The sequence below is a fragment of the Malania oleifera genome, chromosome 3 (genome assembly GCF_029873635.1).
Source record: "Malania oleifera isolate guangnan ecotype guangnan chromosome 3, ASM2987363v1, whole genome shotgun sequence".
Lineage (NCBI taxonomy): Eukaryota > Viridiplantae > Streptophyta > Magnoliopsida > Santalales > Ximeniaceae > Malania > Malania oleifera.
Genome location: NC_080419.1, coordinates 39,050,089 through 39,122,177, shown reverse-complemented (window position 1 = coordinate 39,122,177; position 72,089 = coordinate 39,050,089). Strand labels below are relative to the sequence as shown.

The 72,089-nt window shown below is 36.7% G+C and overlaps 1 protein-coding gene and 1 non-coding gene across 2 annotated transcripts; one reads left to right on the top strand and one right to left on the bottom strand.

The window, feature by feature from the left end:
- Positions 1-22,615: 22,615 nt before the first annotated feature.
- Positions 22,616-22,697, bottom strand: TRNAS-UGA (transfer RNA serine (anticodon UGA)). The gene has a single exon. It is a non-coding gene; the product is annotated as a tRNA-Ser (tRNA).
- Positions 22,698-23,161: 464 nt separating this feature from the next.
- LOC131151793 (glutamyl-tRNA(Gln) amidotransferase subunit B, chloroplastic/mitochondrial) lies at positions 23,162-53,339 on the top strand. Its single transcript, XM_058103210.1, has 11 exons — positions 23,162-23,475; positions 25,118-25,203; positions 27,122-27,797; positions 28,132-28,340; positions 46,699-46,839; positions 46,947-47,150; positions 50,090-50,287; positions 50,893-50,961; positions 52,442-52,558; positions 52,655-52,745; positions 52,848-53,339. The coding sequence occupies exons 3-10, from the start codon at positions 27,173-27,175 to the stop codon at positions 52,733-52,735; spliced, it is 1,644 nt and encodes a 547-aa protein (XP_057959193.1). The 5' UTR covers positions 23,162-23,475; positions 25,118-25,203; positions 27,122-27,172; the 3' UTR covers positions 52,736-52,745; positions 52,848-53,339.
- The last annotated feature ends 18,750 nt before the right edge of the window (positions 53,340-72,089 follow it).

The window sequence follows — 72,089 nt, the reverse complement described above, 5'->3', positions numbered from 1 at the left end:
TACGTAAGCATCTGAATCTTGTATTAAACCTAGATGGAAGTCATTTTTGGAGGGTTGTAACAACAAGATTTATTCTATGTCTGGAATTTATGTAAATTTATGGATGTATTAGTAAACTCTGGTCTAAGTCTAGTAGAAAGTCCAATGGATGTTTATGTTTTTCCGCAACATTTACATCATGATTATGTATGATTTATACCTATATGTCCTTGTTTAGGGCGGGTTATTTCCATATCTTGAACAGGTATAGGTATTTGATATAAGTGAGTGACACCTGGGTCCATATAAAGGGTCTGGTCATTACAGCATGGTCGACCAAACGTCATGAATGGTCAACTGAACCTCTGCCTTGGTCGATCGAACCACAAAAGGTTCAAAATCGCTCTGAAACAGTCGATTGAACCTACAATTCAAAATTGTCACGATCGACCGAACCTATAATATGGTCGACTGTACCTCTCTGGTTGGTCAAATTTTTACCACGGTTAAACAAGGTTATTTTTAATTAAACATGATTAAATATTTTTAAAAATACCCAGCGTGTCCCCAACGGTAATATTTTCACCCAACTTTATATATACCCCTTCATAAGTCATAATTAGGAACATGATGAGTTAGAAAACTCTCTCAAATTGTTATGTCCTATTTTCATCTTCCCAAGCCTTTTTTTTTTTTTTATCCTCTCTCATTATTATTTTGAAAAATCAATTTACAAAGCGAGTGCTTTACATATATTAGGCATTTTTTTTTCAAATCAAAATCGTTTTTACTCTCATAGTTTATTCACGTTTCATATCTTAGTCTTGAGAGTAAATAAAAGTTTTCTCCATATATATTCATTGATATATATCCTTTGATAAAATTTACTTCTTTGCTTGTGAATCTTGCACACTCATTGTAAGATTCAAAGGCTCATTTTTTTGTGCTTGCGAAAATATTTTTGAGCCATAAACCCTAGGTTCTCCAGCACTTTATTTAGAGAAATATTTTTTGGAAAAATTTCTTATTTAGGCATAAAATCTTTGAGCACTCATCTTACACAAATTTATTTAATGATTACTTTTGTGAAAATCACATTCTAACATTGAGTTTATTTGCATATCATGCGTGAGTGTATTTGCACTTAGTGTTGTACACGTCTTCTTGAATTAGAAGCATATTTCGTTGTACAAAAAATATTCTTTTTTATATTCTCGACCAATTGTCATAAGAGGGAGACTAGCCCTATGAATAGTTCCGAACTGGTTCAGACCCGGTTAGGAGAACTAGGTGCACCATCCTGTTAAGGTGCTGTAAGCCGCTCCACCTGTTAAGTGAGCAAGAGTGGAATCGTCTTGCTTGTGAGCTTAAGGCGGGAACGTAGGCAATATTGGCCGAAGCTGATAACATTTCTTGTGCCTAGTTTTAATTTCTGCATTTTAAATTCCAGAACTTGAATGTTTATGTTTTACTATTGTGAATTATTGGGTCTATGATTATCTAGAAAGACCCTAGGTTTGTGCAATACTGCTGCTGTTCTGGATAGTTGAACCTAGGAAGAAATTTTTAAATACCCAATTCACCCCCCTTTTGGGAATACACCAATTCCAACACAAGCGTTACAAGCCTCGGCATCAAAATGAGGAGGTCATAGACGAGGAAGAGGTAGAGGCATAGGTGGCAATGATGGTAGACACTCAAATAAAAAATTTGAAGATTCTGATTCTCAAGGGAGAGGAAAAGGCCATGACAACAACAACAATCATTCAACACCTTCCAAGTCAAAGTCAACAAACAAATCAAGAGTTGAATGCTACAAGTGTCATAAGTTTGGCCACTACAAATCAAAGTGTCGTACTATTCTAAGGAGAGATGGTGGAAAGCAGTCCAATTTTGCTTAGAAGGAAGAAGAAGTGTCTTTGTTAACGGCTTTTCATGTGAAGGAGGAAACCCACAAAAAATTCTTGTGGTACTTAGATATTGGCTGCAACAACCATATGAGTGGAGAGAAGTCTGTATTCTCTGAATTGGATAAAACTTTTCGTGATGTTGTGAAGTTTGGCGATGGCTCTACAGTCTCTATTATGGGAAAGGGAAAGGTAGCAATTCAAATCAACAAAAATTCTATTCAAACTATTTCTAACGTTCTCTTTGTTCCAGATTTCAGAACAAACTTACTCAGTATTGGTCAGCTACAAGAAAAGGGATATGGAATCTCTATCAAAAATGGAGTTTGCAGAATTGAAGATGATAAGTTGGGCTTGATAGCTCAAGTAAACATGACAGTCAACCGAATGTTTCCGTTGTATCTCCATGACACTGCTCACGCATGTCTTTCTGCAAAATTGGGAGAGAAGGAGTGGCTATGGCAATTTCGCTATAGGCATCTAAGCTTTGGTGGGATGAAGACTTTACAACAGAAGAATATGGTGACAAGTCTTCCTCAAATTACAATTCTTTCTAAAGTTTGTGAAGAGTGCGTTGTTAGTAAACAACACTGTAATCAATTCTCACAAGGGAAATCATAAAGGGTGAAGGCTACACTCGAGTTTGTTCATTCCGACATTTGTGGGCCAATAACTCCATGCTCTAATGGAGGTAAGACATATATACTTACTTTCATTGATGATTTTAGTCATAAAAGCTAGGTTTATTGTTTGCAAGAGAATCCTGAAGCCTTTCTAGCCTTTAAAAGCTATAAAATGCTAATTGAGAAAGAAGTTGGCTTTCCCATACAAATTCTTAGCAAAGATTGTGGTAAAGAATATAACTCACATGAATTTTCAAGCTTCTGTGAGACTCATGGAATCAAGAGGCAACTTACAGCAGCTTATATGCCCCAATAAAATGACGTTTGTGAAAGGAAGAATCGTACTATTCTAAATATGGTGCGAAGTCTTTTAATAAGAAGTTATATTTCAAAGTGCTTCTGGCCTGAAGCAGTTAACTCGAGCATTCATATATTGAATAGAAGTCCCAAACTTGCTGTTCAAAATAAGACACCAAAGGAAGTATGGAGCGGATGGAAACCAGTTTTTGATCACTAATGATAATAGTAATGGTGCAGTCTTCCTATAGTTACCCCATGTGCTGAATTGTCTATTTTTTGTTTTGTTCTGTTTTCTTCAGAGATTTTTTTCATGATTATTTTCGGTGGCTTTTTAACATGTTAATATCCACCAAACTTGGTGTCATTCAGTAGATATTGGTGGTACAAACATGGCTATTTGAAAGCGCTAGAAGCATATGCATTGGCATACAAATATTTAGTTTCGGTTTTGATTTAAAGTTTTGACAACCAATTGCTTTGCTTCATATCAATTTTGGCCAAGTTCGAAGCAAACCAAACCAAAACACAAATGTTTTTTGGAGTGGGGGAAAAGGACTTTGTTGGTTATTTGCAGCAATAGCAATATGATTAAGAAAAAATCTTCAGCCAAATGGTGGTTTGTAATTTTTGTCGACAATTGTACTCAAAAGACATGGCTCTATCAGCTAAAAACCAAAGACGAAGTTTTCACCATTTTTCAAGCATTTCATGCCATGGTTCAGACTCAATTCTCTTCCAAGATAAAAATTCTTTATTTGAATAATGGTGGCGAATTCATCACCAAAGATTTCAAGCTTATTTCCAAAAACATGGCCTCCTCTATGAGACCTCATGCTCTCAAACACCACAAGAAAATGGTGTCGCCGAGAGGAAAAATCAAAACATTTTGGAAACATCCCGTGCCCTACTCCTTGGAGCAATGGGGCCGAGTTGCCATTGGGGGGATGCTGTGGCTACTGCAGTGTACTTAATCAACCGTGTAACGACCTGCTATTTAACTTGGTTTTTTTTTGTATATATATACTGTAAAATTTAGAATGCTCTGATACCAAACTGTCAACCTAAGCAGCAAGAAGCTGAATTCATATAACATATCCATAATATACAATACCAGAGTACTAAAATGGTAACAAAGTATACATGTACGGCTATTCCCCAAAATACCCTCAATTGGGCTAGGGCTATACAAAAATACACCCCAAAAATACTCACTCTATTATCAGGGCAATACTGAGGCTCCTCTATCTGCTAGCCTGATCTGCTCGCCTACCTAGATCACCTGAAAAATGCTAAAGTAATGGGATGAGCCAACGCTCAGTAAGACGAAATATGTTATTGCTAGTGTGTGGCAATTGAGTTACAATACTGTGAAAATCTATTACTATATAATCAGTCTCTCTAAATCTGTATAAATATAGTAATAACTGAAAACTTCCCTGTGGATAACTGTGTATCATGATTTAACCCCTCGTGATAGGGTTGTGCGGCCCGTAGGCGGGATCTATCCTAACTGGCCGTCCAGGATAAATCACTATACTCCATAGATCTGATGTATGTCATGGAACTATAAACTGTATCTGTATCAACTATATAATCATGGTAATCAGTAATTATTATAAAATATTTCCTCTATCTATATATTCCGTAAAACATAACTCTGAAAAATACTGGAGAGCATGTTTCTGTACAATATCTATATTCTCAAGCCACACAGTAATTTTAAAATATATTAATGATACTTGATAAACTGTATAAATCTCTGTTGTGAATAATACTTTGGTAGAATATATATAATTTTATACTGAAATCATACTCGAGTAACCTAGCATAGCATACTTCCCTTACCTGATTATTGCTAAAATCCTCCTACTATAACAAGTCCTATACCCGTAGGGTTCTCCACTCAACACCCTGAAAACCATAAATTCTAGAACAAAATATTACTATTTTTATGTCTATTACATTTCTTATAACTGTTGGAAACCCAAATTCTGAATAAAATACCTTACCCTGGATTTGGGATGAATTCAAACTTCGTCCCACCAACGATCCGCTCCAATAGACTTGGAGAGAACTTCCCCAAGAGCGTCGTGGTGGCCTTAGATAGTCGATCCGACGAACGACGAGTTTAGAATCGAAGAGAGAAGATGGAGAGGCCGTAAGAGAGAGAAGAGAGAGAGTCTGCGCTGAAATTCTGCGTAAAAACTGAGTTTAAGCACTATTTGTACTGCGGGATTTGTCAACGAGTCCTGTAGAAAGTTCGTCAATGAACCTGCATCCTCATCGACAAATTTCAGACTTCCCAAAAATCCTTTCTCGGTATCTTCTCGTCGACGAGACGGGACGTCGTCGACAAGATCCTGAAGAACACTCATCTATGAGGCCTAGGAAATTTCTTGAAATTTTCACCTCTAAAATGCAATGTCGTCGTCGAACGCGAAGCGTTCATCTATGAAGTCGGCTACCTCCTTTTGTTATTGATTCTATTTCCCCCCCTCTTTATTATTTAAATACCATTATTATTCAGGTCATTACATTCTCCCCTCCTCATAAAATTTCGTCCTCGAAATTTACTATTCATATAGCTCATCATCCCTTAAAAACAAAACGGTCTACTTATTTTATTACCCGCCGTCACTTATGCAGAGGAATACCGTGGTTACATAGGTAGTTCTGAGAGATTACAAGTATAAAAGAAAATTCCCCAAAACCAAAATACTACCTAACCTATGCTCTACGTTACAATTACACTGGACTCAACAAAATAAAATTATCATTCTAGTATATACATCAATACTTTAATTCATCAAACAAGTGGGGATATTTCCGTCTGATCTCATCTTCAAGCTCCCATGAAGCCTCCTCAATTGTGTGGTTTCTTCATAGAACTTTTACTAATGGTATCTTTTTGCTGAGCAATTCTTGTTCTTTTCTATCTAAAATTTGTACTAGAGCTTCTTCATATGCTAGATCACCCCTGAGTTCCAATTCTGCATAGCTGATGATATGAGAAGGATCTGGGACGTATTTCCTTAACATAGATACATGAAACACGTCGTGAACCCTAAATAGAGATGGCGGTAAAGCCAGTCGATAGGTGACTAACCCAATCTTCTCGAGTATCTCAAATGGGCCAATGAACCTAGAGCTCAACTTACCCTTCTTCCCAAACCTCATGATCCTTTCAGCTGTCTATATTTAGAAATACATGATCACCTAGTCCAAATTTCAGTTCCTGACGGCGAGTATCTGTGTAGCTTTTCTGCCGACTCTGTGCTGCACTGATTTGATCTCGAACGAGTCAAACTTTATTGTACGCCTACTAAACTATCTCTAGTACCAAAAATCACCTCTCACCCAGCTCACTCTAGTATAAAGGGGACCGACACTTCCTACCATAAAGTGCTTCATAAGGAGCCATGCCTATGCTAGTTTGATAGTTGTTGTTGCAAGCAAATTCCACCAATGACACATACAGAGTCCAGCTACCCCCAAAATCCAATACACACGCTCGCAACATATCCTCAAGTACCTAAATAGTTTTCTCTGTCTGACCGTCGGTCTGAGGATGGAAAGTGGTGCTAAATGCTAGCTGAGTCCCTAGTGCCTCATATAAACTCCTCCAAAACCGCGATGTGAAATGTGAATCACGGGCCAATTTTATGGATACTGACACTCCATGGGGTCGAACAATCTCCTATATGTAAATCTCTGTTAATCTGTTCATAGGGTAGCTAACCTTAATGGGCAAAAAGTGCGCTATCTTCGTCAACCAATCAACAATTACCCAGATGGCATTCTGACCATGCGGTGCCGGCGGTAGCCCAGTAACAAAATCCATGGATACGTGGTCCCACTTCCATTTAGGAATGAAAAGTGGCTATAATTGACCAGCTGACCCATGGTGCTCAGCCTTAACCTGCTGGCATGTCAAACACTGCTGTACAAATTCTGTTATTTCCCTCTTTATACCACTCCACCAGAAATACTCCCGTAGATCCCTATACATTTTTGTACTACCAGGATGAATAGTGTATAGAGATCTATGTGCCTCTTCTAGAATCGTTCTTCTGATGCTAACATCCACAAGCACACACAACCTGATGCGAAATTTGACCGCTCCATTATCGAAAATGTTGAATTCCTCTCCTTGACCATCTTGAATTTTAGCTATCACTTCTTTCAATTCCAGATCATCCCTCTGAGCAACTTTAATTCTCTCATACAGTGCAGGTTGTATCACTAAACTGGCAATAAGCACCTGAGGATCATTCTCCACTAATTCCACACCGAGTCTTTCCAAGTCCATTTGAATCGGGTGCTGAATTGCTACTGCTAACTGCGATGTATCCTCTGACTTACGGCTCAAAGCATCAACCACCATATTTACTTTACCTGGGTGGTAACTGATGGTGCAGTCGTAATCCTTAATGAGTTCCAACCATCTCCTCTGCCGCATGTTCAACTCTTTTTGTGTGAAGAAATACTTTAGGCTTTTCTGATCAGAGAATATCTCACACCTCTCACCATAAAGGTAATGCTTCCAAATCTTCAGTGCATGTACAATTGCAACCAATTCCAAATCATGAGTAGGGTAGTTATTTTCATATTCTTTCAACTGCTTGGACGCATACGCTACCACCCCACCATGCTGCATTAGTACATAACCACGCCCTTTCAAAAACGCGTCACTATAGATAACATAACCATCACCTCCTGATGGAGTACTGGTGCAGTGACGAGTCGCTGCTTTAATTCCTGGAAGCTCTGCTAGCATTCTTCATCCCACACAAACCTGGCATTCTTCCTGGTCAAACACGTGAGAGGTCCTGATAAAGTTGAAAACCCCTCAACAAAATGATGGTAATAACCTGCCAGTCCTAAGAAACTCCTAACTTCCTGCACATTCCTCAGCCTGGCCCAACTCACCATCACATCGATCTTGCTGGGATCCACTGATATACCATCTCCTGAGATCACGTGGCCTAAAAATGTAACCTTCTCAAGCCAAAACTCACACTTACTAAACTTGGCATAGAGTTTCTCTTCCTTGAGTGTTTGCAGTACCCGTCTCAAATGCATCTCATGATCCTCAAAACTCCTCGAGTACACCAGTATATCATCAATAAAAACCACCACAAACTGGTCCAGATACTGGTAAATAAATCTATTCATTAAATCCATAAACACAGCTGGAGCATTCGTCAAACCAACCGACATAACGAGGAATTCGTAGTGCCCATACCTGGTCCTGAAAGCTGTCTTTGCTACATCCTCTGCTTTTACCCTCACATGATGATAACTTGATCTGAGGTCGATCTTGGATTATACCCGTGTACCTTGGAGCTGATCAAACAGATCGTCTATACGGGGTAGAAGATATTTATTCTTAATAGTAACCTTGTTGATTTCTCTATAATAGATACAGATCCTTATAGACCCGTCTTTCTTCTTTACGAACAACACTGGAGCTCCCCATGGCGATACACTGGGTCGTATAAATCCCCTATTCAGCAAGTCTTGCAACTAATTCTTCAATTCTCCCAACTCAGCTGGAGCCATATGGTAAGGAACCTTAGAAATCGGCGCGGTCCCTGGAGTTAAATCTATAGGAAAATCCACCTCGCGCATAGGAGGCAACCCAGGTAACTCCTCTGGAAAAATATCTGGAAATTCTCGTACCACTAGGGTGTTGTCAATCTTCAATTCATTATCAAATACTTCTTTCACGAACGCTATAAACCCCTGACCTCCGTCCAGGAGTAATCTGCTTGCCTGCACGGTTGACACCAGCTGCATTGGAGCACCTACCCGTGAACCAACGAATTGAAATTCCTGCATACCAGGGGGTCTAAAAATTACCTCTTTCCGATGACAATCAATGCTGGCGTGATTGGCAGCCAACCAGTCCATACCCAGTATTATATCAAACCCACACATATTAAATACAATCAAGTCAGTTGGCAACACTTTCCTCTGAATTTCTATCGGATAGCCCCTAAGTACCCTTTGACATCTGATCATCGATCCTAATGGTGTAGCTACTAACAGCGCTATATCTAATGACTGGGTCTCACTTCCAGATAATTTAACATTGGATGTAGAGACGAAGGAATGAGTGGCACCTAAATCAAATAAAACAATAACGGAATGTGATAAAACAGTAAATGTACCTGTCACCACATCCGTAACAACCTTTAAATTACCCGGCGTTAATGCATAAACCCTCGTTGGGGCCATATTCCTATGCTGTCCTCCATGAGGTGCCTAATATCCTCCCCGATAGGGCCTGGGAGCTGGGACCTGGTCTGGTAGTCCTGGGCGATGTGCCATGTGACCGGGTCTCCCACAACGATAGCATACATCGCTCCCTACCCGGCACTCCGCTAGATAATATCTCCTGCACATCTGACATACCGGGACGATCGGTGCACCTTGATTCCCTTGAGGTCCCGCCATCAGCCTTCGATCTCCCCTATCGTGACCTCCTCTCCATGGAGCCCTACTAGAGCCAACCTGAAAGCCCTGAGGCACAAGCCTCTTCCTCTGACTCTGAGCCACTATACTCTGCCGTATACCACTCTCAATGATCGCAACTCGGTCTACAATCTCCGTAAATGTCTGGGCTCTGAAGCCAATCCCCTGCTCAAATAAGTTCTGCCTCAATCTTTCTTCAAACTTCCTTGCCTTTTTCTCTTCATCAGGTGTTAGATGTGGAGCAAAACGTGACAACTCAATAAATTGAGCCGCGTACTGAGATACGGTCATCTGCCCCTGTACCAGATGCATAAACTCTGCCACCTTCGACCTCTGAACGACCGTAGGGAAATACTGCTTGAAGAACAATTCCTTGAATCGGTCTCATGTCACTAACACTGGAACCGGCCTCTGCTCCTCTATCAATTGCTCTGATCTCCACCAATGCTTTCCCTCCCCTATCAACTTAAATGCTACAAATACAACCTTCTGCTCATCCGTACAAGGAAGCACTGCCAACATCTCTTCAATATCCTAGACCCAATTCTCAGCTACAATCGGGTCATCTCCTTCAGCAAAGGATAGGGGCTTCATCCGCCTCAACTGCTCGATCAAACAGCCACGCTCCCCAAAGCTCCTGGCCATCTTAGCCATTACTTGCTGAGTGACACTGCGCAGCACAACATCTGTATCTCCTCCACCTATGTTGGAAGGTCCTGGCCTGTCCTCCCCAACATTCGTGCTGCTGCTTCATGGGTTCATCCTGAAACAAGAAACATACTTAAGCACCTGGTCTCCTACACAGACCTATCCAATACCAATTGAAAATTAACTACCTTTCCTGATCTTAACTCAATATCCAGTTCTGTCACCTAGACACACGACCCGACAATTGTTTACTATGGTTTTCCTGAAGTTGTTACCCTAGGAAAAACACAGAAACCACCACGGTAGTCTTGTACCTAGATCATAGAACAAACCTCAAATTCTTTCCTATACTCCGGTATTGCTTCCACTGCACTCTAAAGTCTACAAAAGCTAGCAACCTAGGCTCTGATACCACATTGTAACTACCTGCTATTTAACTTGGTTTTATTTATATATATATTGTAAAATTTACAATGCTCTGATACCAAACTATCAACCTAAGCAGCAAGAAACTGAATTCATATAACTTATCCATAATATACAATACCAGAGTGCTAAAATGTTCCTAAAGTATACATGTATGGTTGTTCCCCAAAATACCCTCAACTGGGCTAGGGCTATACAAAAATACACCCAAAAAATACTCACTCTATTATCAGGGCAATACTGAGGTTTCTCTATCTACGTGCCTGATATGCTCACCTACTTGGATCACCTGAAAAATGTTAAAATAATGGGATGAGCTAACGCTCAGTAAGACAAAATATGTTATTGCTAGTGTGTGGCAATTGAGTTACAATACTGTGAAAATCTATTACTATATAATCATGTATCATAGAATCTGCAAAAACAATATCAGTAATATAAACTATCATCTTTTCCTAGTTGCTTATCATATCTGTACTTTAGGTTTCTACTCAAAATACTTCTAATATATATATATTTTCTATTTGTGTAAATCTGTATAAATATAGTAATAACTGAAAATTTCCCTGTGGATAACTGTGTATCATGATTTAACCCCTCATGATAGGGTTGTGCCCCGTAGGCGGGATCTATCCTAGCTGGCCGTCTAGGATAAATCACTATACTTTATAGGTCTGATCAGCTCTCCTCAACCCATATCTGATGGGGAGCCTGTCCACTCGTGGGCTTTATACGATCGACCTTTATACCACATATTATCTGAATAAGTGGTTACATTCTATATACTGTATATAGCTACGGTACCATGCTATGTAATCTGTAATGGTCCAACTGGGTCTGATACTATATAATATATCTTTATATACAACTATTTGTTTTACCATGATTCTGTAATAACTGTATAAACCATGACGTTGTGGTAAACTGTATTTATATCAACTGTATTTTTGAAATGATCTATAAAACTGTATGTCATGGTACTATAAACTGTATCTGTATCAACTATATAATCATAGTAATCTGTAATTACTATGAACTATTTTCTCTGTCTATATATTCTGTAAAACATAACTCTGAAAAATACTGGAAAGCATGTTTCTGTACAATATCTATATTCTCAAGCCACACAGTAATTTTAAAAGATATTAATCATACTTTATAAACTATATAAATCCCTGCTGTGAATAATACTCTGGTAGAATATATATAATTTTATACTGAAATCATACTCAAGTAACCTAGCATAGCATATTTCCCTTACCTGATTTTTGCTAAAATCCTCATACTGTAACGGGTCCTACATCCGCAGGGTTCTCCACTCAACATCCTGAAAACCATAAATCTTAGAACAAAACATTACTATTTCTACGTCTATTACATTTCTTACAACTGCTGGAAACCCAAATTCTGAATAAAAGACCTTACCCAAGATTTGGGATGAATTCCAACCTCGTCCCACCGACGATCCGCTCCTGCAGACTTGGAAAGAACTTCCTTAGGAGCATTGTGGTGGCCTTAGATCGTCGATCCGGTGAACGACGAGGCTAGAATCAAAAAGGGAAGAGGGATAGGCTGTAGGAGAGAGGAGAGAGAGAGTCTGCGCTGAAAATCTGCATAAAAACTGAGTTTAAGCACTATTTATTGTAACGACCCGAAGAATAATGGTATTTAAATAATAAAAGAAAGGGAAATGGAACCGGAAACGGAAGGAGGCAGTTGACTTCGTCAACGACGTTGCATTTTGGGAAGGATAAACCCAAGAAATTTTTCAGCCCTTCGCCGACAAATACTGGGGACTCGTCAACGAAATTTCTACAGGACTCGTTGACGAGGTGACGTGTCTCGTCGACGAGGAAATGCCAAGAGGGGTTATAGGGTTGTTCTGAATTTCGTCGATGAGGAGTGGGTTTCGTCGACTAAATTATTGAAGGACTCATCGACGAGATGACGTGGCTCGTCAACGAATCCAGCCCTATAAATAGTGAAAAACTCTGATTTTTTATGGAAAATTAGCGCAGAAACCCTCCCTCTCTCATCTTTTGATCCTTCCCCCTTCTTTCTTAAATTTCGGGCCAAATTTCCACTGGTTCGACGATCTGAAGCCACCACGACACCCTGAGAAAGTTTTATGCAAGTCTGCTGAAGCGGATTGTCGGTGGGGCTAAAGTGGAAACCATTCCAAATCCAGGGTAAGACTTTCTACTCAATATTTGGATTTTTGGTAGTTGTAGAAAGTGTTATACACTTAAAATTACTGAACTTTAGTTCCGGAAAATATTGTTTCCAGGGTGTTGAGTTGGGAACCCTACGGGTGCGGGGCAGATTTTCTTAAGGGCTTTTCAAGAATTAGGTAAGGGGATAAATTAAGTTAGTTCTTTTTGAGAAAATGTATGTATATATAGCATTCGATTTTAGAAAATAAATATATTTATTTATGATTTATATATTTGGGAAAACACTGTTGAAAATGATTGTATGTCGAAGATATGAAAAATCAGTTAGTGTGGCTTGAGTATAAAATGTTATGAAATACTGTTCTCTAGAAAATGTGATTATGATACGAATTTTTATAATGGAAAACCGGTGTACGGGCCGAGATTTTTATATGTTTTACCGGCGTACGAATCGTGCTATATGTATGATTTGCTAGCATACGGGCTGAGTTATGAATATGTTTGCCGGCGTACGGGCTGAGCTACGGAAATGATTTGCAAGCGTACGTGCTATGCTATGATTTGCCGGCGTACAGGCCGAGGTATGGTAAAATGTGAAATACCGGCGTACGTGCCGATGATTTTTTATGATATACGTATATATATGCAAAATGATATGATTGATTTGGTAATTAATGATATGAAATATCCATGTATCACAGTTTCAGTATATGTTATATGGTATCAGAACCTGGTTGGCTTGGTTTAGGCTAGCACTTGCACGGTACCGTTGCTATGTGTCTATGGTCATCATGATCATGATATCTGTGTTAACGCCGCTGCACGGAGTGGGGTGAGATTGGATGGTCAATGTGGTTTTTAAGAAGTGTGTGAGCGCCCCTGGCGTACGGACCAGGTCTGGCAGACCCATCAGACTTACAGACTGTACTTTTGACTAGGCAGTGGTCGGCCAACCATTCTCAGGTCCCGCCTTTGGGCCACGCAACCTAGTCATGTGGGGGTAATGCATGACAATAGCCAGCTAACCTACTAGGAATGTTTTTGTATTATATTATATGAGATGAAATATGTTTATGAAAATGTAATATATTCTGCCATGTTTTGATGATATGTATGTTTTCCCATATTTGACTAAACAGTTACTGAATATGTTCTGTATGGTATATGTATAACACAGAGTACTCATGTTGTCATACACTGGTATTAGTTTATTTCTCTTACTGAGAGGTGTTTCACCCCAAAATTTTATAAACTTTTCAGGAGCCCCAGATAGGAGAGCGGGAAAAGCCCCGCTGATCTAGTGCTGTTTGTCTGCCCTCTTTGAAGAGTAAGTGTTAGTAGGGACAGTTGGATTTTTGTGGGAAATGTCCCTTGATCTTGTTTTTGGGATGTATATATTGTAATACAGTGCTTATAGTAACTCTAGTATTTATGGTATTGAAATGAATGTTTTGGTATTTGTGATAATGTGATTGTATGTTTCCTGCTGCTTAGGCTTCTATTATGTGTTCTGATGTATCCCTAGTACCCATATGTCCAGGTGAATTATGATTTGTTGAGATTTATGCCATTGATTTTATTATATATAAAAAAAGGTGGAAATTAAGCAGGTCGTCACATTTATACTGCAGGATTCGTCGATGAACCATGTCACCTCTTCGACGTGTCCTGTAGAAAGTTCGTCGACAAACCTACATCCTTGTCGACGAAACCCCTGTTTTCGTCGATAGGGCTTGGACAATTTCTTGGAATTTTCACCTCCAAAATGTAATGTCATCGACGAACGCCAAAATGTAATGTCGTCGACGAACACCTTCGGCTACCTCCTTCTGTTACTTATTCCATTTCCCTCCCTCTTTATTATTTAAATACCATTATTATTCTAGTCGTTACAAACCGTATGCCATCTAAAATTTTACACTTTAAAACCCCCTTACAAATCCTCTCTACTCATATATCCCTTCCCCCAATATTGATGCTTCCTCCTAGAATTTTCGGGTGTGTTGCTTTTGTCCACCTCCACAAGAATCAACGTACCAAACTAGACCTATGTGTCATTCGGTGCTTATTTTTGGGATATGGTTTACATAAAAAAGGCATTAGTTGCTATGACCCCACTACCAACCGAAACTATATCACCATGGACGTTACATTTCTTGAGTTTGAGAATTTCTATCCTTCACCGGTACCCAATTCTTCCCTTCAGGGGGAGACTCAAGTAGAAGAGACAAATTGGTTGATGGCCTCCGTAGGTGAGCATGGCACTGGAAATAGAGAGTTTGAACCGCATGAGGTACCACTAGATCAACTCGACGTGAAGAATGCTTTCTTTCATGGCAACCTTGATGAGGAGGTATACAGGGATATCCCGTCAGGATATACAGGATCGGCTGAGAACAAAATTGTTTGTAAACTGGAGAGGGCATTGTATGGACTAAAATAGTCATTGCGAGCATGGTTTGGCCGACTTAGTTCAGCTATGAGGAAGTATGGCTATCGCCAAAGTAACTTTGACCATACTCTCTTGCTGAAACACCGACAAAGCAATGTGACAACATTAATAGTCTATGTAGATGATATGATAATTACGGGGGATGACGCTGATGAGATCTTAAGGCTACAAGAACAATTTTCTACTAAATTTGAAATGAAAAACTTGGGAGGGCTTAAGTATTTTTTAGGAATAGAGGTGACGAGGTCAAGAAAAGGCATATTCCTCTCTCAGCGGAAATACGTACTAGACTTATTAATGGAAGTGGGATTACTAGAGTGTAAACCTGTGGATACACAGATTGTGCAGAACCATAGGCTTGGAGAATATTCGAACCAGGTGCCAGCCGATAAGGTGAGGTATCAAAGACAAGTGGGGAAGCTCATTTACTTATCTCACACTCGTCTTATGTCGTAAGTGTGGTAAGCCAATTTATGCATAATCTGAGTGAAGACCATATGGGTTCCGTAATTCGAATTCTCCGCTATCTAAAGTCATCACCAGGAAGAGGACTAATTTTCTCCAAGAATGCTCATCTGAAGATTGAAGGGTACACAAATGCAGATTGGGCTGGGAATATCTTGGATAGAAAGTCTACTTCAAGCTACTTTACATTTATTGGAGGAAACTTAGTTACATGGAGGAGTCAAAAAGCAGAAGGTGGTAGCATTATCCAGTGCCGAAGCTGAGTTCCGAGGCATGGCGAAATGATTATATGAGCTTCTTTGGCTTAGAAGTTTGCTAATAGATGTCGGTTTTCCTCCTGGCTCTGCAATGAATTTATTCTGTGATAACAAAGCTGTCATCGACATATCTCACAACCTAGTTCAACATGACGGCACCAAGCATGTGGAGATAGACCAACATTTCATCAAACAAAACCTGGAAGAGAAGATCATTGAGTTCCCTTTTGTTAAATCTGAAGATCAATTAGCTGACATTCTTACCAAGGCAGTTTCCAGCAGAAACTTCAATGACTCACTGGACAAGTTAGGTGTTAGAGATATCTACACACCAACTTGAGGGGGAGTGTTGGTGTGAGTCCCGCAATTAGGCAACTATGGAAATCTTAGATTTAGGAATTCCTTCATTCAAAGGTCAAACATGATTATAGCCGTAAATATTGTATAGACATAGAATAGCTTCCTAAAATAGTTTCTCTTATCTCTATATCTTGTACTCAATTTTATGGAAATGGTATGAATGAAAGTTACGTTTGACAGTCTCTGCCCCATAAGGGAGACCAATTTGGTTCGTCATGGTATATTGAACTGGGGAGTCTCCGCCCCATAAGGGAGACCAGTTGAACTCAGCCTAGTAATTAAGTTGGGTTTTGGCACTGCCCATAAAGTGTGGCTGGGTTTTGGCTCCGCCCGGTAAATGTAGTTGGGGTATTCCTCACCTCTCAAGGAGAGGTTGTAAACAACTTCTGCTCCACCCGCTTAAATGGGCAAGGATAGTGGAATCCTTATGAGGTATGCCTAAGGGGGAGGAAATAGGTTGGTTTGGTCGAACCTCGATAACAAATCGTCTCTCTCTCTCTCTCTCTCTCTCTCTCTCTCTCTCTCTCATTCAAATTTTTGCACTTTAAATTCCATTTGTGTATGCTTGTGTTATTTACTGTTAAACTTATTTGCATGCACACATTTAATTTAAATGAGATATGTTGCACTCGTATATGTTTGCATTAATTGGTAAATCATTTTACATCTACGCTTATTCTTTGAATGAGATATGTTTTGTGGTGATTCGACACAAAGCTTAAATTAGCCAAATATTTTTAAATACTCAATTCACCCCCCTCTTGGGATTACATCAATTGCATCAATCTTTAATTTCATCTGGAAATTTATCTACAAAGTCAATACTCATATTGATTGGAATGATTGTCTCATTTTCAATATTGTGTCCAAGAAATCTGATTTTTGTTTGGAATAAGATAGTCTCTTTTGCCAAGACAACTAAACCATTGATTTTAGTAATACTAATAAAGGTTTCAATATGTTTAAAAATGTTAATGAATATTTTCAGAAAATATTAACACACCTACATAGACAATGATAGATTGTGAGTAGGGATTAAAAATATCATTCATGATACTTGGAAATTCACTTGGAGCATTCTTTAAATCAAATGACATGACATTCCATTCATATTGCCTAAATGGTATTGTAAAAGCTGTTTTGTCTCTATCTTTCTCAACAATTTGAATTTGCCAAAATCTAGATTTCATATCAAAATTTGAAAATATATTTGCATCATAAACTCTTTTGACAAGATCTATTTGTTTGGAATTGGATATCTTATCCATTTTAAGACTTTGTTTAAGTGTTTACAATTGATAACTAGTCTTGGAGCACCTCTTTCAATTCGATGCAATTGAACTCCTAAAGTAGTCAAATATTTATTTGCATAATTGTTTTGTTTTACTAAAGTTTCAACTTGATTTTGTGTTGTTGATTTTAGGGGTTTTTCAATATATGTCTTTGCAAATGGTGAGACTTCAATTTATTTATTTATTTTTCATTTGTTGGATATAAACTTTTTCTTTTGGAGGATGAGTACTTGCCACAACATTTGTTTTCGTTTTGTACACTTTTTGCCAACTTTATTAATTGCATCACAATTTTTCTTTCTATTGTAAAACCAATCAAAAAAATAAATATTGTTCCCTTATTTTTCCATTTCAGCACACTATCTTTGTTTATGTTCTTCAATTTTCTTTTCTATATATCTTTCAAAAAATTGGTTTCTTAAATTTTTATTTTCTTTGTAAAAAAAATGTTTATTTATTTTTTTCTTGTCTATTTGAAAAGGTTTTTTTTTTCAATAACATGGATTTCATGGACTTTGTGATTGTGTTGGAAAAAAATTTTGTTTTGGTTCGTCATATATCGATTGAACAATTTGTTCTTCTATTTTTATTCCTTTGAGTTTTTTAGGGATATTAATTTTTAAAGAAAATGGTCTTGATTCTTCAAATTCAGCGATGTTTTGCCTAGATTGACTAAAGAATCTTTGCCGCGAGAAACTTAGTTTGGTACTTTTGAAGTCTTCTAGACTCTAGAGAGTCGTGTCAAAAATTATATTGTTTCTTTGGAATATTAATTCCTAAATCTCCAATGTTATAAGTTATAAATCCTTCAAACTTTCTATTTGAAGTTTGAATTTGAGGTCTATTTAATCTTGACTTGGTGGTTCATTTTTCAGCAATTCTATTTCTTCATATCTTACGACTCTAGGGACCATCAAATTTATGAATCGTATTGTCTCAAAATAAATTGTTTGTCCTAGAGGAACATTTGGGAAATTATACAAATGGGTTATTGCCAACTTTTTTCTTTTGGAGGATGAGTACTTGCCACAACATTTGTTTTTGTTTTGTACACTTTTTGCCAACTTTATTAATTGCATCACAATTTTTCTTTCTATTGTAAAACCAATCAAAACAATAAATATTGTTCTCTTATTTTTCCATTTCAACACACCATCTTTGTTTATATTCTTCAATTTTCTTTTCTATAAGTCTTTCAAAAAATTGGTTTCTTAAAATTTTATTTTCTTTAGATAAAAAAGTTTTATTTATTTTTTTCTTGTTTATTTGAAAAGTTTTTTTTTTTAATAAAATTGATTTTATAGGCTTTGCGATTGTGTTGGAAAAAAAATTTGTTTTGGTTGGTCATATATCGATTGAACAATTTGTTCTTCCATTTTTATTCCTTTGAGTTTTTTAGGGATATTAATTTTTAAAGAAGATGGTCTTGATTCTTCAAATTCAGCGACGTTTTGCCTAGATTGAGTAAAGGATCTTTGCCGCGAGAAACTTAGTTTGGTACTTTGGAAGTCTTCTAGACTCTATAGAGTCCTGTCAAAAATTATATTGTTTCTTTGGAATATTAATTCCTAGATCTCCAATGTTATAAGTTATAAATGTAAGAACCCGAGTCGTGATAAATGGATTAAATTATGAAAGAGTAGGGTAAAAAGGTAATTGTGCAGACTTCGTCGACGAGACCATCATTCGCCGATGAAGACTAGTGGCTCCTCGTCAACAAAATTCATGTCGAGGGGTTCGAAAAAAATTGGAAATATCTGGCTCATCGACGAAACCGCCGTCTCGTTGACGAGAAGCCCGATGAACTCGTCAACGAAGACGTCATCTCGTCAATGAATCCACCTGAGTCAAAGGGGCTATAAATATCCAAATGAGTTGCTTCCAAGCTAAGTTAGCTTAAAAATCTCTTTCTCTCTCTCTCTCTCTCTCTCTCTCTAGAACTCGAAGCTCTCTCTCTCTTTCTTGATTTCTTCATCGTTCGTCGCCTGATTCATAAATCAGATGTTACTGTGACGATCAGGGAAGAATTCTCTACGTTTTTAGCAGATCTGAATCTCATTTCGGGTAGTTTCGGGTTTCAGGCCAAAATAGAGGTAAGACTTGGTTTTTCTTTTTGATTCGAAATATGTGTAGTAGTATGAGTTGTAAGCATGTATTGTACTGTGATTTGTAGGTTTTGGAGTCTCGGTTCATAGTTTCGGGAACCGTAGAGTTCGTAGTTGGAATTCGGCTTAAGGTAAGGGGATTTAGTTTATATCAGTTACTTTTTGAAATTGGGATCGGTAAGCTTATAGGCTACGATCATATGTATGTTTTGGTAACTTATTTGGGGAAATCTATCGGGTAAAATATGAGATTTTTGGGTTTCAGTTTTATGAAAAATTTGGGGATTTCGGGTATCATCTCTACTTTGTTTGGAAAACAGTTTGTTTTGTTGAAATTGTATTATTGAGATGACTGTTATCCATATTTGTATAAAACTGTATACTTGAATTTGAAAATGATATGATTTGACGTAAACCAAATAAGTGCGGAATGTATAATTGTATGTAATTGTTCCAGGTATTTTGTAAAACAGTTATGTGGCGGCTAATTACCTTACACTGATGAGTACAGAAACATAAGTTTCAAAATGATTCTAGGTTTTGTGAAATCGGTTAGTGGCGGCTAATTACCATACGCTGAAACAGTTATGTGGCGGCTAATTACCGTACGCCGCGCCATGTACCGGTGTCAAAACCGTGGGCGAGAGTGTCCGACTCTATATCCGAGGGTGTGAAATATCACCTGTATCCCGACTGATCACCGAGGGGTATGAGCTACACTGTATTGGCAATGTAATCGCTGTGAAGTTTCGGGTTTCGTGGAGTTGTTGCATATTAGTGTGTGTTACATTGTATTAGCAATGTAATCGCTGTGAAACTTCGGGTTTCATAGCGTAGTTGCGTATTAGTGTGACGACACTGACCGTATGTTTGGGTATCGTATGTACTGGAATTGATTTGTGAAAATACTGAAACTGTATGGAGATGTTTTTAAACTGTATCGTATTGTATGGTATTATATTTTACATAAAATAACACTGGTATGCTACACATTGATATAACCTGTTTTCTTCCTTATTGAGAGGTGTCTCACCCCGAATGTACGTACAAATATTTTTAGGTCTTTCAGGTAGTCGTAACTAGCATCCTAGCAATTGAAAGCGAGAGTGTCGATAGCTGGTGTTTGTGCCTATTTAGGTACGAATTTTTTAATCGGGTTGTCGTTATGGTTTTTGTAGACACCCGGGGTATGTTTTGTAATTATGGGAATGTATATCCTAATTTTGTATAGACTCTGGTATGGTATTGCACATGTATAGAAAGACCGTAATTCGCTGTGCATTTGATGAGTGTGGATGTATATGTGTTTGTGTATAGGGCATTCACAGGGTCGGACCATTTTATTGTATTGTATCATGTATGTTTAAATTGATACAGAGACAGGTTACGTTACTAGATTCACACTCGGGACCCATCTGCGGGTTCGGGGCGTAACAATAAATCCTTCAAAATTTCTATTTGAAGTTTGAATTTGAGGTCTATTTACTCTTGACTTGGTTCATTCTTCAGCAATTCTATTTCTTCCTATCTTACAACTCTAGGGAGCATCAAATTTTGTGTCATATTGTCTCAAAATAAATTGTTTGTCCTAGAGGAACATCTGGGGAATTATACAAATGAGTTATTGCATATGTAAGGATTCAAATTTTGTAAATTAATGACATCTACATTTATCCATCTCTAACTTATGATGATGATGATGTTCATTGATACATATACAGTAAAGTCCCACAAATTTAGCAATAAGTTTTCTTCAAATGGTCGAATTTATTCTTGAGAAAACAGATCATGTGAGAGTATATATAAATATATGATGTTTAGATTGTTTAGAATATATCGATTATAATGCATTATTAGTATTTAATTATTTTAACTTATGTAATTTATTATTACATGCTATTTATATTTTAGGTAATATGAAAAACTTTGTATTTGCTAATGTTTTTTTAGAAAAAAAATATTACATACTTTCTTATAAAATATTGTCCTTGGCTCTTGGGGCACACAACTAAACCACTAGGAGAACATTCTTTTCTTTCTATCATTTTCTACATAAATAATGAAGTTTTATTGAATTTACTTTTTTTTGTAACTAATAGATTATTTTGTTAAAATTCTATTATATTTAGGAATTTTTTTCTCCTTCTCATTTAGGTCAATTTGAAACTCAGAAAATATTAGATAAAGAAAAGGAAAATATCAAGAAATTCTCATTTTCATATTTGGTTGTCAAGGAAAGTGAGAAAGAAAATAAAAAGTATACCAAATCTATAAAGTTTTACACATCATTAAAATTTAGTTTTTTTAAAATTTTTAGTCATATTAAAATAAACTTTTATTTTTGATAATTTTTAATAGAGAAGGAAAATATAAGGGAAAATGAGTTTTCTCCTCATTTTCCTTTTTTTTTTTCTTTTTTCACATAAAATCCTTGACCCAAATAGACGTTTAAATTCAGAAAAAATTAGAAAATATAGTAATAGCAAGAATTCCCTAGAATTTCTATTATATTTGAGCCCATAATTGATGATAGAACAATTATCTGTTTCTAAGAATTTTGTAGAGTACCATTCGATTTTTTTAGCTGCCTTGCTATTGTTCAACCTAAAACAGTTGCATTGAGTAGAGAGAGAGAGAGAGAGAGAGAGAGAGAGAGAGAGAGAGAGAGAGAGAGAGAGAGAGAGAGAGAGAGAGAGAGAGAGAGAGAGAGAGAGAGAGAGGAGTAGCAATTCAACATTTGATATCAATAGTTTTGTGACTTAATTTTTTTTTTAAATTTATAATTTTTTTATTTTACATATGAGCAAGAAATTTAAAATGTTGACTTGGATTTGTATTGATTTGAAAGAAATTTCTTTTAAAAAAAGAAGAATTCACAATCTGACTTCAATGTTTCGTGCATAAAATAAGAAATTTAAAATATAAAAAAATAAAGATGAATTTAGATTGTCTGTATAATTTCAGAAAATTAAAAATTAATGTGATATTTTTGTAATTGTTTAAGAAAAATTAAAAATAAAACAATTTTTACAAATAAATGATATCAAAATGTTTACCCTGTTTTATGTCTCATATGAATGTTGTAAAATTTTTCAAAATAACTAAAAGTTTACTAATTGTAAGAAAAACAGTACTATCGTATGTAAAATACGTGGGTGGCAGGATTCGAACCTGCGCGGGCAGAGCCCACACGATTTCAAGTCATGCCCGATAACCACTCCTGCACGCCCACTTGATGTTATGTTAGCTGAGAAAAATAAATAATTAAATACATATTGCTCCATTCCTTCCCCATCCTCCTCATCAACGCTGGAGGGCTGGAGTTTAGACCTGACAAAATGGATAAAAATCCGTTAATCTGAACCGCATCCGACCCGTTTTACCCAATTTATAATTATCCGTTTGCCAAACGAGTCGAATATTATTTTTCATTTTCATATCTGTCCTCTTAGCGGGTCGGGTCGGGTTTATCCGACAGATATCCGTCAACTCGCTTACATTAGTAACCTAGGAAAGCCCAATAGGCTACAGCCAAAGTCCAAAGACTCCAAACCCAGCCAGCCTATGAGCCCACAGCCCCAAGTGCCCACGGCCGCACGGCCCACACGGCCCACTCGGCCCCTCCCACTCCAATCCCAGGCCAACCGGCCCAACCCTAAATCCCTAATCACCTAATGCCCGCAGCCCAATTCAATTCGAGCCCTAGCTGCCTGCTGCCCTATTCGATTCTTCATTTGTGCGTGGCGAACGTCTCTGCTCAGAGAGCCAACGTCTCTGCTCAGAGAGCCAACACTTCATTGTGGCCTTCTTCTTCGACCCTTCGAAGCCCTCTGGCCTTCGTGAGTTGGTCTTCTACACTGCGAACCAGCAGGAGCCCTTCGCGAGTTCGTCACTTCGTCAGGAACTTCGCGAGTTCATCGTGGACATTTTCAAACCAGAAGGAGCTCCTCGCAAGCTCGTCTTTGAGCGTTTGTGAGTTCGTGAGTTCATTTGCGTCGAAGTTCGAATTTGTAAGTATTCTTCTTCTTCTTCTACAAATCTGCTTTTTACTTTCCATGTTCATCAGTTTTTTAATATGTTTAGCAGTATTGTTTGGGATTTTCTCTTTTTGTTTTAACCTTAATGATGGGGAGCTTGAGGAACTCTCTCACGTGGTTCTTGGATTCTTCTTGTTATTACCATTGTGGGGATTTTAGGATTGGTGTTTGGATAATTATGGTGTTTTCTCTTGTAAATGATTCTGTACTCACCTGAACACATCTTATCATTTTTTTCATCTTGCCAATAAATTGTGGAGAGCTAAAGTTCCTTCAAAGTAAAGGTGTTGTGTAGATCACCATTTAGGGTTAACACCAATGATTTGTTGTAGCCTTGCAGGTTGAGAGACCTTATTAGGCTTTATGTTCAGATGTTTGTGTCATGTGTAGCTATGGAAATAAGGACTGTGCTCATTTATTCTCAGTCCTGTGGCTTGGTGTCTTTGGAACAAGATTTTTGGCCTGTTAGGAAGTGTTATGGGTGCCCTTATTCTTTGGAGGATTTCTTGGTGGTTGAATTTAGAGATTTTGGAAGGTGTGGAATTCTACTTTCATTGTTATTTTGGTTATTTGGTGCCCAGATTTTTTGAGACCATGGGTCTTCTATAGACTTGATTTGGGACTGGATGCTCAATAAAGGTGTTTTGGCATTGCTGGTGTTGCTGAGAGTCACCACGATCGATTGGCTCAAACCTAGTTTGGGCGGTCTTCTTGTATGAGCATTTTCTATTTCTTTTCTTCTCTTAGAAAATTTCACTTTTTACAATATCATGTTTCGTTACATGTTTGTTAAAATGTCCAAGTGGTGATTAGTCTCTAATTTTTTTTGTCATCTAACCTCCTGGTCAACTGGAAAACAGAGACAATTTATTACTAATATTATTCTATATTCTAAATATAAATCCATTTTCTCTTTAAAAATTTAAGCTAGTAATACTATTGCAATTTTTTTTTTTGGCTTTCTCTGCTCTGTTAAATGGAGCCAAAGGTCTTATTTTGAAGAATCCTCAATTTGAAATGTCATCATTTAGGCATTTCCATGGGCATAAAGGCAATGTGCCTTTTGAGTACAAAATTTTTAAATGGAACTAAAGATCTTATTTTGAAGAATTCACCTATTGGAACATCATGTTTTCTTGAATGAAGCTTGTTAAAAGGCATAAGTGACAAATTATTCTTTAGAATTGGCATTGTTGTGCCTTTTGATTGTGAAATTTTTAGAAATTTCTTGGGACTAATTTATTATGTTTATGTTTGAGTTTCTATTTTGAGTTGGATTGGGACTAATTAATTATGTTTTATTGTTTATAGTTTTACTTGCTTGAATCAGGAGTTGTTAATTAGTATAAATGATTGAATGATTGATAGTTACTAAAAAAATTAATACACAAACTAATCGCAAGTTTCCGTATACAACTTAAATTATTATGACAAAAAATAAATTATTAATAAAATTATATTTGAGAATGACGGATTATCCGCCCATTCGTCATGAATTATCCGACCCGAAACTGCTTAATCTGCCACTTAAACGAGTCGAATATGGATTATGAATTTTTTACCTGATAATCCGCCTTATCCGCCACGGATAAACTAACCCGATCCGCTTTGCCAGGTCTACTGGAGTCCCAACCAACTCATAAGCTTCTCTCAGCTGCAGACGAAGAGGAGCAATTTTCCAAGTCCAGCGGCAATCAGCAGGTACGTTTCTCTCTCTCTCTCTCACTCTCTCACTCTCTCGTAAGTTGTATCTAATCCTGTTGGAGTGTCAAGCTTGCCTAAAGGAAATCCAGACCGTCCATTCCTAGAGAGATCCAGCGGCTGTTTTTTGTTTCAGTTATGGGGGAGGGCTTTGTTGTAATTTACTCCTATTTCTAATCGTTAAACAAAAACAACTGGGCTGAGATTTTCTTGGAAGGCTTTAGAACAGACAGCAACCTAGGGGGGTTCTTCATCTTTTGGGCGTCTTCGCAGCGTCAAGAAAAAACAGCAGCGCAGGGGGCTTTAGAAAAAGAGCCGCGAGGGTTTTCTTGGCTCCAGCCGCGAGAGACTCTTGTAGAGCCGCAGTGAGTCTTCTTCTTCACCCCGAGCGCAGGAGAGACGTCTTCACTTGTAACCGCGTGAGAGAGCACCTGCGACCCGAGGAGGCCATCACCGCCGAGAGAGGTTCTTCAGCCGCAGCGCGCGGGAGAGGGAGACGGCAGGAGGTGGGTGTAGCGTGGGTATCTCCAGCAGATGTGCACGCAAGGGTAAGTGAAGGTAAAGACACAGATTTAGTTTCTTGGGAGGGATTTCTTGTAGGGAAATCAGGGAGGAATATAGGGAGAAACCTAGGGTTCTTCGCAGGTGCAAAAAGGGTGGTTTCTTGGATTATTCTTGGGCTGATTTCCAGAGGAGATTGGTAAGACAAGAAAGAGTAAATCTGTGTATGTGTATATATTTCCGCCGATTTAATATAGTATCTCTGGAGGTGAGTTTCTGCAGTGGATGTAAGCCAAGTTTTGGGCCGAACCACGTAAATGTGTTCTTGTGATTGTGGTTGTGATTGTCGCATGTTTATGTTTTGCTGAATATTGGATTGGTGAACATATATTTTTCTTGATCAGGCTTAGCGCACACACACACGTCAAAATAAATAGGTTTAAGTTTAGGTGTAATTGTGGTTGATGCTTGTACAAATTCAGATTATTATTGTGGCTTGCTTATAATTAATTGAGATCTGAAAATTGGAATTAGCAATCAGCTAGTTATACACACAACAAATCCCTTCGGTGAGGTCGCTCAATCTAGGTGCATGGCCTAAGACGTAGGTGTTCTGGGCGTATGGGCCGTATGGGTCTGTTTTGACAGCTGATGTTAATGGCTCTTTTGGACCGCAAGCTGCAAAGTAAAAATAGAAGAAGAGGAAGAAGAGTGAGGAAGATGATGATTGGTACGGGCCAAAGCAAATTGGGACCCGCCATTGCCGGCAACTGCTGGGAGCCCTTTTGGGGTTATGGTTGGCGGCAAACGAGTCAAGCCTTCGCGAGAAATTCTGTTGATTTGAAAATGGCTCGTTCAAACTCCGTTCATCAAAATATACAAGCCAACCTCCAGTTAAAATTGAAGTTTGTCAAGTAGACTAGGCAAGCTCGAATGACATCATATTCAGTTCTCCAAACGCGCTAGCTTAACGCTCGTTTATAAATTCAACGATGTGTTTATTGAATTCGCTCGTTACCTAAACTTGTTTATATATAAATTTAAATTTTAAACGATGTCATACCAGCAAGGCACCATGTGCGAGCCCAATGGATAACTTGTAGCTTATTCTTACTCTATCCTCCCTCTCACCTTCCACTAACCCGTATTTGTATTTTACTTGGCTTTCAGTGTTTCATTTCCAAAATATTTCCTTGTAACCTCCAAATTCAAAATTTTTGAAGTTTCTTGTTGACAACATCAATCTCGGGAAAATTTTGAGCTTGTTTCCTATTTCGTTGTTTTTGTAATTCTCGTTGATTTTCAAGTTTAGAGCACAGGGATTGGCTAATGGCATTTAATAATGTTATTTCTCATTTAGATGGTAGTTTTTGTCTGGTGGTTAATCCTTGCTGATGTCCTGTTTGATGTTTTGCAGAAGCAGTCATCACTTTGTTTGATGCCCAAACTTGGTTAAAAAGCGACTTTGATGGCTTCTACATTCTTCAGAGGGATTCAAACTTATGGCCTCTTATTCTTTCCATCAGCATCGCTAAGGAGAACTGGTTTTTTTTATTGTACGATGAAAAGTACACAAACTCATGCTAAAACCCATGGCAAGCCACCGCCAGAGACTAAAGTCACGCAACAGTCTCAGAGCAAAACCCTTGATAGATTCTCACAAGATTATGAAGCAGTTATTGGTATAGAAACACATGTTCAGCTCTCCACTCTCACCAAGGCTTTTTGTAGCTGCCCGTACAATTATGGGTCTCCACCAAACACCACTGTTTGTCCCATTTGCATGGGTCTGCCTGGCGCATTGCCAGTTTTGAATTCAAAGGTCATTGAGTATGCAGTGAAAGTCGGTCTTGCTCTCAATTGTCATTTGTCTCTCAACTCAAAGTTTGATAGGAAGCAGTACTTCTATCCAGACCTTCCAAAGGGTTATCAAATTTCTCAGTTTGATCTCCCAGTTGCAACTAGTGGTTTTATTGATTTGGATTTGCCAGTTGAGTTTGGTGGTGGGCATAGAAGGTTTGGAATAACCAGAGTTCATATGGAGGAGGATGCTGGAAAGCTACTTCATTCAGGAAATGAGAGTCACTCCCAGGAAATTACTTTCACCTTTGCTAATTTGCTACTCTGCTTTGACCAGTTTCCTTTATGGATTCAATGTATACCTTTTTTTTCCTGGAAGATTAGATGCTAATTGCTTATATTTATGGGTTTTTGAAATTTCCTTGACTATTATTATTTTGGTTGTAGCTATTAGTGTTATGGTTGCATAATAGAGTTTCAAGTTTATCAAGCACTCTTTTTGTTGTTGCTTATTTTTCTGGTGGTTGATTAGGCTTTCTACCACTCTAGGGCTTATGGCTGGTCTTAGTTAATAATATTTTGTATGCTGTATGCTTGTTGACTTTTTCATGCTTTTTTTTGTGCAGGTTGATTTGAATAGAGCAGGGGTACCTTTGCTTGAGATTGTTTCAGAACCTGATATGCGAACTGGTATTGAAGCTGCAGAGTATGCTGCAGAGTTGCAGAGATTGGTTCGATATTTGGGAGTGAGTAATGGCAATATGCAAGAAGGTTCACTTCGTTGTGATGTGAATGTCTCAGTTCGACCGCTTGGACAGTCAGAGTATGGGACAAAGGTAAATGTAGTTCGATTTTATGCTTCACTAAGATATGATGTAGACATATTAGCATGGAGAGATAGTAGTTTCATATTGCAATATAATTGTTTCTTCAAAATTTTTCTTACAAAGTATTTTTGCGGCCTTCCTCTTGTTTTTAATTTGTTCAGTTAATTTGTTTGGAATGTGCTTGTTGTGCCGGACACCCCACTTGTGCCAAACACCAATACTACAACTAATGCTATTGAATATATAAAAAACGAAAGTAATGCAGAAATTAATAATAAAAATAGTAAAAAGAACAAGACAAGAAATTAACAAGGTTCGGTATAGAATTACCTACGTCCTCGGCGCCGATGATTAATCCACTACTTTTTGACAAAGTACAACTTTGAGGTGTGTTTTACAAATTGAGAGTTGAGCTCTGTATATAACTTCAACTTCAAGTCCAAAAAACACTTCTCACCAATGTGGGACAAACAAAGAAAAAATTCAAAGCAACTTTTTCCACCAATGTTGAAATATTCTACTAATGTGGGACAAAAAACAACAAATCTCCACCTTGACGATAAATTTAACAAAATTTTCAGTCACCAACATTTTCTGGAGTTCCACATCATCGACGCCTTCCAAAAAATATTCGGACTTGTAAGATATTGATCAAGTCCAAACAATGTTTGAATTTGATTGTTGTCACAATCTTGGTCAACATATTTGCGGGATTTTCAGTTGTAGCAATCTTCTTAAGTAGTATTTGCCCTCCATCAATAATATCCCGCATAAAATGAAACCTAATGTTGGTGTGCTTCGTTTGTGCATGGTAGACTTGGTTTTTTGCTAAATGAATAGCACTTTGACTATCATAGAACACAACAATGTGCTTCTGAACAATTCCCAAATTTTCAAGTAAACCCTGCAACCAAATAACTTCCTTAACAACCTCTGAAGTTGCCATGTACTCTGCTTCTCTTGTAGACAAGGTAATGGTAGACTGTAAGGTAGACCTCCAACTCGCTGGACCATTAGCAAATGTAAAAACATATCCAGTAGTTGATCGACGTTTATCCAGATCTCCTGTAAAATCAGAATCCACATATCCAACAACTTGTTGATTAATAGTATTATTTTTCTCAAATACTATACCAACATCAATCGTATTCATAATATTATCTCAAAATCCATTTCACAACTTGCCAATGTCCTTTACTCGGATCATGTATCTACCTGTTCACCATATTAACAACTTGTGAAAATACTAACTTGTGAAATATCAAGGCTAGTACAAATCATTGCATACATCAGACTACCAACAGCACTTGCATAAGGAACCTATGACATATACTTATGTTCCTCATCTGATTTAGGAGATAAAACTGCACGAAGTTTGAAATGAGGAGTAAGAGGAGTGCTTACTAGTTTTAACTGCTTAGACATGCCAAAACTCTGTACTACCTTCTTCAAATACTGTTTCTGAGACAAATTAACTCTTCCTCTCATTCTGTCTCTGCGAATCTCTATCCTGAGTATCTTCTTTGTTTCACCAAGATCTTTCATCTCAAACTCTTGATTTAACTGACTTTTCAACTTGTTGATTTCTTCCCTGTTATCTGAAGCTATCAACATATCGTCAGCATACAAGAGTAAATATATAAAAGATTCATTTTGTAGTTTGCGAAAATAAACACAATGATCATGTCTATTTCTGATGTACTTGTGACCCATCATAATCGTTTGTACCACTGTTTTGGAGACTGTTTTAAACCATACAACGATTTACCCAGTTTACATACCCAAATTTTCTTTTCCAGCAGCCTGAAATCCATCTGACTGAGTCATATAGATTTCCTCTTCTAAATCACCATGTAAAAATGCAGTTTTTACATTGAGCTGAACTGGTTCAAGATTAAATTGTGCTACCAAAGCCAACAAAATTCGAATGGAAGAATGTTTAACAACTGGAGAAAATACCTCATTATAATCAATGCTTTCCTTCTGTGCGTAGCCCTTAGCTACCAATCTAGCTTTGAAGTGAACATTCTTTGCATATGGAATTCCTTCTTTCTTTACATAAACTCATTTGCAACCAATTGCGTTCTTACCTTTGGGCAGCTGGGTTAGCTCCCAAGTCTGATTATGATGAAGAAACTGCATTTCTTCATCCATCGCTCTTTTTCACTTGTCTGATTTAGAGTTCCTCATTGCTTCTTTGAAAGTGCAAGGAACATGATACTCCACAACTAGAAGTGCATAGGCCATTATATCAATGTACCGAACAAGTTTTCGAATTTCTCGTCTTGGTCTTTGAGAAACAATTGATTCTTGTTGTTGTGAAGATTCTCGAATTGAAATCTCTTGTTCTTGTACACTATTCCCCACCGTAACTGAAGAGTTACCTTGTGTAGTCTCATTTCTCACTGGGTTTCCAAAAATTGTCTCAACCTCCACCTATTGTTAAGTACCACTGGTATTCTCTTCAACTCGTGACTCTTTGCGTATTGTTTTTTTCATCATCGCAAGTTCATCAAAAGTCATATCCCTGCTTAAAATCATTTTTTTCGTTTCAAGACACCAAACACGGTATCCTTTGACTCCTGCACTTATCCCCAAGAATATTGCTTTCTTGGCTTTTGGATCCAACTTAATTTCTTTAATATGATAATAAGCCATAGTACCAAATATATGTAAAGAATCATAATCACTAGCAGGCTTTTCAGATCATACCTCATAGGGTGTTTTTTCCCCTATTGCAGATGATGGTAGACGATTGATGAGATGACACGCATATCTAACAACCTCAGCCCAAAACGTTTTGTCTAACCCAGTATTAGACAACATACATCGAACTTTCTCCAGCAAAATTCAATTCATGCGCTCTATCACCCAATTCTGCTGTGGTGTATTTCTAACTGTGAAGTGTCGAGCAAGCTATATGGAGAGGTTAGAAAAATCAGAAGTAAAGAAAAGCAGCCGTGGAGGGGATCTTCTTTGTGGAAGGAGGGGGTTTTTGTTAAGAAATAATTGTCCAACGCAATTGGGATGGAGTATTGCAGGCCAAAGTCCAGGGTTCCATGGTTAAAAGAGAAAAATATAAAGTCTCTCTTTTTTTTTAAATTTTATAAATAGTATAAATATTAAGAGAACAGCGAACATACACCATAAATACATTTTTATCAGCAAGGTGGTGGTGTAGTAAAAGGAAAGAGAAAGGGACAATATGCAAATTCTAATGTAGCCAACTGAAACAGTGAACCATAGACCACTGGTTGAGGGTATGGAATTTATTAGAATCCTGGATGAATCATCTGGTTTTGGAGGCCTCTTGGTGACAATGAGGTGTTGGACACTTGTTGGATCTTGATGGATTCACTATGGCTTTTTTTTTTTAAACAAATAAAAAATAAAATTTGGTATTTGTTGAAGGAAGATCTTTTTGAGGTGTTTTCTGATATTTATGCGACAGGAGATTTTGGAGGAAAATCTGAATGGGAAATATTTTGATTGGTAAATTATCAATTTTGTCTTAGAAAAAAAAATTGACATTGATTTGGGTCTTGGATTGATATCAATACCAACGGCACCTTCTTTGCTTTGATTTGAAGAAAAGTGGAGCTACTTGCATTAAGGGTTTTTGACTCATTACGTTAGTGGGATGTGCCTATAAATTGCTATTGAAAGTCCTAGCCAGGAGGTTAAAGTAGCTGGTGGGGCTGTTCTAAAATGCCTTTGCAAGGGAAGACAAATCAGTGATGCAACACTTGTGGTTAATGAGCTTGTGGGTTGCAAATTAAAAAAGGCGGAAAAGGGACTATTTGTGAGCTTGACAAAGTGATTGGTGAAAGTGTATGATCATGCTTGTCGGGCCATTCTTATATGTGTCTTCGAGAAAATGAATTGGATGTGGCAATTTTTGTACAGTCATTTTTCCATTCTCATCTGTGGGATTCGTTTTTCACTCATCTAGGGGGCTTCTTTCCCTTGGCTCCTTTTTATTTTGTTATCAAGGTTCTAAGCAAAATTTATTCAGCACATGGATCATGGTCTGATGGCAGGTTTTGTAGTGGGAGGACAATAGGAGGATAGTTTTGCACTTGATCGTTGCTGATTACACTATAATATTTTGTGATGCTAAGTTGAATGAAGTTCTAAATCTTGGTTGCATTTCGCTTTATTTGAAGGTTATCTTTGAGAAGAATGAGTTAATTCCTTTAGGAGATGGGGTTGAAGGTGAAATGCTGCAAACAATTTGGGATCCAAGGTTGAGAGTCTCCCCTTGACCATTTGGGGGCTTCCGCTTGGGTGCTAAATTTGAAGATGAATGGATGTGGCCGATGTGAGCCAGTGATGGAAAGATTCAAATGTGAACAGGGTGAAAAGAGATTATCTATGAAAACAAGGGAGAATTGCATTCGTTAAAATACTTTGCTCAACTTTCTTGTGTAGTTCATGTCTCTCTTCTTGATTCCAAGCCAGTGACAAGGAGGGTTGAAGCAATTTAGAGGGATTTTTGAGGGGGCAACATTGGTGGGCTGTTTTTAGTACCAGTTGATGAGGTAGTAGGTGGTAAAACCATGGTTCGAAATCGCGGTCGCAGGTAACGTCGCGAAACGGTCGCGGGTGTCGCGGGTCGCGGGAGACGCGGGTGTTATGTAACGGGAAGCGGGCGTAACGGTCGTGAATTTTTTTCACACATGCACAACCATGCCAAAATTAAAAAATAAGCATGAAATCCATTAATACATGATTTTTAATGAATTTTGCAGGCTTTCATTCACCCTACAAATGCTTTTTAATAGGCATTATGATTTTTATATTAATTTTAGTGCGCTGTTTACAAAAAAAAGCATATTTTTTTATAGTTTACATTAGTTTAATGAGTAAAAAGATGTAGAAATGTAAGAATCAATTAATTAAAGTCATAAAGTTACTAAAAATGAATCAATACTCAATAGATTTAATACTCAATAAGTCAATATACACATTACAGTGATTACACATACATGAATTTAAAAAGTGATTAATATCAAATATCAATAAATAGTTGAAAATACATGAATACAATATTACAAATTTATAACATAACACATGTCACCACCAAAAAGAATGACGTGGAGGGTCTTCATAATTTGCATCTGTATCTTGAGATTGGGATGGGAAATTATCTCCCCATCCTTGTGGAAATACATAGTTAAATGAACCCAAGTTTGCGTCATTTTGTTGTTGCTCTTGAAAATGTACTGGTGATGAAAATTCTCCTGAATAATGTCTACAAGTTGGGGCAGGGGCTGGCTCTGGGTAGTGTGTAGAAGAAGACTCACTAGATCCTGAGATTCCTGATCCACTGGGATAAAAATGTGAGTCACGAGATGCATAATGTGGATATGCTGGATGAGATCCATATGATTGTGATGATAAACCATAACCAAAGTCACCAAAACTACGAACCACACCATATGAATCTTCAGTAGAATCGCTAGGGTCACCACGAGCACTCCTTCTCCTGGGTTGTGAAGATTGGTTCCCTGGAGGAATACCCAAGTCATAATTTTCAGGTATGTCATGTAGTCCATAAGGATCAGAAGGATATATATCCCTTCCAAATGATGTCCCTGTATCATATCCATAATTATATTCTACACCGCCGCCTCCACCACCACCACTGCCACCCCCCCCAACCCCAGCTCCAGCACCACTATTACCATCATCATCACTTGGTAGGCTCAAACCAAGATTGTCATCACTTTGTGTGCGTTCAGGACTTGAACTTGAATCATCATGCGCGTTTATTGGTGGTTGATCACCTCCTTCTGTAGTACCACCAACCTCTTCATTTAACCAATTTGAATTGTGCTGACCGTCGAGTAGTGGTGTCTCTCTCTCCTCTAACCATTGACTTAAAGGATCATCTTCTTCGAAAATGTAGTCCAAATTGATAGGATTGAAACCCTCTTCAATTTCTCGTTGGTTTCTTCTCATTGTACGTCTTAACTTTAACCTCATGTTGTAATGTACGAAAACAAGTTTTTGTAGTCTCATGTACTTTAATCTATTTCTTGTTTTCGTATGGATGAGGCTAAAGGTGCTCCAATTACGCTCACAGTTCGAAGCTGATGTGGTCTGGCTAAGAACTCTAATTGCTATTCTTTGGAGCTCAGGAGCACACAAGCCATAATGAATCCACCATTCAGCTGCATGAATAATTAAAAAGAGTTTTATGTTAGTATAGCGTATTTCAAAAGTCAAATTTGAACACAAAGAGAGAAAATAGAGTAATTCTCTATTATTTAGCTATATAGCCATATTTACCAGGATTTGTTTGTTTTACTGCCCTTTGAGCCAACGGGGTTCCAAAAGTCTCCTGCCTATCTCGATATAGCAACAACTAAAAAAGGATGATTGTGAAATATAATTAATTAATTAGATATATTAATAATTATTCTTAAAAGTATTATTAAATACTAGAACAATTCATTATTCAATTTAATGGAACCAATACTTACTTGATTAATAGCCCGAATTTGAGTATCTATATCGGGTACCAACTTGGTTATCACTTTTTTAACTCCATCCATGACTTCTCTAGCAACTTCAGGAGAGGGTGGGGCACCATAAAGAAATTGTGGGTTCAAAAAATACCCTACAATTAAATTTAGAAACATATTAATCAATAGTTTTCTAATGCAACTATGCATAATTTAAAAGTTAAAATAATAAGAAATTGTATTTGATTTACACTTACCAGCAGCGTGCAAATCTTGGTGCAACTGAAAACTCCATCGGTTGTCAATAATTTTCCAATAGTCTTTGTAAAACCGGCAATCTTTTTGAATGGCCAACTTCGCCCTATCAATTGCCTCGTATATGAAGCCCATGGTTGGTTTTTCATCACCATCAACCAATTTAAGAACTTTCACCAAGGGTTCTTGCACTTTAATTATATCAGAGGCCTTTTGCCAAAACTCTTTGCCTAAGATAATTTTCTTTGAATCATATGCTGGGTCTGATTTTGCCATTCCAAACCTTGAGTTTTTCCAAGCATCAGATGTAAACATTTCCCTTAGTGCTTGTTTATGCCTGACAATAGTCTCCAAAGCAATGAAATTTGTGGCAAATCGAGTGATGGCAGGGCGAAGTAACTCTCTATTATTTGTGAATTTCTTCATGAAATTCACTGTCCATGTGTGGTTGTAAATAAATGAGGTTATTGTTCTTGCATCTTCTAAGACCTTCTTCACGTTACTTTTCTTACCAATATCTTCAAGAATAAGGTCTATGCAATGAGCTGCACATGCTGTCCAATAGAGATTGGGCCTCTTCTGCATTAATAATTTTCCTCCTGCCTTCATTGCAGCTTCATTATCAGTCACTACTTGGACAACATTCTCCTCTCCAATTTCTTCAACCACCTCATCCATTAATCTGAAATGAAATTATAAATTCAATAATTACTACTATTTAATTAAAAACATGCAAGTCCATAATACTATTTGCATATACAATTAAAATTAGAAAATTACCTGAAATAATATTCAGCTGTTCTGCTTGGCACATCAGAGGCATCAACTGATTTATGAAACACGGTGCCTCTATCGCAATAAACTAAAAAGTTTATAATGTGTTTTCTAGTTGGTCCTGACCAACCATCACACATAAGTGTTACACCTCTTTCCTTCCAAATTCCAGCAAAAGAAGCTATATAATTTTTCATTTCTTGATACTCTTGCTCCAAATAAATTTCAGATATCTCATAGGGTGATGGACCCTTCACCCCCTTTCCAACCTCTGCAGCAATACCAAGCATAGGCTGCATAAATGGAGAGTCAGCTACATTCGCTGGAATCCGATTATAAATTAGGAATTTTCCAACCGCTTTTCCTAATTTACTTCTTAAACCTTTCAGTAACTTTGTGTTGAGTTTTGGTTGTTTCGCACTCTTGCTTCTTTCTAAAATAGGATCCATTGCCTTTAGTCTAGCTTCAGGGGCATCAGGATTGATCCATTGTCGTCCACTACCTCCAGCTTCTCGACCACTATAAGATCGAGCTCCTGCTCTATTGAAACCACTGGTAGCACCACTGCCAGAGCCACCTCCCTCTTCATAAATATTACCCCTTCCAGTTGTTCTTGCTCGAAATCTTTGTCTCTCTTCCCATTGTTGTTGTGATCGCATGCTTTCTTGTCGAGCAAATCTCATACTTTCTTCTTCCAAGTCTTCTTCATCGCTCAAATTTTCAAAATCTCCTCTAATTTGGGCTTCTGCTTCTTCTTGCCTTTTTTGTTTATCTCTTTTCTTCTCAGCATACTGTTGTAGATGTTTCATCATTTGTTCTCTTACTTGTGTGGTCACATTTGAGCATCAAGCTACTTGACCCTTTTTATGTGCCAAGTGTTGTTTCAAGCGTGTAATGCCCCCTTTGATTATCTTCCCACATAACTTACACATAATAACATGTCTATTATTGTCTACCGCAGTACCAAAATGCCATCCAATATCTTCACTAGGTAAGTTTTCATTTCCTCTATCACGTGACATATTGATAGACTTAATTTGATGATCTCTACACAAAATATAAAGAAAATACAAAGTTACAACCTTCCTACAATGACAGGAATAATATAATTAGTAATTTAGTAAATATTAAATAATAAGTACTAAATAGTCCTAATTTTAAATACTTATTACGTAAAAATAAGTATAATATTTGATTAAAAATAATAAGTAATGTTTATTATTTTTATATATAAATAAACAAAATTATAAAATATTAGATATTTTATTACAAAAAAAATATATTCCTTTATCTTTAAAAAGATATTTTCATTATTTTTTATAGCTTGATTTTATTTTCATTTATAACTATAAGAAATTAACAGGTGAAAAAGATTTTTGCTCTACTTTCATATACATCATAGCATCACAAATAGAGATCCATACATTACAAATTGACTATTTAATTTTTTAAACATTTTCTCAGTATATGGATTAAAATATTAGATATTTTATTACAAAAAAATATATTCCTTTATCTTTAAAAAGGTATTTTCATTATTCTTTTAACTTGATTTTATTTTTATTTATAACTAGAAGAAATTAACATTGTAATTTTAAAGGTGGAAAAAACTTGCTCTACTTTTATATACATCACAGCATCACTAATAGAGATCCATACAGTATAAATTTTCTATTTAATTTTTTAAGCATTTTCTCAATTTATGGATTAAAATAAAATTTTTCTACAAATTCCAGTAGTAAACTAGTAATTAGCAAAAATCTGAATTATTAATATATTAACTATTAGGTTAAAATGTTTTTTATTAAGTTATCAATTTTTACTTTATTTGATAACTGAAAAACAAAAAATAGATCATGTAACGATTTATTTTACCTAATTTTAAATTTAATGTCAAAATGATATTTTAAAACTTAAAAAATATTTATAAATAGGAAATATGTGATAAAACTAAATTTTCCTAATTACCTTTCAAAAATATAAGACAATTAAAATATTTATAAATTAAGAAAATTTTATTTTACATAATTATTACTATTTTTTGATTTTTTACTCTATTAAATTACTCTTTTTTTAATTCAATTTAACAAACATAATTTACAACAAATTATAATTAAAAAAAAAACATAATAAAAAGTTTAAGATGTGGGAGATTTCTGATCTTTGAAAAGAAAAAAAAAACAAGAGCTGCATCTATAGGCAAGGCATAAGACTAGAAAAGAGTATTTTTTGTACTAATGTTGTATCTTGGAAGTCTGTAACCATAATACTATTAGTCTATTTCTAACGGTGTCAGCTTTCAAAAAATGTTAATGCGATACCATATAAATGAAATTGATATTGTATATGAATATAATAATTTACAACAAAAAAAATTGCTGTTAGGGGAAATAATTATGCAAAATGTTGTTTTACTCACAAATATAAAATAGCATAGAAATAGAACATGAGAAATTGTCCACTCCATATTTTTGGAATGCCATGTCATAGTCATTTATTTTAAAATAATATATATTTTATATGCAATGAAACCAAAAGGAAAGAAAGAATACGTAAAGAATGAATAAAAGTATGTTAATCAAAACAGAATATGACATGCTTAAATTGTTTAGGAACCAATTTGCATATTAAATGAATCTGAAATTTTAAAGCTTTTTACTCTATTAAATTACTCTTTTTTTTTTTTTAATTCAATTTAACAAACGTTACTTACAATAAATTATAATTAAAAAAAAAAACATAATAAAATATTTAAGATGTGGTTGTGGGTGTTGAGTGTTATTGAAATAAAGCTTATCTCATACGCGAGATGAGCAGAGGGCAGAGAGTCTGAGACTCTGAGTGAGACCGAGAGAGGGGAGGCGACTCAGAGGATGGAGGAGCCTCGAAGCCTCGAAGCTTCGTGCGACGACTGGCGGAGGGCTGGCTGGTGGCGGCGAGTGCGACGACTGGCGGTGGCGGATGAAGCTGCCTTCGGCCACTCTCAAGCTTCGAAGAACTTTGTTAGGTTCAGGATTCAGGAAACGAAGGCTGCGAAGATGAGTAACTCAGGCTTCGAAGGAGTGAAGGCGTGAAGCCTTCTTATAGCTTCAGCGGCTCGGCCAACAAAACTGCAAGTAAGTATTTTTGTTCTTTGAATGTTAGATTTAGGTAGATTGAATGGTAGATGGGTGCTTGGGACTCGGGAAAGGGGGAAAGGAACGCTGCGCAGCAGAAAGCAGATTCTGCAAGTTGTCGGTATGTAACGGTCCGTAACGGACTGTTACGGAGTGTAATGTAGGGGTAACGGCTGTTACGGACCGTTACGGAGACGTAACGGCCGTTACGGCTGTGAATTTTTTCCGAACCGCATTATCGGCCCGGATCGGTTTCGGAGCCCTTGATTTACGTTACGTATCGGCCGTTACGTTACGTAACGGCCGTTATTTAAAACCATGGGTAAAACAACTGATCTTTGAAGGCTGGGTATTAAAGATCTGACCGGCTGTGGGCAGTCTTGCTTGGGAAGCGGTTATGGATATTCGTGGTGGAAAAAGGAACAGCTGTGGAGGGGGTGAGTGTTTGGGCTAAATATGGGAGGGACTACAGTGGGTGGAACTGTGAATAACTAAAGAGAGTAGGGAACTGTATGGGTTTGGGTTGTGGAAACATATGAGGAAAGGCCGGGAATGTTTTTTTGACAACTATGTCAAAAATGTTGACAGGATGAGGAAGCTAGTTTAAAGCCTATGGAAGGTGTTAATGTGACGAAAAAGGAGGAAACACAGGCTGGTAGTTTTGATAAACAAACCAACATTTTACAGGAAATGAGGGAGCTCAAGCACCGAATACTTCCTCAATTGAAAATCAAGTTATAGTGGACGAAGCTTTTTGTGCATTTCCTTTCCTTTGAAGATATGAGTGGGTTTACAACGACAGCAAGGCTGTGCCACTGATACCTATGAATAGTTGCAACAAATATAAGGCTTTTGACAATGAGCAACAAGAAATTGACAAAGTAAGTAGTTGCTGCTACCATAGCCAAATAAAAAATGAGACAGCAACAAAAGTTTTGGAAGCAATGACAACTGTTATTGTACAGGAAATTAAATTTAAAAATAATACTCATTTCCGATTTGTGGTGATGTGGAAAGGAAAGCCCAACCATTGTAACTCTTGGATAGGCAAATAGGAGCTTATATGGAGTGACACCAAGATGTGTAACCATGAGATGGCAGCTTGCACAATGGTGAGTTTCTTCTAACAAGAGGGTAATGATGCAGTGCTGGTGCAAGAGTGACGCATGGTTAATATTCTTAGTTGCTATAATATTTATTAGTTATTATCTAGGTATCATTACTAGGGTTTAGTCAAAGTGTGTTATTTCCTAAGTCCAGCTTTGTTTTCAGAGTTCATTAATGAGGTTTTCAAAGTCTAAGAGAAGTTGGAAACAGCCATGGTCAACAATAGTCATTCCTCAAGTCACAATAGTCAACAGCTGTAGAGACAGCTGCGCAAGTCTCTTGGGCTAGATAATGAGGGGGCAATACAGAATTTTCCTTTTATTTGCTTGCCAATTTTGACTTGTTCAGAATTTCGTGAGAATCTGGAAGTGTGGGTTGGGGATTTACCAGTTGTTCCTTCACCCTCCACTGCTGCATTTCGCACTAGAGGGCCTCTCTTTTGCCGCTATATTTCCACGTAATTATGCCTAATCTGTCAGATTAGAAATCTGACAGATCATAAAGTGTGTTTCTACCACACATGCTGCATCAAATTGATATTTAGAGCTTATGCTGAGTGATGATCTCTCTTAGCCACTATATCCCCCTCTAATCATCACTAACATGTCAGATTTCTAATCTCACAGATCCTATAGTGTGTTCGACCATGCACGCTACATCAGCTACAGACTCAATTGACAAAAAAAGGTTGTTTTATTATTTTGTAAACTAGGCATGCTATTAAAGAAAAATTGTTTATGTAAGTAGGCTTCAAGTTGCACAGTTCTTTGAGATTGCACCCATTCGACTTACTGTTGCATGGGGTCTAAGTCGAAATACACCAAATTTAGGCTGTTCTTTCAAAAAATTTTTAAAGAAAAAGAGAGAAGGAAATCCAATTGGGGAGGAAATCTGATGTAGTGAAAATTTGAATTGTTTTTTTTTTTGTTTTTGTTTTATTAGTACTCTAATGCTATGTTTGACTTGCTATTGTAATAATTATGATTATAATTGAGTAATTGTAAAAAATTGACTTAATAAAATAAAAAGCTTTCAAATGTGTTATGCATGGGACCCTTAGCTCGCACTAAACATAGGTCCATAACTACCTTAAGGGGGTGTTTGATTCACAACATCTTCCACATTCTTGGGAATGTGATGTTTATGACATTTCATTCCTATAATTGTTGTGGGGGTTGGAATTTGACGTGGTGGTAATTTCTTATTCCTGGGAACGAAGGATTCTTACAAAATATGAGAATCTCATTCCATGCTCAGCACCCATGGGTAAGTTCCATAGTAATTCATTCCCTTGGTTATCCTATTCTTGAGACTAAATTGTCCCCATATAAGGCCCCCATAATTTTGTATTATTAAATCCAAATAAAATATTAGAACAAAAAATAAAAATCTATAAAAGAAAAAAGTAATATTATTTGTGTTAATAATATAAAATAATGGTTGAAATTTTGAGATCATATTGCCACCATTATTTTAGTTAATTGTATTATCATGTGTTGATTCTTTTTCTAAATTTATGATTGAAAATTTTAGGACATGGATTTAATTTGGTACTCTTTATTTTTTTATTTTTATTTTTTATTTTTTTAACGATTTTTGTGCTAAAAATACAAATATTCTTGATTTATTATTCATATACAGGTTGTTGGAATTTGTGTAATCCCAAGAGAGGGGGGGTTGAATTAGAGATTTAAAAATTCTAGGTCAATTAGTAGCAGCTGTATAACCCAACCTAAGGTCTTTTCAAAACAAATCCAATTACAACCGATTCAAGTTAAGCAAATAAAGCAGTTCCAATATTACACAAGCAATTACAAAGTTGTAGTTAAATATCCGTGCAATGAATTTAACGGATTGAAAATAAACAAGCAAGCACCTGAATGTAAAGACAGTAAAGGCACAATGACGCACGATATGTTATCGAGGTTCGGCAACTGTGCCTACGTCCCTGGCTCAAGTTCACAAGCAAGAGAATTCCACTAAAGTTCACTTGCGGGTGGAGCAACACCAATTACAACACTCTTTCCTTACTGGGTAAGGGAAACCCCAGGTCAGATTAATAGGGTCCCCAACCTTTACAACCGATCCTTACGGGCTAGATTAACACCTCCTGAGACCATGCCTGGAATACAATCAATCAATATAAACTTTGTGTACAATAGAGATGCTTCTAAGTTAAGCAAATACGTACACCAATAAGTACAATACAACCAACGCACTCAAATATGATAAAGATTTAATGCTCAGTAGAGAATATGTGCAATTATCCCTTCAAAGATGTATATGAAATATGTAAGAGATATTGATCTTTGAATAACCACAATATGTATATTAATAACACTTCAAAGATCTAGTGCTTTAAAAAATTTATCTCCAAAAGGTTATTTTCAAGAGCAAGTGCAGGAGATATTAGATATTGCAAAAATAATATTTAGCAATAATCACAAAGATTAGCTCTTAAGTCTTGCAATGAGGATGCAAAAGACTCACAAGAAATTGAGATTTTCCCAACGATATTTATCAATATGAAATAATATGGGAAAAATCTTTAAGCAACTCTCAAGAGAAAATATTAAAAAAAAACTATCCAAGGTGAGAGTTTAAGCTTTTAACTACAATATGAATGAGCACACAATACAAGAATTTAATCCCTCTCAACGTTGCAAAGAATTTGCAAATTAGTAGTACAAAAAGCTACTCTCCTTTTGGGAATGATTTTTGCAAGAAAGATTCAAAGAGAGCGTATAAAATAGGCTTGGAAAATAATTTTTATAAGTAATGGAAGCACAAAAATTTGAGAGAGAATTTTCACTAATCAAAAGTTAATCTTCTTACTAATCAGGGCAAATGAAGGAGTGTATATAGTTTTTCCAAAAAATATAACCGTTGGGGATATAATGGGAATTTTGGAAAAGTTTAATGAAAATTTTAACCCTGATTAACGCGGTAAAAATGCTGGAACTCGAGAGGTTCGGTCTACCTAAGCTCGGGTCGGTCGACCATCCAAGGCAAAAATAATATTTTCAGGTTAAGTTTGGTTGACCAAGGAGTGGGACGGTCAACCTAACAATAGGCGATCTGGAACCCTTTGTGGGTTCGGTCGACCAAGGCAAAAAGGTCGGTCAGCCATTCATGAGGTTCGGTCGACCATGGCGATTTTGAACTGATAAGTCGGTCAACCAAGGGCAGTGGAAAGTCAAATTTATTAAGGCCGGTTGACTGTGGAAGATACGTTCAAATTGGGTCGGTCGATTTAGCGATGGTCAACATTTTGACTCTGGGCAAACAGTGCTTCGGTCGACCAATGGATTATAACACAAGATTGATCGGTCGATCGAGGGACTTAAAAAGTTGTTATTTTGCCCTTAGTTTGACCCAGAATATCAAACGTCGCCGAATTCCTGTTTTTGTCCTTTGAACGTATTCAAACATGTGTGAATAAGTTAGCATTTTGCTGTAAGGGTTTTGGGTCCTAATGGTCAGTCTATGGCCATTTGAGCATTAAATCCTATCATGCATGAGATGCAATTATTACATACCATAATATTATTACTGACCCAAAGAAAATATAATGCAATTACAATTGACAAATTTTGTCTTCATTCCTTTTACAATTTGTATTGCCATGCCACACACCAGGTGATGGTGAATTTCAACTCCTCATGACTTCTATTTTATCCTTACAATCCGTGCATGCAAAGTGATAATCCTGCTCACATACTCAATGCATAGGTAAGATACTTTGTATTTGTTATAATTAAAACGAGATATAACTCAAAAAGTCAACACAGGTCAAGCGTATAATAGTAATATTTTTGAAATGTGCGCTAGGATACCATATTTCTATGTTAACTGAACAATGACATGGGCATCTTGTGCATAGGAATGAGATTTTTAGGAATGTCATTGAATGGGGATATTTATGATCTCATGAATCAAATCCCACCTAAATGATAATTGGCTTAGAACTCTTTTTTCCTTGATTCAGTGGGTAGTATTTTGTAACTATCAAACTAGTCATTGAATTCGTTGATGTACTTTTATGTGTAATTCCTGTCTTGTCCTTGGGTTGCAACCCCTTTGTGCTTCTCATAATAGTCTTCTTGCTGCATTAAAAACAAAGTCAAGCTACTTTTGAACGATCTGTGGAATAATATGCAATAAAATAAGGCTAAATCTGATTTAATAAAAAAGTGTATAACTTGGATATATAATTCCTTTTTATAGCTAACATACAATTTGTTGCATATGATTTTCTTATGGAATTTGTCATTGGTTTTCAATATACTATTTTTATTGTAGTAAACAGTATCTTCTTGATGTTGATTCCTATATGTGGGGATCTGAAGGAGATTTACCAAATTTATGTTAAACATTTTCCTGCAATCTAGAGTGATATAATGGACCTGAGCTATTTAGTTGGCCGTTTTAACATGAAAATCATATGTTGTAAATTAGTCTCAAACCAATTTAGGGATCACAGAGTCCTTACTAATTTTCATCTACCAGAAAAAGTGTAAAAATTGATTACAAAATAATTTTCATGGGCCAATTGGGCCCTAATTTCTGAGTTCACCATCTCTCCTGGTTTGTCTTGAATGAGCACATTTTTAATTTCTTTTGAGTGATAGGTTGACCTCATGAGAACTGGTTTATTGATGCAGCTAAATTAAGTCTAAGCTAGATTATACATGATGGTCAAGCTCTATGGAGATAAATACCTTCTTATATCATAATAATGATTTCCACTTCTGGCCCAATTTAGGCACCATTTTTTATTTTCCGGTCTGATTCGTTGCGTCATCTGAATTCAACTTTGAGATAACTTTAACTGAATTTGTAATCAAAACAGAAATAAAACTTTTTTAATTATCTCTTATGGCATCTTAGAAAGGCCCTTCTTGTGATATGTGATGCATACAACTTGAAATGCATCATCTATGTCTTAAAGAGTCTGTCCAATACTATTATACTGCATACAAAAGTACAAATGATTTTGAGTTTGTAAAACATCATGTTTCCTCAAATTACCCTTACAAATTATTTGTACTTTCCAAATTTTATTTACATAGAAATACTCTTATATGGGCCTACCTTAGGCAATGGTGCAACTAAATTGTATGCTGTATCAATGTTTTAAAAGGCTCAATCAAGGCTCTCCTCAAGGCAAGGCAAACCTAAAATGCCTTGGGGCTCAATGCAAAATGCCAAATCCCAAAAAGGCTAATGCATTACACACTAAGGCTTAAGCATTAGCACAAATGACATGCCTTTTAAGCTTTTTTAGTTGAGGCTTATGCATTTTGTTGTGTGAATCTGAAGTTAGATTTGGCTTGAAAATTTTAACTCCGTGTTTATATAGAAAGAATTTCATAATATGAGTTGATTTCCAAAACTCTTGAACCCTCGGCCTTTCCAAAATAATTGAGAGTTGTATCTTAGATCTTGAAAATAATTTGATCTTTGTAATGTTATAGCTATCTCATGTCATGATTTGTGTAATGAATCCAAGTTAGAAATTTTTGTTTACCCAACAAGGAGTTTGCAAAATATATTTGATTTTTTTTCATTATATTGTGATTTTCTTTATTTGTAAAATATATGTAATTTATTAAATATGTGTAATTTATTTATATATTTTTATCTAAAAATAAAATTCCCAAAAGGCTTATGCCCCAATGTCTTAAGGCTTACGCCCCAATGCCTTGAGGCTGCACCTCTCCTCTTAAGGGTTGGAACGCCCTGCCTTTTGCCTTCGCCTTTTAAAACATCGTGCTGACTGCTGAATGAAAGAATATCTTCCTAGAACCAATAGCGCTGTCATTATCATCCACAATTTCATCCATTAATATTTGATAATAAGATACAAGAGTAAGACACTTTAAAAATATCAATTCAGAACATTTGTTACTAGAAATTCAGTGACTTGGATACACTAAGTCAAACAGGCAAATTAAAAATCTCATTATGACTTGATGGGAGAAAAAAAATATTATTATGAATGTATTCCCGAAGAATTCTAACATGCAATTTAAAGTCATGCTCATACAAAGATACAATGTGTTCCCATAAATTTGAATTACATGCAAAAAAAAAAAAAAAGGTTTCATCATATCTGTATCAAAATTAATGATTAACATTTATTTTATCTACATCCAACTGTGAAACAATAAAGTAATATAATAGTGTAATTCTAAACAAAGTCTCATCATCTTGCACTAATTCTTGTATTTTTTTTTTCACAGGACATGTACCTGTGTGTTATAAGTATCATATTTTAGTAGTAGCAAATAAAAATATAAAATGTTGATAGATTACATTACTTTTTTACATGTCTTTTAGTTCATGTTATTTGATTGACATATTCATTTATAAATTAAGTAGTTTAATTAGATATACTCAACATTAATAACTTGCAATAATGTGCAACGTGTGACTGTTCCAAGAAATGATGCAATTTCATTGTCATAATTTTTTTTAATTATTTCCCTATTTTTTGTTGTTAATCCGTTTTAAATAGTGAATTATTCCTTCAGATGCTTTGATAGCAAACAAGGTGGTTTTGAGATTGAATTATTCCTTCAAATTTTGTTCAGTATTGAAACTGCCCTCTGAAGTATTTGCATTCCTAATCGGTATTGGCAGGTTGAGATAAAGAACTTGAACTCGTTTTCATCAATAAACAGGGCAATTGATTTTGAGATCTCGAGGCAGGTTTCTCTGTATGGTCATGGTCAGGGTGATCAAGTTGTTCAGGAAACTCGACTCTGGGAAGAGGCTGCTCAGGTCAGAGCAACTTCTTTTATTTTTTCTCATAAATTGTGGCAAAAACTATATCTTGAGCTTACTGACTTTTCAGTTCCTTACTTTATTAACTGTTGCATACTGTGTAGAAAACAATTACAATGAGAAAAAAGGAAGGCCTTTCTGATTATCGATATTTCCCAGAGCCAGACCTTCCAGAAGTTGTTCTCACTAAAGAATATGTGGATATTATTCGGGATTTTTTACCAGAACTTCCAGAAATGAAGCGCCGACGGTATGAGAAAATGGGCCTAAGCATGCAAGACATACTTTTCCTCACCAATGATACAAGTGTAAGTTGTGTTCATTATAATCCTGAGTGTTGTTATGTATATTGCTACCTGGAATTTCTTAGCTCTCATTTTCAAGAGTTTTGGGGCAAAATAGCTGAGGAAGGAAGCTCAGATTTAATCATCAATTACTATCTCACAATGAGAGAACAGGATTTCAAAAAGTAAAAAAAATTACGTTGCTGCTTAATGGCTCAGAAAGTCTCTTATTGTTTCCTTAAAATTTTGATATAATTTCATCAATTAATTTTCCAACTGTTAAGCATAAAACTTAATTAGCGAAATCAATATTTTAAAGGCTCAATTGAGGCTTGCCTCAAGACGAGGCATGGTTAAAATGCCCTGAGGCTCGGTCTAAAATGCCAAATCCTTGAAGATCAATACATTATACACTGAGGCTTATGAATTTGTACAAAAGGATTGCCTTTTGTACTTTTTTAGTTGAGGCTAACACATTTTGGGTGTGTGAATCTCAAGTTAGATTTGGGTAGAAAATTTTAACTACATGTTTCTAGGAGAGGAATGTTGTAATGTTAGTTGATTTCTAAAACTCTTGAACCTCAACCTTTCTCAAATGATTGAGAGTTGCATCTTTGATCTTAAAAATAATTTGAACTTTGTATCTTATAGCTGTCTCGTGGCATGATTTCCGTAATGAATTCAATTTAGTATTTTTTGAATGGGCAATAAGTAAAATTGACAAATTATAATTGCTTTTTTTTTTTCATTTTTTTTTTGTAATTTTCTTAATTTTTCTTTATTTATGAAATATATGTAATTTATTTACATACTTTTATCTAAAAATAAAATTCTCAAAAGGCTTACATCTTAACCCCCAAAGGTTTACCCTTTGCCTTTTAAGAGTTACATGCCTCACCTTATGCCTTTGTCTTTTAAAACATTAAGTACAATATCTCTATAGCTGTCAGATTCATAAACCGCCAGATATTTGGTTTCAATTTCCTTCCAATAACTGTCTTTGAAGCTGCAAATTTAGACTTTTTTTTGAGCTCGACCCTGACACAGCCTGGAAGCATGGGCTGCAGATGGGCTTTTAGATCATATTCTTTGAAAATTATAAAGAGGCAAGAAAAGGTGCAAAAAAGGCTGTTAGTGAAGCTAAACGTAGATCATTTAATAATTTTTATGCTAGATTCGGTACAAAAGAAGGGGAAAGAGATGTATTTAAACTTGCTAGAGCTAGAAAAAGAGAGAGTAAGGATTTAGGTAATGTAAAATGTATAAAAAGTGAGGATGATATTGTCTTGGTTAAAGAAGAATACATAAAAGAAAGATGGCGAAGTTGCTTCAGTAATCTATTTAATGAAAACCAAGTTGAAGGTTTAAACTTTGAATTGAAAAATGAGGAAAAGACTAAAAATAAGAGATTTATTCGCAAGATCAGAGATAACGAAGTTAATTTTGCACTAAAAAAGACGAAAAATGGAAAAACTATAGGACCAAATAACATCCCAATTGAAGTTTGGAAATGCTTAGGTCATAACGGAATTATATGGTTAACTAATTTATTTATCACAATTATAAAAATTAAGAAAATGTCAAATGAATGGAGGAAAAGTATTTTAATACCTATGTACAAAAATTAAGTAAATATTCAAAATTGTAATAACTATCGTTGAATTAAACTTATGAGTCATAGAATGAAGCTGAGGGAAAAGGGTAGTGGAACAAAGATTAAGGCTAGGAACGAACGTCTCAGAAAACAAATTTGGTTTTATGTTTGGGAGATCTACTACAGAAACTATATATCTTTTAAGAAGATTAATGGAAAAGTTTAGGGAAAAGAAGAGGGACTTGCATATGGTATTTATTGACTTAGAGAAAGCATATGATAGGGTACTGAGGGAAGTTCTATGATGAGTTTTAGAGAAAAAAAAAAAAGGGTTTATGTAGTAGGTATACTGATGTTATCAAGGATATGTATGGAGTAATGACTAGTGTTAGGACTATAGGTGGAGAAACTAGAGAATTTCCAATCATAATAGGTGTACATCAAGGATTTGCCTTGAGCCCCAATCTTTTTGTTTCAGTGATGGTTGAATTGATTAGGAGTATCCAAAATGACTTTCCATTGTGTATGTTGTTTGCAAATGATATTGTTTTGATCAATGAAACTAGGGGTGGAGTAGAGTCTAAGTTAGAATTATGGAGAGAAATTTTAGAATCTAGAGGTTTTAGGATTAGTAGAAATAAGACAGAATATATGAAATATAGTTTTTGTAATAGTAGGAGGAATATTGGAGACAGTTAAACTTGATGATGAAGAAATTAGTAGCACTAGTAGATTTCGATGCCTTGGGTCTATTATGCAAGTTGAGGGAGAAATTGAAAAGGATGCAATGCATAGAGGTAAAGCAAGTTGGGTAAAATGGAGAAGTGCTTCAACTGTGCTTTGTGATCGTAGAATACTCTTAAAAATTAGAAGGGAAATTTTATAGGACGGCTGTAAGACCAACTATGTTATATGGATAAGAATGTTGGGCAACTAGAAACAAAATATCCAAAAAGTAAAAGTTGTTGAGATGAGAATGCTTAGTTGGATGAGTGGTGTAACATTAAAAGGTAAGAAATGAACATATTTGCGGTAAGTTAGGCGTAACTCTTGTAGAAGATAAGACAAGGGTGAGACCATTAGGATGGTTTGGACACTTGCAATGTAGGCCACATAGTGTACCACTGAGGAAGTGTTAGTTACTAAGAGGGGCTGTAGAAGGGGTAGTACTAGACCTAAAATAACTTGGAAAGAGATGATGAGTAAGGATTTAATATCCTTGAATTTGTTGAAAGAAATTGTCCATGGTCGCGTAAATTGGCGGAAAAGGATTCATGTAACCGACCCATCTAGTGGGACTTAAGGCTTGGTTGGTTTTTGTTGTTATGTTATTCTTTGATGTCATTGCCTCAATGAATGATCGGTACAGGTTGCAGATTTTTTTGATGCGACTGTTGGAAAGGGTGCTGATGTGAAGCTGGCTACCAATTGGATAATGGGTGATATTGCTGCCTACATGAAAAATGAAAAGGTGTCTATAAATGAGGTTAAGCTTAGCCCTCAAGAGCTGGCGGAGCTGATAGCTTCCATAAAAGGTGGTACCATTAGTGGAAAGATTGGGAAAGAGGTAAATCTTTGCTTCTGGCAAGTCCTTTTATGCTGTATTCAGGATTTTGTTATTTGCGTTGCGATATTTTATTCAATTAACAATTTAGATGTTTGAACTACCATTCTGGTGTCTAGATATGGTTAGCATATTGTTTTTGAAGTTTGATGCTTGTCCTTGTCTTATAGTTTAACCATGAAGGCATTCTCAGTTTGCATGTTCAACTATCTGATGAATATGAACAGTTGCAGCATCGCTTCCTTTTTTATTAATTTTTAAAATATTTTTTCTACAAGATCCATTCTTCTCCAATATTTCCTTTTAGTATTGGACTATGATAGCCTTTTTGACATAGATACATATGATATTTGCTATTGACATGAGAGAAATTAGGCATGGAGCATACTACCAAAAAACTACTTGGCAAACATAAGATCTTACTTTCAATTGGCTGATAGTTGTCATGTTTAATAGCTGAGCAGCCTAACATATTAGACCATAGCATGGAAGATAATTTTTCAAGTGGTTAAATCTTAAAATGTTTATTATTTATTTATGTTTAGTATCTTTGGTCATCCTACCATGCTTGTGTTTATTTTAAGTTTTTCTCCCGTTAAAACTTGCAGATACTGTTTGAGTTATTGGCCAAAGGGGGAACTGTCAAGGGATTAATTGAAGAAAAGGATTTAGTTCAGGCAAGTTATTTCATTTAGTGCTGGAGTTCTATTAGATATTACAATTTTTTATGCTCAAAGATACTTATATAGTGCTCATTACTCTTTGATTAGCGGTCTAATTGTATTTCAGATAAGTGAAAACTACAATGAATAATAAAAAAAGATGAAAGAAATTTGGCAAGAGATTTGATGCACCAATTGATGATTTTTCACGCACTTAGATTTAAGTTTAAAAGAAAATCTTTATGAAGATGTGCAAGCGAATCGAAGGTAAAAATTTAATGACAGAGATCTTATATTAGAATGTATTTCAAACTTCTATTCTGTGCAGAACACCCCGGTGGTGGGGGGGTGTGTGTCCTCTCCATGTATCCCGCATTTGAAGTGAATTTTTTTTTTCTTTTTAAGGTGGTGGGTTTTTTTTTTTGCCTTTTGATTTTTTATTTGGGGCTTTTTTTTTTTTTTTTTTGGTGGGGGGTGGGGAGGTGGGTGGGTGGTGGTGTTGGTTCTTCTACCTCCTTTAAATATTCTTTCCCCTGCAAGAACTTTTTACTTGTACCAGGGCTAGTGCACCAACAGCTTGCATGTGTTACCCTACAGTGTGCAGTAACCCAAACTTCTTTAGAGAAAAAACATGCATTTTAACATGTGTTATTTATTTACATCTTGTGTGTGTGTGTGTGTATTCAAATATATGCATATAATTCGCTTATATTCTGATTTTTCACATGGTTTAAGTGCTAAACTGAAACAGAAACTGAAAGATCAAATAAAAAAAAGTGAAACTAATTAATTTCACAAAAAATCCGAACCAAAATGAAAAATAGCTCACCATGTATGAAAGGAACTGTGGGTATGGGAGAATAAAAGAAGAGCATAGGTATGTGCATGTGTATGGGAAGAGAGCGTGAGTGACAGGATTTTGACAAAATTATACAATGAAACAAAGGGATCTAAATGGTCGTCCATTTTTCCAAATTTATTTTTAAATGGAGATTGATTGATGGAATGTTTGCTCCAATTTTTTTATTAATATTTTGGGGAAAAAGTAAGAAATTGAACAGAAAAGGGCAACTATGCAGGGATGAGAAATAGGGGTGGAAGACAGTTTTTTTGGGGGTAGAAAATGATATTTGTTCATTCTGATAAAATGGCCATCGACACTGGACAATATAACAATTATGATGCTTAGGTAGTGTCCATAGTCTATACATTTTTATTGTCTTTGTTTTGTCTTCAGCAGAAACCAATGGTGCCTTGATTGGTCGAATTGAAAAATTATGTAAGCCTGTGGTTGTAACAAATTTTTGAAGTGAATGATCTGCTATCAACTTGATAAATATGCATTTAATTTGGGGTAACATCATGAGAGACACTGGCAGCAGGTTTCATGTCAATTCAAATTTCTGGGATAGGACTGGCAATGGTTGTAATGATTTGAACATTTAGATTTTTTGGAACATTCAATGAAGGTTCTAATATTATTTGAAGACAACAGATTGTAGACCCTGCTGTGATTGGGAAAATGATAGATAAAGTGCTTGTGGAGAACCCAAAGCAGCGGCAGCAGTATCGCAATGGAAAGACAAAGCTTCAAGGATACTTTACTGGCCAGGTATTTGGCACAATTTGAAGGGGAATGTTTTTTAACAATGTAGTTCATACCCTTCTTCATACTTGAAGGGATTCTAATGGTTGTGACCAAATTCAGGTAATGAAAGAATCAAAGGGTAAGGCAAATCCAGGCCTGCTGAGCAAGATCCTTTTAGAGAAATTAAATGCTGGCAGCTGATAATTTGGAAGTTGGGTATCTGCTTTTCGGCTTTGTTCTTGCAATGATGTTTCAGATTTTATTGCGTCCCGATCATAAACTTACCAGCATGATGCATATCTTGCGCTACCAGTGCAGACTGCTGCTATGCTGGCAATGTGATTTTGCTGACACAGCAGTCTGAAGAGTTGGTGACAATGAGCCACATTGCATCTGGTAGCCAGCAAAATTGGTAGACTGCACATGAGAGATGCCAACAGCTTCCTTTATTGAATGGGTGTAGCTTGCTACAGCAACATATTGGTTGCGAGCCATGCAAAATGTGGAAGAGCTGTCTAATACAGGGTGACATTGATTACCTTTCCCATTTTATTCTTCTTGATGCTATTTTGTTAGCTTTAGATGGTTGCCAGTCCCACTGATCATGAGTTAAAATTTATCGTCATCATATGATGTTTATTTGTATCTTCTAGGTTTAGCAATTGAAACTCTTTTTCAGCTTTGGCTGGTTAATCTGGTGTATTGAATATGGCCCCTTACATACTACATGATTGTAATTACATTGTAATAATTACCCACTGTACCGTGTTTAATTATTTTATATATTAGCCATTTTTTTATTTAATCTTGAACGGATTGGATTCAATCCCAAGCTAGTTTTAAATTCCCTTCCCAATTTTGCACCCAATGGCTTATTCAATTGTTTTGGAGCAGTGTTTATGACCCATCTCTCTTTAGAAGAATACTCGCAGCCTATTAACAGGACAAAAGAGATTGATGATGAGGTCCCTGTGCTGCATTTCCCAAGTCATTGCTCTTGAATGGTAGAATTCTGGTTGGCTGAACCCTCCAAATCAACGGATGGCTGAAATTGTAATTTCATTGGCTGAACATTTGTGTAGAGAATGAGAATGAATAAATTATATATTCAATTGTGTATTCTTTACATACTTGGGTCCTTATTTAACATGTACATAGAGAATAAAATATGAAAAAACAGAAGAGAATACAACTTGCAGTTGAGATGTGTAGTTTAACTTCGGTGGGTGGTCTTAATTTATAGTCTCTGGTTTGTGCCAAGATCTCATGGTAGGTGGTGGTGACTCACCCACCATGGTAGGTGACAGTGGCTCGCCTATCATGGTGGATGACTGTCATTCACCAACCGTGGCCATCGTTCACACTACTGGCCATCATTCACCAACCGTGGTCGTTGTTCACATTGCTAGCTGTCATTCCACATTACCCCTCAAGTTGGATCATAGATATTGATCACATCCAATTTACAAATAAACTCTTCAAAGCTATATCTCTCTAATCCCTTAGTGAAAATATCTGTTAATTGTTCTTTTGTAAGGATATAGGTCATGAAAATTGTCCCATTCTCAATTTTCTCCTTTTGTAAAATGCTTGTCCACTTCAATATGTTTAGTCCTATCGTGCTTAACAAGATTATGAGAAATACTAATGGCGGCTTTGTTGTCGCAATAGAGTTTGATGGGGAGCTCTACTGTGATGTGTAGTTCTTCCAAAAGTTTTTGCAACCACAGCCCTTCACACATCTCTTGTGCAATAACTCTGAGCCTCAACATTGCTTCTAGCTACGACACTCTGCTTCTTACTCCTCCATGTTACTAGATTTCCCCAAACATAGGTATAGTAGTCGGTAATAGACCTTCTGTCTTCTGTAGATCTTGCTTAATCCGCATCTATGTAGATCTGTACCTTCTCACTATCACCTTTCTTGAAAAATAGTCCTCGCCCTAGAGAGCCTTTCAGATATATGAGAATCTTATATATTGCTTCTAGGTGACTCTCCTTTGGTGAGTGCATGTGTTGACTGACCACACTTACAACAAAAACAATGTTAGGTCTAGTGTGAGAGAGGTAGATCAATCTACCTAGTCTCTGATATCTCTCTCTATCCATAGGCTTTCCTACATCTTCCGTTCTTTTTCTTGCCTCGATAGGAGTATTGCTTGGTTTACAACCAAGCATGCCAGTCTCGGTCAAAAGGTCAAGTGCATACTTTCTCTGGGAGACACTAATTCCCTTCCTTGATCAGCTGACCTCCATTCCCAGAAAATGTTGTATTTGACCTAGGTCTTTTACCTCAAACTCTGTGGCTAAGATCTTCTTCAATCTCTCCACCTCTCCTGTGTCATCTCCAGTGAGAATGATGTCATCGATGTACACAAACAGGATGATCCTTCTTCCCTCATTAGACTGTTTGAAGAACATAGTGTGATTTGACTGTCCCTGTCGGTATCCTTGATTCTTTATCACCTTTGCAAATCTATCAAACCACAATCTTGATGATTGCTAGAGTCCATACAAGGATTTCTTCAATTTACACACTTTGGTTTCTTCTCCCTCCTTGCAAAATCCTGGTGGTAGCATCATGAACACTTCTTCTTTTAGCTCACCATTCAGAAAAGCATTCTTGACGTCAAATTGATGGAGTGGCCAGTCCAGGTTTGTTGTCAGGGACAAGAGAACTTGTATAGTGTTCAGCTTTGCTATTGGTGCAAACATCTCAGTGTAGTCAATATCGTATGTCTGAGTGAACCCCTTTGCCACAAGGCGGGCTTTGTATTATTCTACTGTGCCATAAACCTTGTACTTTACTGTAAACACCCACTTACAGCCCACTAGTTTCTTCCCCTTTGGCAAAGTCATCACCTCCCAAGTTCCATTCTTTTCTAGTGCCCTTATCTGATAGCTTTGGTGTATTCTCACGAGGGGGGAGGGGTGAATTGGAATTTTAAAACTTATTCATAGGTTAAACCAGATATTAGCAGTATTTTACAACCTAAGGTCTTTCTAGGCAATCCCAAATACGCAGATAAATATAATATGCAGAAATTTAAATCATGTGCATCATTCACACTATAACATACACGTGCAGGAATATAAAATTCAAAAATATAAACAAACACACGATATGTTATCGTGGTTCGACCAATACTGCCTACGTCCCCGCCTTGGCACACCCGCACAAGAATTACACTATAAGCTCCCTTAACGAGTGGAGCAGTACTGTTTACAACCAGGTCAATTAGTAGGACTGACCTCAACCTACAGCTTATCAGGATGGTGCACTTAACTTTCCTAACCGAGTCTAAGCCATTCCAGGACTATTTACCAGGGCTAGTCTCTCTCTTTAGACCCGCGCTTGGAATACAAACAATATAAAATTTACGTACAAACAATTGCTTCATACACAAGTTGATATGTACTGATTCAGCACAATGACTAATCAATGCACCTCAAGCATGTATGAACTATAAGCTCGGTGCTCTATATGTGCAATCAACACTCAAAGTTATGTTTATAAACAATCAAGCACAAGAGTGTTCTAACAGGCTATTTCTTTGAAAATAGATATAACAAATCTCAATACAGATTAGTGTTTCAAAGATGCTGATCAAATATTCAAACTATCTCAAAATATTTTCCTTCAATGAAATAAGTACAAGAGTAGTTTGAAGTATATAGCTTGTAAAAATATTTTGCACACAAAAGATTATTGCTATAGGAATCTTTGCAAAGACAATGCAAATACCGTCAAGCTACCGAGTTTTTCCTAACACTAGATTTATTAAATTAAATATGTGGGATAACTCTTACTTAACTCCCAAAAATCAATAACAATCAATCAAGCAAAATAGTGAGAGTATCTAGCAATATCAAACAATAAATAAACACTCACAAAGTAAGATTTCTCAAAGGAATGAATGTATTTGAGTGTTATGGGGTTGGAATGAATGAATAGGGTTTAGGAAATTTGAGAGAATGTTTTGCTAATCCTATTTGCTAATCATCACTAATTTTTACAAATGAGCCCCTATATATAGAAAATGAGTAAATTATGACCGTTGGGGACATATAGGGTATTATTAGATTTGTTTTAAAACCAATTAAGAAAATTAACCCAATTTATTTAATTTTAACCTCGATAAAAAATAAGCAACTCGAGAGGTTTCGGGTAGCTGACCATGGTTCGGTCGCCTGAATAGACTCTAACTCTAAAAAGCATTTTAAAAAGTTCGGTCGCCCGAGTCTAGGTTCGGTTGGCTAAACAAAAGGCTCCGCGGTTCGGGTGCTCGGTCATATGTTTGGTAGCCCGAACTTGCTAATTCGATCGTCCGAGGGTATTTTGAACGCGAAGGTTCGGGTACTGCTCGGGTTGGTGAAAAGTAACTTGACACAGATTTGGTCGATCGAGGAAGATATGTGCAATTTGGTTCGGTCTGTCGAACACAAGTCAACATGTTGACTTGTCCATGGTTCGGTCGCCCGAGGCGTTTTGAACGCCACAGGCTCGGTCACCCGACCTCTCTTAAGATTTTCAATTAAGTCCAAATTTTGCTTCAATTAATTTCCCTGACTATGTAAGTGATATGGCGACTGTTTGTGAATTTGTTTAGGGATGTAAGGTCTTTCTATCTTACCAAAAAAATCCGGCGTCGGTCGACCAAAAGGTGATTCCTAAGGTCTCTCTAAGGTCTTGAGTTTATAGTCGTACATGCATGATATGCAGATTATTACAGATCTTTTCTTAATTAAAATTACAGACCCAAATAGAAAATACAATGAATAAATATGCCAGGTCTTCACTTCTTTTCAAGTCGCTGCATGCCATCAATATGATCCAGTTAGTATGATCTTACACACAAACTTGAAGGTCATCAAATACAAGAGTATTTGTCATTATCAAAACTGGGAATGACCCGTATGATCAACATTATCTCTTCCATCACTGCCTCTCTCCACTCTGGAATCTCCAAGGCTTCTTGAATGTTTTTAGGAATTTAGCATCTGTCAAGGTTAGAAGTAAAAGCACGACACTTGACAGAAGGAGCATTGTATGGTACAAATTTTGAGATAGGGTGGAGAGTACATGAACGATGTTGTTTTCTAAGAGCAATGGGTAAGTCATGTTTTACCTGGTCGGGATTGGTGTCGAACTCATGAGGAGTACTATCACCGGTTCTAACTCTTTTGGTGCTTCAGAAGTGCGTGTCTCATTGGACTTCAATTTTGGCTTCCTTGAGTAGAAAAGCGTTTCCGAATTTGTTTGTATTTCTGCATCTCCCCTGAGCTCAAGTTTCCTTCTATACTAGGCGAAGTAGTAGATATAGGGTATGGAGTGGTCTCAAAAATAGCAATATCGAAGTAGTCTGAGTTTAAGGGTCGAGCTTTACTCAAGGACTCCCCCTAAAGCGAGTAGTAGGGGGTATGTTCGAAGAAGGTGACATCCAGGCTAGCATAGAGTTTCTGGGAGATTGGTTCATAGCATTTGTAACCCTTTTGTGTGGGAGAGTAACCAAGAAAGATACATTTAAGTGCTCTGGGATCCAATTTGTTTCGCTTGGGCGCGTGAATGTGGAAAAATATAGTGGAGCCAAAGACACGAAGCAGAAGATGTGAGTCGAGCTCAGAATTGGGAAAAGTCTCTTGGAGTTTTTGGAGCAAAGTTGCAAGGAATAGGACTTTATTAGGCATTTGGTTAATGAGGTATGTGGCTGTTAAAATTAAGTAACCCCACAATTTTGTTCACATGTGAGAGGTGAACAATAGGGCACGAGCAACTTCAAAGATATGTCAATTTTTCCGTTCAGCAACCCCATTTTGTTGAGGGGTGTCAACACAAGAGCTTTGATGGATAAATACCATTCTCTTGAAGATACATGCTCAATGAGTGATTGAAATACTCAATAGCATTGTCAGTACGAAGGATTTGGATTTTTTTTTATATGAGACTGGGTTTGTGTCATAGAGTGAAAATTAATGAAGATTGATCGAATCTCAATTTTAGAAGTCAATAAATATACCCAACACAGACGAGTGTGATCATCAATAAAAGTAATAAACCATTTTGTATGGGTCCTATTAGGAGTACGAGAAGGTCCCTATAGATCATTGTGAATTAGACTAAATGACATGGATGGTTTATACAGAGATCTAGGAAAAGTAGTACGATGGTGTTTAGAAAGTTCACACAATTGACACTGAAAATCCAAGGCAATTTTATTCGAACATATTGAAGGAAATAAGTGCTGCAAATATTGAAAACTGGGATGTCCCATCCTTTTGTGCCATAACAAAAGTTCACTTTCCCTAGGACTAGATGCATAATTACAAACAGTAGGAGGACACAGTCCATTCACATTAGCTTTGTCGAAGTAGTAGAGCCTGTCACATCCCTTAGCACTGCCAATCATCTTTCCCGATGATAGGTCTTGAAATACACAATGAGAGGGTAGGAATTTAGTTGAGCAATTAGACTGTTTGGTTAACTGACTAATAGACAGCAAATTGCACGATGAATTAGGAACATGGAGGACACATTCAAGAGTAATAGATTCAGAAATACGAATACTCCCTTTGCTAGAGACAGGGGATAGAGTCCCATCTACAATTTTGACTTTTAAATTACCGGCACAAGGTGAGTATGTTGCATTGCTCATATGGTTAGATGCACCAGAGTCAATAATCCAAGGGGTAAAATGAGGAGTGGTACTAAGGGCTGTCAGAAAAGTACCTTTGTGGGCTAAAGAGCCAGATGACATAGTATTAGCGGATTGACCCGAGGCTTGGAAATTGGAAAACAGCTCATATATTTTCGCAAATTGGTCGGAATTAAATCCCCCACTAGAAGCTGTCAGGCCATGGGCTTTTGTGGGTATTTTTTTTGCTTGGGTTTCGATGGAGGCTTGATGACCATGGGCTTTATTAGGCTGTCTGGGCTTCCATCCGCTGGCTTGTCATGTAAGGTCTAGCAGGTGTCTTTAGTACGACCCATTTTTTTTTTTTTTTTGCAATGCTCATAATTGGGCTTTTTGGACTGTTTTGGGCTAGATCCAGTATGAGGCCCACGGGTTATAAGAGTTGATGCCTCGGGCCAATACTTGTTTTGCTCCTTCAACATCACGTTCCTCCTACTTTCCTCATGCTGAATCTCAGAGAAGACTTCTTGGATGGAGGGTAGTGTCCGACAACCTAAAATCCTGCTCTTTACGTTGTTAAGCTCTTAATTCAGCCTTGCCATAAACTCGAATACTCTCTCGTTCTCCATCTTCTTCTTGAAATGTACATTGCTGCCCATGCATTCCCATTCCTCTTCACAGCTGAGATCGAGTTTTTGCTAAAGTCCGAGCATCTCGGTGTAGCATTCCGTGACTTCCCGATCTCCTTGTTTCATTAGCCATAGTCGCGTATTTAACTCGAAAATCTAGGAAGCATTTTTAGTATTGGAGTATGTCTCACGCACCGCATCCCACAGGTCCTTTGCCATCGGGAGAAACAGGTTTGTTTTGCCAATGGCTAGCTTCATAGAGTTTATCAAGCATAACGTTATCAAGGAGTTCTTAGATCGCTATTTCTAGGATGCCAGTACATCTGTAGGAGATGGTCGTTGAGTCTCACTGGTAAGAAAGCTGAGCTTTCCCTTATTGTCGATAACGAGCTTGATTGATTGTGCCCATTCTATCTAATTCTTACCGTTGAATTTTTCAATAGTAAGATGGAGTGGGGAATTCTCGAATACGCCGGTTGAGCCCATGGACGAGGTTATCTCTGACTCTCCTTCCTGGGTTGTCGACTGGTTAGACTCATGGCTATCTCCTTTTTGGGTAGCCATGGATTGCTTAGGGTTTTAGAGTAACCCGAGCTCTAATACCATGTAGAGAATGAGAATGAATCAATTGTATATTCAATTGTGTATTCTTTACATACTCGGGTCTCTATTTAACATGTACACAGAGAATAAAATATGGAAAAACATAAGAGGACACAACTTGTAGTTGAGATGTGTAGTTTAGCTTCAGTGTTTTTTTTTTTTGGGGGGGGGGGGGGGGGCACGTCTCAATTTATAGTGTCTGGCTTGTGGCAAGATCTCATGGTAGGTGATGGTGGCTCACCCACCATGGTAGGTGGCGGTGGCTCACCCACCATTGTAGGTGGCCGTCATTCACCAACCATGGCCGTCGTTCACATTGCTGGCCGTCATTTCACAATTTGTTTCATTTCATTCTTCGTGTGTAAGGAAGCAACAAGAAACCTAAATGGCGTGGTGGTTGGGGTATAAATCTCATTTTATGTTTTCTTGTTGATATGAAATACTTGCACCCAACCTACCAAGAGATTGAAGTTACAACTATGCAGAATGTATGGTAAAAGAAGATGGTTCAGCTAGCGCAGTAGAGGGCATCCAATAACTTATCAATCACTACTAGAATGGACTAGCATGCCACTTGACTAGTTGACTATGAGCATTTAAGGAAGCGGTTAGTTTGGTTAGCAAGAAGACAACCTTGTAGAATGGTGATTAAAGACTAGAGTGCAGTAAGCAGTAGATCTTATCTCTATAATGTTTGTAGCTTATAGATTATGCTTAATTTATTTGTAAATCATATCCTTATTATTTATTTATTTGCTTTTTGAAAGAAGGAATGCGTGAATATATTAGCCCAAAATGGATATAGTACAAAATACAACTCAAAATCTTTTAAACTCAACATCATTTGCTTAAGTCATATCCTTACTAGTGTAATCGTTATCTTGGAAAAAGTTCTTATTAGACAACATTAAGGTTTCTACTTATCCTATCAGTAAGGTTGACAATATTGTAAGGGCCTTCTCCAATTTCACGCCAAGTATACAATTTTACCTATCCTATCAATTTCATTACAGTCAATAATATGATAGAAGCAAAAATTGTGACCATTCCTTTTCCTTTATATATGTGTAATCTCTCTTTGCTCTACTTTCTTGTTACTCCGTTCTTTTTGTACAAAACTCTCTTCCTTTCTCCTTTCTTCCTCCCTCTTATGAATCTTCCTCCTCTCCTCTTATACTTCCTAAATCTTCATTTTTCATTCTTCTTTATTAATTAATTAATTTTTTAAGGGTCAGATGGGCTTTGGTATTTGGCATTAGTGATCTGTGATCAAAACCTATTTCTCTTTCTCTTAGTAATTGAGTAACTAGTCTCATAGGTTTAATTCTCTTAAGGGCTTTAAGAGCCTACTATTTGCTCAGTGTCTCAAGAACTCTTTAAAGATACTCAAAATTCCAATGTGAAGTCTCCTCTCCTCAACCTTCCTTTTCTTTGATCCACTCCTCATCCTAGTCTCATCCCCTCCCCTTATTCCCATCATGTATAAAAGCCAAAAATATGCAATAGTTGATTCGCCTTCACCAATCAATTTGGACTCATCAAAGTCATTATTGATAGATTTGAGCTCTCTATATGTGAGGCTTAGTGTAGCTTAAAAGGAATATTAGAATTCGAAGGGCATGTGCAAGAGTGGTGGATTAAAGAGTACTTAAGGTAGCTAGACTTGAAAGTAAAGAATGGTTGAAAAGATGAATGGAGAAGTAGGGATTGTAATGGCAAGTATAAAAACCCAGTTTTGGGGTTAGGATTTGGAGGAAAGAATCTTGATGGCGTGGTGGTCATCTCTTGAGGCTGTGTAGGCTTAATTAGGAGAAGAATGGGGAGAAAGATGAAGGGGAAGAAGAGCGAAGGCAAGAGGAAGATTTTCCCTCATCTTTGTACCAAAGGAAAAAGTAACTTCTAGATACGAAAAAAAAGTAGACAATAGTATTTCTCCCCTTGTTCTTTGTATGTGCCTTTGTGTCTAACTTGAGGAAATTTAAGTGGTCCAAATATATATATGTATACCACTATAATTCTCAAGTCAAGCACTATGCTAGGTAAATTTTTCTTGAAACTTTTATTTTCGAGAGATCTAAGGATTTTGTAGAAATTTCTATTTTGGGCTATATATAGAAATTTCATGATTTTGTTGTGATGATGGGAGATTTATTGAAATTAGTTTGTTAAAATAGTTTTTATATAAATTATTTAAAAATTCATAATTATGATTATTGTGAGATTATTGATTTTTGGTGTTATAATTTTAGAATAATTGTATTGAATCTTGTGGCAAGGTTTATTAGATTTATAAACTATTTGGATTTTTGGTGAATATGTGCACATTTAAAAATAGTTTGTTAGATTTAAAGTATGGGTGTTGTTTTGGTGTGAATTCTAAGTTTCTTAGGGCGCACACACACGTCTAAACCATTAAAAGGTATTCAAATAAATGTCCTTGTTAAAATTTTTGTGGGCATTGTACTTTAACTTGGTAGATGAAATTGGGTGGGTTCTATTAATGTATTTATAGTTTGCACTATCTGTATGGATTTATGAACAAGTGGTTTGTTCATTCCTACAAAACTTATAAAAATGAATTGCAATGGTGTGGTAGTTTTGGTGTACTGTGGAAGTAGATGCTATGCAATACACTTGGACTAAAGATGCTAGAACCTAAATAAGGTTGTATATGAGTTGGGATACTCTCAATAGTGGCGATGTTGAATCTAGAATGTGCAAGTACTTGCTGGGTATTGAAATTACAAAGAGTATTGTTGACATGCAGCGATTTTAATTTCCGATCAACAAAATAAATCATACAAAAAACATTCACAAAAAAAATGGAGATGAGAGATTTTATGTGGTTTGGCAAGGTTGCCCATGTCCACGGAGCGTGTTCTTGGAGAAAAATCTACTATGAAACAATGACAGTACAAAATCTGATCAGTCTCTCCCCAATCCCAGATCCCCTATACACCCCTTCACCTTCAACTCGTTAAAGAAAAGTCTTCCTAAAGAGAACCTCCCCTCTAACTCTACTTGTACAAAATGACAAGCAATCCCTATATTTTTCCTATGGCTTACAAACATATATATGACACCACACAACCGTTGAATTTAGAGATGATCTAACGGTTATGATAAAAGTCACAATAAATAAATAAAAATAAACATATTTTTTAAAAATCTCCACCTTGGCTTTTAATCACAACCAAGCACAACTTTCCATTCCCATGCTCTGGGATGCTCTGTCAATAATAACCAAGAGACTACATTAACTAAGTCCAGACAGCGCTTGAACTTAGCTAATGTAACAGACTTCGTGAGCATTTTGTAGCATTTCCATCTGTGTGAATCTTTAATAACTAGAACTTATCACTTTCAACCCAACCTCTAACTGCATGGTACCGCACGTCAATATGCTTTGTGTGAGAGTGGTAGACCTGATTCCTTGCCAAGTGGATCACACTTTGACTATCACAGAATACATGTAACCTATCCTACATAACACCAAGTTTCTAAATTAGTCCAATTAATCACAAAGTCTCCTTACCTGCCTCTGCCAAAGCTATGTATTCAGCTTCTATAGTAGACAAAGCTGTAGTAGGTTGCAACATAGCCTTTCAACTAATGGAACCACCAACCATGGTAAAAATGAAGCCAGAAGTAGACTTCCTTTTATCCAAATCACCTGTATAATCGGAGTCCACATAACCCTCAACATTACAATCATCAGTACTTTCAAATAGGATACCATAATCAGAAGTGCCACGCAAATATATGAAAATCCATTTCATCGCATTCCAATGCATTCTACCTGGATTAGTCATATATTTGCTTACCAAACTAACTGCATATGACAAGTCTGGTTTACTTCATAACATAACATACATCACACTCCCTATTGCACTGGCATAAGGCACACTAGCCATATCCAACTTATCCTCATCAGTAGAAGGACACAGTTTAGCATACAACTGAAAATGAGCAGCTAGAGGTGTACTTACCAGTTTAGTCTTATCCATGTTAAACCTTTCCAACACCTTCTCAATATACTTACCCTGTGACAACCACAACTTCTTCTGTTGTCTATCCCTCCTAATTTCCATGCCAAGGATCTTTTTAGCTGCACCAAGATCCTTCATCTCAAACTCATCATGTAACCTGGCTTTCAACAATTCAACTCATCAGTACTATTAGAGGGAATCAACATGTCATCCACATATAACATAAGGATCACATATACACCACTGTTAAGCAATCTGAAGTAAACACAACTGTCATAACTGCTTCTAACATACCCAATCCTCAATATATAAGAATCAAACCTCTTATACCATTGCCTAGGGGATTACTTTAAACCATAAAAGACCTATTCAACTTACATACTAGGTGCTCTCTACCTTGTTCCACAAACCCCTCCAATTGCTCCGTAAATTCCTCCAACTCACGATGAAGGAAAGTTGTGTTTACATCCATCTGTTCCAGATCTAAATCATGCATGACAACCAATGCTAACAAAGATCGAATAGAAGCATGCTTAACAACAGGAGAAAAGATTTCATTATAGTCTATACCTTCTTTCTGTTTGTATCCTTTTTCTACTAACCTAACCTTATATTTTATCCCTTCTGATTCTAAAGTAGGTTCTTTCTTTCTGAAAACCTACTTACAACCAATCAGCTTCTTGTCCTTGGGCTTTTGAACCAACACCCAAGTGCCATTCTTATGAAGAGACTCCATCTCCTCAACCATGGCTCCAAGCCAACTATCTCGTTCAGAACTCTGAACTGCTTCCTGAAAATCATAAGGATCTCCATTACTAGTAATCAGAGCAAATGCAACTAAATCCTCAAACCCATACCTAACCGGAGGCTTAACACTCTTCCTTTCTCTGTTGATGGCTAGTCCTGTAGGCTCATGTATATCACATGTCTAAGGAATTTCCTGAGGAACTGTAGCCTGTCTCACTGTATCCTGTGCAACAGAATCAACAACAGTAGTTTGAGTATTACCCATATCGGAATTCTGAATGCTGTCCAACTCCACCTGAATAGGTACTCCCGCTGAATCATACTCCACCTTCTTATCAGCATTTTCCTTCAACATGACTTCCTCATGGAAGAGCACATCCCTGCTAATGACCACCTTCCGTGCTATAGGGTCTCACAACTGGTATCCTTTCACTCCTTCTTGGAAACCAAGAAGTACACACGGTTTGGACTTAAAGTCCAAATTTGATCTGTTCTGTTCTTGCACATGCACATACGATGGACAACCAAATATTCTCAGCATAGAGTAATCTACTGGCTTACCTGTCCATACCTTCTCAGGAACCTTTGCGTCAATAGCTGCAGAAGGAAACCTGTTTACCACATAGCATGCCATACTCACTGCTTTTGCCCAGAATGACTTAGGCAGATTAGCTGGAATCCTCATACACCTTGCCCTCTCTAGTAAATGTTCTGTTCATCCTTTCAGCCACCCTATTTTGTTGTGGCCCATGTGGAACTATATAGTGCCTAGTGATCCCCCCTTTCTTACAGAAAATACACCCAAAATTTCTTGGAAAAGTCATCAATAAATGAGACAAAATAAATAGCACCACTATGAGACTGTACCTGTACTGGACCCCATACATTTGAATAAATGTACTCCAGCACCGCCTTGTTCATATACTTTCCTGTTCTGAAACTCACCCTGTGCTATTTACCAAACAAACAGTATTTATATAACTTAAGCTTACAACAAGAATTACCTCCCAGTAAGTTTCTCCTATGCACCTCCTGCAAACCACGCTCACTCATGTGACCTTGCCTCATATACCACAAAGTAGTATCATCTGTGACTGTATCTGAAGAGATACTAGCTACAACTCCACCTGTCACTGTGCTACCCACCAGAGTGTGCAAATTGTTCCTCAGTTGACCCTTCATTACTACCGGTGAACCTCTAGCCACTTTTAGCACACCATCCCTAGCTGAAAAAAATAAACCATTACTGTCTAAAGAGCCGAAGGAAATCAGATTCTTTTTCAGATCTAGAACATGCCTCACATCCCTGATGGTTCTAATCACACCATCAAACATCCCGATTCTGACCATTCCAATACCAAGAATACCATAGGAAGCATCATTACCCATCAACACTGTCCCTCTAGAAATTGGTTCATAGGAGTCAAACCAGTCCCTATATGGAGACATATGATATGAGCACACTGAAGCCAAAGTCCAGGTATTGGCTAAGTAACTGGAACTTGTAGTAACAGCAAAAAGATCCCCATCAAAAACTGATGAATTGCTCTCCACCACAGTAGCATGCTCAGTCTTTTTTCTATTCTTTTCCTCTTAATCTCTTTTCCTCCTTAGATAGTCCTTCTTCATATGCCCTTCTTTACCACAGTAAAAACAACCACTCCTCCAGTTCCCACTCTTACTCCTGGATTTGGATCGAGATTTCCCTCGATTCCAATTACCCCTGCTAGAACTCTTGCCCTACTGTTGGCTAGACTCACCCTTAGCCACCAACCCTTCTCCATGTCCTGGATGATTTGGTTTGTGAAAATTCTCACTCTCCAGAATGGCAGTAGTCGCCTCGTTGACTGTAAGAGTCTCGTTACCTAGCAGTAGAGTGGTTTTCAAAGTATCAAGTGAACTGGGAAGTGAATACAACAGAATCAGTGCTTTATCTTCCTCCTCAATTTTTACCTCAATACTCAGCAACTACGTGATTATCTTATTGAAATAATTTAGGTGGTCTCTGACTTCTGTGCCCTCAGTCATCCTTAACTGATACAATTGTTTCTTCAAATACAGTATATTAACTAGGGACTTGGACATATAAATATGCTCCAATTTTTTTTTTTCCAAAGTTCAGCTGGTGATGTTTCATTCAACACATTGTATTTAATTTTTGGAGCTAAACTTAAGCAAATGGTACTTACCGCTTTCATTTCCAGCTTCTCCCACTGATCATCTGACATGGTCTCTAGCTTCTTGTCTTTCCTATGCAGTGCCTTAATCAGTCCCTGTTGGACCAACACATCCTTCACAGTGCTTTGCCACAGACTGAAATTATTTTTCCCATTAAAGGGCTCCACCTTGAACTTGACCGTCGAAGTACTTGCCATTAAATTTTTTTTTTCTTTTTTTCTCTCTCCTTGGACGTCAGCAGTGATGTCAACACTTGTCAGGATGACGTCAGCAACGCCACATGCGTAAGCTTCTATGTCATCATGACGTTAGCGCTTCACGGGGAGGATCTGCGCCTCAACCTATGCTCCAACTCGACCCGATCCTGAATCTGGGTCTATCACCTAATTCTGGCACTATTCATCATGTTCTTCATCTGTGAATTTTTTTTTATTTTGAATTTTTTTTTCACACCTTCAATTAAAAAATGACCCTTCTTCAATTGAAAAATTTCGGAATAATTTTTTGGCACTTAATCTGAGTCTTCGCGTACCTCAATTTGATTTGAACGAACCGCTCTGATCTTGAGCACTCTCGTTGAAAAACTTCAGATCCAAAAAATTTCTTTCGATCTGATCCGATCTATCAAATTTGCAACCAATCGAAACCATTCTCTGATACCACTTGTTGACACACAGTGATTTTAATCTTCTAATCAAAAAAATAAATCACAGAAAGAACATTCACAGAAAAATGGAGACGAGAGATTTTACATGGTTAGACAAGGTTGCCTATATCCACGAAGCGTGCACCTAGAGAAAAATCCACTATGAAACGATGGCAGTATAAGATCTGATTAGTCTCTCCCCAATCCCAGATCCCCTGTACACCCCTTCATCTTCAACCCGTTGAAGAAAAGTTCTTCCTAAAGAGAACCCCCCTCTAGCTCTACTTGCACAAAATGACAAGCAATCCCTATATTTTTCCATGGTTTACAACAATATATATGACACCACACAATCGTTGGATTTAGAGATGATCCAACGGCAGTGATAAAAGCCACAATAAAAAAAAAAAAAAAAAAACATATTTTTTTAACAGATATTTCATCAGTTAACGAGTGGGGACTTGCCAAGGCAAGGGCATATTTAAAATCATGAGGATTATCCATCAATTAGTAAGTGGGGCAAGATTAGTCTAGATGGAATAGTAGAGATATGTATAGGTTTTAGAGTGGTTCTTGTGGTTTTCTTAGGGAATTTTCATTAGTTTATTGGCCATTTCAAAAGCAAAAGGAATGTGATAATATGATGTCTAAAAATAGAAACTAAATGTGGAGTGTTACATTTTCTTTTTAATTTTCTTTTTATTTTTAAATAATATATACAACATGTATCTACAGTTCTCAAATTATTTTCAAAAATATTTGAGAATGTAAGGAATATCTTGAAAAACATAGTGTAGTTCATCCTTTCAACAATTTTGCATGCAGCAAAGAAAATGAAGGTAAAGAAGAGGCTTTCATATATTGAGAATGTAGAAGTGCCAAATATTGAGATATTGTATATATAAGGATTTTTGTATATGAATTTCAAACACTAAGGGACATCTATGTAGTTAACACTATGTTTTTTTCCATTACACTCGAAAAGCATGTTATGTAAAAATTTAGTGAGTATACTTTTATCTAGATATTTTATGAATTTGTATAACTATATTGATTTTCTTGTGATTAAATATTTGAACTTTGCTCACATTTAGATTTTTATTCAAAACTCAATCAATTTGGGGGAATGAAACAAAACTCTTTTCATCTAAAATGAGTTTGTTCTAAGAGAGCCTAGTATTTGGAAGAGGCACTCATAGTTGTGGTTTGTTTTAAAATAATATTTGCATCAATGACCATATTTTGAATTGAAAGTTGCAAGTACATCTAATATCACTTTGATTTGAAAACAACATGTGCATCAATTGTAATCAATATACACATAAATCATATTCTAATTTTGATTAATTTGCAAGCAATATAAGTAGCAACAATATTTTCACTCTCTTCTTCCAAAAAGAATAAATCATTTTTTTTCACTTTAATTTGCAAACACTACACACATCTATCATCATATTCACACTCTCATTTGCAACAACACAAGCATCAAACATGCTTTGATTTACATGCGTCAATTCTATTCTAATTTGAATGAAAAGAAAATATGGTATGAACTAATTGATTAGAAGTGACATGAGCTCCTATGAGTTAGCTAAGTCTTTCTAAATTCCTGATATGATCTCGATTTAGTTTTTTTTTTTTTTTCAATTCACTTGCTTCTAGCCTACTTTTACTCTTAGCTCTCTTTGAGTTCTCTGATTTCGTTTTCTATCTAAAATCCATAATTCTCTCTCTTTATGACCCTAAAATTCCTGGAGACTTCTATTTAGAGGCAATTTCTCCTCTTACTAGCACCAAAAAGTGTGTAGCAGGCATTGTACACTCATTTGCATGACGTAATCTTCCCTAGTTTCTTGTGTACCAACTCTAAAATACACCTAGTAGAATTCCTTCACACCTTCCATGCATCTTTCCCCTAGAAAAATTCCCATTCTACCCTTACATGTCAGCTTGTGTGATATCTTTTGTACTTGTGCTTGCTGTGGTGGGTTTAGTAATTTCCAATGTTGCCCTTATTGTTTGTGGATTTTGCTTGTCAACTTATAAGTTTCCAATGTTGCCCTTGCTTTATATATGTTCTTTTATCAATTCTTATATAAAAAGGGAGTGGTCTTGTCCAAAATGGTGAAGATTGCGCGCGAGAGAGAGAGAGAGAGAGAGAGAGAGAGAGAGAGAGAGTTGCTACCATGTGGCAATTCCTATGGTGACCATGAGCCTATCAACAGGACACACATTCCCCAAAGGACTGCATGTCACCTAAGCAAGCTAATGAGAAACTCACGAAACTCTTTGAATTTTTTTTTAATTTATAATTTCTTCAGAGGCTGAATAACAAAACATGTTTCTTAACTCCAATATTTTTCCATGTAATGCCCTAGACAATGTAAGGTGCTTACACAATGAGTTTATAGAATGGCATAGAATCAAGTTTACCAATAATATTTGGCTTATTCTGTTGCTTTCAAATGTAAATGGAAGATTGATTTCTTGATCATTGAGGATTCAAAAGGGCAACTAAATTCATCTAGCAGAGACCTCGTAATACTACTTAGAACAAATAATTCAAATAGTCCAAAGTAGCACAATATTTGAAGTAATTTAAATGTAGAGCTTTGAGTATTAGTCGATTTGTTGGATTTGTCATTGTTATTCAAGCCCATTTTCTCAAGATGAAAAATGTCACTTTTTTTTTTTGGTAGTATTGTATTCATCAAGACAACAATTTATTTTATGTAATTAAAAAATTTATTTATTTTTTAAAGTGGTTATGACTTAAAGCATTATTTACACTGTTCTTGAATTGAATGACTTCAAGGCCTCAGTTCCCTTCAAGGGGTCCTTGTTGACGCTTTTGACTTGTATTAAGACAACAACATTAGGAAATATATGAAATGTGTGTTAATAGGCTTAGTGGCAATTTAACATGCCTTTCTTGGTTGGTCATCTATATGTATGTGGCAAGAATGCTTTGGAAAGTTGTTGTGATTTGTGACTCATATCTTTGAGTGGATGACATACATAAGGGGAAAACATAGTTAAATCAGTGTGCTAGGGGGGAAACCGTCGATGGTTTGTTCTTACCATCGACGGTTTGGCTGAATTTTCAGAATGTTTGCTCTCAGTATTTATCCGTCGAAGGAACCATCGATGGCTTGATTGAACATGTAGAGACAATTTGCTTTCGGTATCTTTCCGTTGATGGTAAGACTGAAAACCGTCGATGGATACGTTCGGTGAACCAATACTGATTTCAAATTTTGAATGTGAACGTTAAGTTGGTTGGGGTTTGGAGGGAAACCCTCCGAGAACTTTATATATACACTGCTTTGGGTGTATGTGCATAGTAAGTAGATCATTGGAAGTGTCTTTTGACACCAAGATAGTTAAGTATTTTGCCGATTGCTCCCGTGGATATAGGCATTGCCGAACCATGTAATTCCTTGTGTTGTTAATTTTTCTTTCACACATACTATATGGGTGTGTTCTGTATTTGGTTTTCATTGATTGTTGCATTGTTATTCCACTGTGCAAATACGATTTATACGACAAATTGGTACAAGAGCAATTGTTGTAATGGCTTCGTGTACTTCGTCCGTGAAATTTGATGTTATAAAGTTTGATGGAATTGAGAACTTCGGTTTATGATAGACAAGGGTCAAAGGTTTACTTGTGCAACAAAGGATGATAAAGGCCTTGCATGTTGTTCAACCAGAAGGCATGGATGAAGCAAATTGGAAGGAATTGGAGGCAAAGACGATGTCTACAATTAGATTGTGTCTGGCGGATGGCGTGTTGTATCACGTCATGGAAGAGGATTCTCCTGCGGTTATATGGAAAAAGCTTGAAAGACAATATATGTCTAAGTCTCTTACAAATAAACTCTTTCTTAAGAAATGACTTTATTGGCTTAAGATGGTGGAGGGTTTGGATTTGAACTAACACATCAACGCATTCAATCAAATCATAAGTGATTCAATGCAGGTTGATATGAAATTTGAGGAAGGTGACAAAGCACTGATGCTACTAAATTCCTTGCCGACGTCTCATATGTATGAGAACTTGGTTATGACTCTTACTTGGGGTAAAAAGACCCTAAATTTGGAAGAAGTGACAAGCGCGTTGTTGGGCTTT

What these genes read in the sequence shown, in the direction of transcription:
- LOC131151793 (XM_058103210.1), top strand. Translation starts at nt 27,173, where the DNA reads ATGGCTTCTACATTCTTCAGAGGGATTCAAACTTATGGCCTCTTATTC. An exon ending in AGTCAGAGTATGGGACAAAG is followed by an intron (nt 28,341 to 46,698) that starts GTAAATGTAGTT and finishes CGGTATTGGCAG; the next exon opens with GTTGAGATAAAGAACTTGAA. An exon ending in AAGGATACTTTACTGGCCAG is followed by an intron (nt 52,559 to 52,654) that starts GTATTTGGCACA and finishes GACCAAATTCAG; the next exon opens with GTAATGAAAGAATCAAAGGG.